General features: G+C 45.3%; 1 protein-coding gene and 3 non-coding genes across 4 annotated transcripts; all 4 read right to left on the bottom strand.

The window, feature by feature from the left end:
• Positions 1-31,459: 31,459 nt before the first annotated feature.
• Positions 31,460-41,761, bottom strand: RPL13 (ribosomal protein L13). Its single transcript, XM_069233680.1, has 6 exons — positions 41,656-41,761; positions 40,095-40,212; positions 39,758-39,899; positions 38,804-38,977; positions 34,567-34,623; positions 31,460-31,660 (listed from the first exon to the last, which is right to left on the bottom strand). The coding sequence occupies exons 2-6, from the start codon at positions 40,196-40,198 to the stop codon at positions 31,502-31,504; spliced, it is 636 nt and encodes a 211-aa protein (XP_069089781.1). The 5' UTR covers positions 40,199-40,212; positions 41,656-41,761; the 3' UTR covers positions 31,460-31,501.
• On the bottom strand, positions 34,773-34,852 carry LOC138297978 (small nucleolar RNA MBII-202). Its single transcript, XR_011204515.1, has one exon. It is a non-coding gene; the product is annotated as a small nucleolar RNA MBII-202 (small nucleolar RNA).
• On the bottom strand, positions 39,046-39,124 carry LOC138297980 (small nucleolar RNA MBII-202). The gene has a single exon (XR_011204517.1). It is a non-coding gene; the product is annotated as a small nucleolar RNA MBII-202 (small nucleolar RNA).
• On the bottom strand, positions 40,287-40,369 carry LOC138297979 (small nucleolar RNA MBII-202). Its single transcript, XR_011204516.1, has one exon. It is a non-coding gene; the product is annotated as a small nucleolar RNA MBII-202 (small nucleolar RNA).
• Positions 41,762-60,948: the final 19,187 nt, after the last annotated feature.

Below are 60,948 nucleotides of genomic sequence, written 5' to 3' on the forward strand. Positions count from 1 at the left end.
TTGCTTGTTTTGTCATCCTGTCCTTATGTGCATTCGCATCAACTGCCGGCAGAGCAGAGGCACCAGCGACAGAGGGAGCTGCATCCCATGGGACCCTGGAGGCAGAGTCCACCAACGCTGAGGGCACCAGTGGGACGAAGGGCGAGGGGAGCACCACAGCGGAGACTGGAGGGGACAACACAGACTCTGATAACTCCTCCGATTGGAGCTCCCTGGTGGTGGCGGACACCTCTGTGACCACCCCAGCTGCAGGTACATCCGCCACCCCTGTACTAGCACCATTCTCCCAGTAGCCCCTCAGTGAGTTGCCCGTTCCCGCTCACCCAGGAGGGTGGACATCTCCTTTGCCCCAGGCACCTTAGGCCCTGCCCCAGTGAGCCCTGCTGCCCTCGCTGAGGAGGCTATTGACCTCCTAAGATCCATCTCTGTAGGACAATCAACCATTGTGAATGCCATCCAGGGGCTGGCATCGCAGATGCAGCAATGCAATGCATTCCTGGAGAGCACTCATGGTGGAATGGTGGCCCAACAGAGATTGATTCAGGCTCTATCCTCCTGTCTGATGACAGCCATTGTCCCTGTTTCAGCTGCCCCCCCCTCCAACTTCCACTTCTCAGTCCCATTCTCCTCAACCTCAACCCATCCCAAGCACACAGCCAGACGAGCATGCACACAAGACAAGAGTGGCACAGGCAAATACAAGCACCACACTTCATCCCACAGGCACTCACATGAACACCATTCAATTGCAGACACAACATCCACTGTCTCCCCCTCCTCCTCTTCCACCTCCCACCCAGTTACATCTACACTAACACCTGCATGTACCACATCAGTATCCACTACCAGCATCATCACCACACCAAGCAGAACACACACCTCACTGGCAGACACCTCCACACATCCATGCACGCGTCCTCTTTGTCCTCTCCCACTGTCTGCCCCCCCCCCACCCCCAAAGGACACAAACGCAAGCACTCAGACACCCAACAACCATCCACCTCACAACAGCATACAGCCCATGCAGCTGCACCCAAATCCAGCAGACATACACCTCCAGCAACCACTCCCTCATCCTCCACTCTCATTACTCCTCCCTCTTCCCGCCTCATCGTCCCTAAAAAGCTTTTCCTTTCCATGATTGACCTCTTCCCTATCCCTCCCCTGCATCCTGCACGTATGGGCAGGGTAGCAAGGACTCAGCCCAGCACCTCAGCCACACAGTCCACGGGCCAGTGGTAGCACCACCTACTCGTATATTAGCATACATATGCTTTTGAGTAGATTGTATGATATATATTTTCTGTCTCTGATAAAGATGTTTATTTTGATATTTTCTATATCTGGACCAGTGTTTGCGGCTTTGGTAATTTACTTCCTTACCAGGAAACAATGACAAATGTTTGTTTCACTACAAAATTACAACTTTCTGGGAGTGTTCCTCATTCTTTCCTTGGTGCATCATGGGATAGTCGTGGTCATAGGAAATGTAGTATTTTAAAAAAGTTTACTTTGATTGGCTGCTGAATCTACAGCACTATATGCCACGAACAGAAGTCTACTGGTAAGTAACATTTTCTGTCCAATGGCATGTGTGACTGTAGATACACATGTTCTGCATAGACTGTAAAGCAGTCCCTCCATAAAGTGGTGGTTTGCGTGCAGGAGTTGCAATTGTTTGAAAAAGAGTTTTAAGTGTGGCTTGGCCAACATTAGCTTGTTGACATGCAAATAAGTCTATACAATAGTGCTTGGTAAAGGTATGTGGCGTAGACCATGTAACTGCTCTACAAATATCTGCTATAGGAATGTTTCCTCTGAATGCCATAGACACACCCTTCTTTCTAGTGGAGTGTGCTCAGTGGGTGACAGGTAACTGGCGGTTTGAATGCATTTAACTATCCACCTCAATGTACCTGTTTTTGATATAGGGTTTCCTTTGTGAGGTATTGAAAAAGCCACAAAAAGTTGTTTCGTTTTTTTTCAACTGTTTGGTTCTATTTATGTAATACATCAGGGTTCTTTTAACATCAAGGGTGTGAAGAGTCTTTTCCGTCACAGAAACTAGTTGGGTAAAGAAAACTGCTAATTCAATTGTTTGGTTAATGTGGAATTGCGAAACAACCTTTTGGAACAACTTTATATTTGTGAATCTGGAAGAATAATTCCACAAATGTTAAAGCCTGGAGCTCACTGACACGTCTAAGGTAAGTGATGGCCACAGGAAAAGCTACTTTCCATAATAGGAAATATAAGGGACATGCATGTAGTGGCTCAAAAGGGGGACCCATGAGCCTTGTGAGAACAATGTTAAGAATCCAGGAGTGTGCCGGATGGACCCTTGGTGGAATTACTTAAGTATTTCCATGAATGCTTTTATAACTGGATACCTACATAAAGAGATATGTGGTCGGTTTGAAGATATGCTGCTAAATGAAGTCCAATAGATGTGTATGCTACATTAACTTTTTGTAAATGCAATAGGTAACAGATAATTTCTTGAACCGCTGGCTTGAGAGGTTCAATGTTTATTTCTATTAGGCAAAACGTTTCCACTTTGCGGCGTAACATTGTCCTGTTGTAGGTCTACATGCCTCTTGAAGAACATTGATACACTCTAGGGGTAATTTTAAGTTTCCAAATTCTATGACCTCTGGAGCTATATTGCTAGGTTGAGCGACTAGGAGGTCTGGATGTCATATTTGCCCTTAATTTTGTTATCAGGTTCGGGGAGCTTCTGGTGTGGCACTAGTGAGATTTCCAGAAGTACTGTAAACCATGGCTATCACACCCATGTGGGTGCTGTAAGAATCATGGTGCGTGAAGACTACCATGAAACTAGATACAGAATGAGTGGGAGAGGCAGAAAAGCATGAGCGAATATTCCTGACCAGCTCATCCATAGAGCATTGCCTTTGGACTGAGGGTGTGGTTACCTGGAAGCGAAGTTTTGGCATTTTGAGCTGTGGCGAAGAGGTCTATTTTAGGGGTTCCCCGTTTTTTGAAGTACCGATGAAGGACTTGAGGGTGGAGTTCTCCTTCGAGGACTTGTTGCATCCTGCTGAGCAGGTCTGCAAACTGATAGTCCGTTCCTGGGAGATACTGCGCTACTATGTAAATGTGGTGAGGAATTGCCAGTTTCCATATCGTTTGTGCCAAGTTGGGATGAACATGTCCCCCGTTTTTGAAGATTGTACATGGCAGTCGTATTGTCTTGTCCATACTAGCACTACTTTGTGTTGCAAGTGTGAAAGGAACACTTTCATGTATAGGAAGACTGCTTGAAGCTCCAAGTAGTTGATGTGTATGGACTGGTGAGTAATATCACAAATACCTTGCACTGTGAGGTCGTGGAGATGAGCTCCCCAACCTGTGTGTGATGCATCTGTGGTAAGAATGACCTGAAGTACAGGTCTAAGAAGGGATGCCCTTTCATAAGGTTGGTGGTTGTGGGAAGCTGGCCTGGTGTGTGGTGAGCACCTGTGGTGTTATCACCCTCTACCAGGTCCAGGCATCCCCTATTAGCAAAGTGTATGCATTGTCTAGAAGCCAGGCTTTTTAGAGGTAGCTGTGGATGAGCAGCCAAGACTTATCTAAGAGACATGCAAAGCTCATTCAATACCACTTATAGTCAAGTCACACAGCACTTACACATGTGAAAGAACCACAGAGTGTTACAAAAATAAAGGTATTTTATTTTAGTGACACATACTAAAATACTGTATAGGCACTACTCTACTAGCAGGTGAGTAATTACACTACTATATACACCTTAGTAATCAGGAATGGGCATAGAAAGCAATAGCAAACAGTGAAATAATAGTAGACAATAGAGACCCTAGGGGGAGACCAAACCATATACTAACACAAAAAAATGTAATGCTAAAGTCAGACCCCCCCCCACCCAGGTAAGTGGAATCTGTAGAGGGGAGCTAGAGGAACTAGGACCCCCAAAAGGTAAGTACCAGAGTGCCCCCCCCGAGACCAGGAGAAAAGAGATAAATACCTGTTTTTTCCCAAACCCACAGATAAACTTTGTGAAAGGACTGTGCAAGAACCAAGCACGATTGCAAGGAACAGAAGATGGATCCAGACAAAAGAAGACCTGCAAATGAAGGGGACCAAGTCCAGTTCCAGTTGGAGGGTCCGGTTGGGGCAGGAGCCACTACCCCACCCTTCTGGAGATGCAGGACCAGGTCAACGGTGAAGATCAGGAGTTGGCAATGCAGCAGAGGACGAGTTCCAGAAGTGATGCAGTCGATGTCCCACGTTGAAAGAATTGTTGTCATCTGTCAGTGGTGTGAAAAAATCATCAAGAAGCCTTGGCCAAGGCAAGAGTTGCAGAAGAGAGTTTGCAGGGCTGCTGGGGACCAGGAAGGCCCGAGAGGACTCAACCCAAGGAGGAGAGTCCCAGGCGACCCCCAGCAGTCGGGAGAGCAAGAAATTGTGGATGCAGCCCACCACAGGCAGCAGGCACAGGAGTCACAATGAGGCCCACTCAGCACACCGGGAAAGGAGTCGCATATCGCTGGAGCAGCAGGTAGGAGACCACGCTTTGCAGGGAAGAGTGCTACAGGTCGGGCTACAAGGAACCTGAAGAGCCAGCAAGACTTGGTAGCTGCTAGAGTCACTGTGCACAGGGCTACTGTCCTGCAACGAGCGGCAAAGATTCACCACCTCCAAAGCTTAACAGCGGTAAGGGGGGGGGGGGGACCACTCGAGACCACCACCTGTGTTGCAGGACCCACGCAGTCAGTCATCACTGCAGTTGGTGCCTGCGGATGCATGGGAGTTACTCCTTCACTCCAGGAGATTCCTTCTTGCTTCTTGGTGCAGACAGAAGACTTTCCACCCTCCAAGGATGCATAGCCAGGGAAATTTTGCAGCTGCTGGAAGGAGCCGGAGAAACAATGTTGCAGAGCAAAGTAATTGCTGGAACTGCAGATTGTAGGCTCCTGTGAAGTCCAGTTGCGGTTACAGTGGCCAGAAGTCGAAGTAAACGTTGCAGAGGAGTCCTGCTGGAATCTTGCATGTTGAATCAGAGGACCCACCCACGAGGGAGAACCTATATAGCCCTTAAAGAGGGAGGTGATGGACAGGGGAGTGGTTACACCCCTTTCCATTGTCCAGTTTCATGCCAGAGCAAAGTCTGAACTGGTGCAGACTGGTTTAAGCAAGAAGGGCACCAAATGCACCCTTCAAAGAATACCAGTGGCTTGGGGAGGCCCCTAAGCCATGTAACACCAATTCCCAAAGGGTGAGTGTGTGGCCTCCCTCTCCCAAAATAAATCCTTTGTTCAGCCTCCCTAGGCTCTAGCTGCTCGAGCAGCAGGATGGCAGAAACCGGTCTGTGGATGGCAGCAGCGCGGGCTGCCTGGGAAAACCCTGCAAACTGGTAGGAGCAAAGCTGGGGGTCCTCTAAGGAGGCTCCAGAGTGCATGGAATCATACAACCACTACTGGGAACACTATTGGGGTATGATTCAGACAAGTTTGATACCAAACATGCCTAGTTTCAGAGTTACCACTATGTAGCTGGACATGGGTAGTGACATGTCCAGTACACGGGTAAAATGGCTTCCCCGCACTTACAAAGTCCAGGAAAATGGAGCTGGAGTTCATGGGGGCACCTCTGCTCATACAAGGGTGCCATCACACAGTTACTTGCACCCTGCCCTCTGTGCTTGGAGGGCCTGCCATAGGTGTGACTTACACTGACCTTGTACACTGACTGTAAGGAAATGCCTCCTTGGCATGGTTACCCACCTGACTTTTTGCCTTTTATTGATGCGAGTTATGACTGAAAGTGTGCTGGGACCCTGCTAACCAGGCCCCAGCACCAGTGTTCTTTCCCTAAACTGTACCTTTGTTTCCACAATTGGCACAACCCTGGCACTCAGATAAGTCCCTTCTAAATGGTACAAGGGCCCTGATGCCTGAGACGGTCTCTAAGGGCTGCAGCATGTCTTATGCCACCCTGGAGACCCATCACTCAGCTCATGCAGCTTGTGTGTGCTGGTGGGGAGAAAATTACTACGTCAACATGGCACTCCCCTCAGAGTGCCACGCCAACCTCACACTGCCTGCGGCATAGGTAAGTCACCCCTCTAGCAGGCCTTACAGCCCTAAGGCAGGGTGCACTATATCACCGGCGAGGGCATATGTGCATGAGCACTATGCCCCTACAGTGTCTAAGCAAAACCTTAGACATTGTAAGTGCAGGGTAGCCATAAAGAGTATATGGTCTGGAAGTTTGTCAAACACGAACTCCACAGTTCCAAAATGGCTACACTGAAATCTGGGAAGTTTGGTATCAAATTTCTCAGCACAATAAATGCACACTGATGCCAGTGTGAAATGTATTGTAAAATGCACCCAGAGGGCATCTTAGAGGTGCCCCCTGAATACCAGTCCGACTCCTAGTGCTAGGCTGATCAGTTTCTGCCAGCCTGCCACAACCAGATGAGTTGCTGGCCACATGGGGAGAGTGCCTTTGTCACTCTGTGGCCAGGAACAAAGCCTGTATTGGGTGTAGGTGCTTCTCACCTCCCCCTGCAGGAACTGTAATACCTGGTGGGGAGCCTCAAAGGCTCATGCCTTTTGTTACAGCACCCCAGGGCATCCCAGCTAGTGGAGATGCCTGCCCCTCCGGCCACTGCTCCCACTTTTGGCAGATAATGAGAAAACCAAGGAGTCACCCACCAGTCAGGACAGCCCCTAAGGTGTCCTGAGCTGAGGTGACTCCTGCCTTTAGAAATCCTCCATCTTGAGATTGGAGGATTACCCCAATAGGATTAGGGATGTGCCCCCCCCCCTCTCCTCGGGGAGGAGGCACAAAGAGGGTATAGCCACCCTCCAGGACAGTAGCCATTGGCTACTGCCCCCCGGACCTGAACACCCCTAAATTTAGTATTTAGGGGCACCCCAGAACCCAGGAAATCAGATTCCTGCAAACTGAAACAAGAAGGACTGCTGATCTCAAAGCCCTGCATAGACAACAGAGACAACTGCTTTGGCCCCAGCCCTACCGGCCTGTCTCCTGACTCAAAGAAAACTGTACGACGACACATATGACGGGGACCAGCGACCTCTGAAGCCTCAGTGGACTGCCCTGAAACCCGAAGGACCAAAAAACTCCTGAGAACAGCAGCACTGTTCACCCACAGCAACATCTTTACAACAAAGAAGCAAGAAGTGTGGGACTTCACCCTCTGCACCAGACGCCCCCGGCTTGAGCTCCAGAGAACCAACACTACAGGGAGGACTCCCAGACGACTGTGACCTCGTGAGTAGCCAGAGACAACCCCCACAGCGACGCATGCAGAGAGAATGCTGCCCCTGACCGCGACTGCCTGTAACAAGGAACCCGACGCCTGGACCAGGCACTGCACCCGCAACCCCGAGGACCAGAAGGAACCGAACTTCAGTGCAGGAGTGACCCTCTGCCTAGCTCAGTTGGTGGCTGGCCTGAGAAACCCCCGTGCCCTGTCTGCACTGCTAGAGTGACCGCCGGGTCCTCCATTGATTCCTATACAAAACCAGACGCCTGCTTTGCACATGGCACCCGGCCGCCCCTGTGCTGCTGAGGGTGTGTTTTGTGTGCCTACTTGTGTCCCCCCCCCCCCCCCCACCGCTCTACAAAACCACCCTCGTCTGCCCTCAGAGGACACAGGTACTTTACCTGCTGGCAGACTGGAACCGGAGCACCCCTGTTCTTCATAGGCACCTATGTGTTTTGGGCACCTCTTTGACCTCTGCACCTGACTGGCCCTGTGCTGCTGGTGTGGTAACTTTGGGGTTGCCTTGAACCCCCAACGGTAGGATGACTATGCCCAGGAACTTGAACATGTAAGTGCTTTACTTACCTGACAAACTAACCATTACTTACCTCCTCCAGGAACTGTTGATTTTTGCAGTGTCCACTTTTAAAATAGCTTATTGCTATTTTAACTAAAACCGTGCATGTTACTGCTCTAATTCGAAGTTCCTAACTTACCTATGTGGAGTACCTTGCATTTTATGTATTTACTTCAAATCTTGAACTTGTGGTTCAAAAAAAAAAAAAAAAAAAAGACAATTAAGAAAATATATTTTTCTATATAAAAACTATTGGCCTGGAGGTAAGTCTTTGAGTGTGTGTTCCTCATTTATTGCCTGTGTGTGTACAACAAATGCTTAACACTACCATCTGATAAGCCTACTACTCGGCCACACTACCACAAAATAGAGCATTAGAATTTTCTAATTTTGCCACGATCTTACCTCTAAGGGGAACCCTTGGACTCTGTGCGCTTTCTCTCTCACTTTGAGTTAGTATATACAGAGCCAACTTCCTACACTGACATACAGTTAAAAGGCTGCATGCACAGTTTCACACAGGCTGCAATGGCAGGCTTGCACATACATTTTGCATGGGCTCCCATGGGTGGCATGATATATGCTGCAGCCCATGGGGCACCCCTGGTGCCCCAATGCCCTGGGTACCATATACTAGGGACTTATATGGGTGCACCAGTATGTGTCAATTGTGGGGTGTAAAAAGTTAGGGACATCCATATGCAGAGGGAAAGAGCAGTTACTGGGGTCCTGGTTAGCAGGATCCCAGTAAACCGTCAACACACTAACATCAGGCAAAAAGGGGTGGGGGGGTGGGAAGGAGGAGGAGCTGGCAACCATGCCAAAAAGAGATCACTCTCTGCAGTGGCGGAACACCACTGTAGGAAACTACCAAGTCAGGTGGTACAACAACACTAGATCCTCCAATTGACCCTGTGCCTGAGACCACTGACTAGAGAGACATTGTTGAAGGGGAACGCATGTGGAGTCTGGCATGAGGTACAATGGCAATACAGGATGTGACCATGCCTAGGACACGCATAAATGTTCTCACTGTATATGAGTGGTCCTCTTAGTTGAGAGATTAATGAGTGAAAGGTTTGCACCCACACTGAGTTTGGAAACTTTAGGTCCAATTGTGTATTGAGAACCGCCCCTAGATAAGGCTGTATTTGGAGTGGTTGAACATGTGATTTGAGGTAACTGGTTGTGAATCCTGGAGTGTGTAGGAGATTGATTGGGAGCAGAGAGAGCTGGTGACACTGTTGAAGCGTGCAGTCGTCCAAGTAAAATAAGACATGAATGTGTGGTCTCCTGAGGTGTGCGGCAACCACTACAAGATATTTGGTAAATACTCTGGGAGCGGTTCTTACCCCCAAAAGGTAACATCTTCAAATTATATTTTTTTCCTGCAACTATAACTCTGAGGTATTCACAGTGTGCTGGATGAATAAAGATGTGAAAATATGCGTCCTTTAGATCTAATGCCGTCATAAAATCACCTTGTTGAAGAAGGGGAAATGACACCTTGAAGAGTGAGCATATGGAAATGCTCTGAGAGAATAGATGTGTTTAGTGGTTTGAGATCCAGAATTGGTCTGAGAGATCGGTCTTTTTCAGAGTAAGAAAGTACAGGGAGTATACTCCTGTGCCTTGATGCTTTAATGGCACTGGCTCTACGGCCACTTTGAGGAGAAGAGACTGCACTTCCTCTCTGAAGAGCATGAGATGTTCTTGTGAGGGTTTGTGACTGCAAGCGGGAGTGGAAATGAGCTTGACAGTAACCATTTTGGATAATGGAAAGAACCCATTGGTCAGTGGTAGTATCTGACCATTGTTGTTTAAAAGAAAGAAAGAAAAAAAAAAATAAGAAAAAAAAACAAGCATTTGCAATGCAACGGGTCTCGCATTTGCTCAAGTTAGACCTATTAGCGTTGTAAACTCCTAACCGGACTTTTTTTGCCACACAAATTACAAGGAAAAAACACACAGCGTGATCGTGCAATGTAAAATGCAGCTAGATTGAGCTGAAATTGAAAACAGAAACACTGAGCGCGATCTCGCTGCGTGGAAAATAAAAATAAAAGTAGTCTGGAAACCATGCTGAAAACATCAAGCCTCAAACGGTTTCAGTAGTTTACCAGTGCTCTGTAGGTGGGCTAAACACCAGATAAAGCATGATGTAAGCATGCCTTTCACAAATTAGAGCAAGCAGATTTCAAAAGGCAAGCCCACAAACCAATGAAAGTGACTGATGTGACATGGGCATGGTTAGAAGCCCAAAGAGAGATTACTGCATGGGACAGCGCGCTTTGCGCTCGCCCATAAAAAAGGAATTCTTCCGCCTATTGGAGTGGTGTGTGGAGAGTCATTGTTTAGCAGAAGAGGTGGAGCCTCTGGAGGTTTATGGCTTGCCTCTGCCTTTATTGTGGGGTAGGACTCTCCATAAAATCCTCATGTGTAAGATTGGGAGGATGTTTTGGCTTATGTCACAGACTGGTCCTAAAAGAATGACCTAAACCCTCTTCTGAAACCTGGGCATCGAAAAGTGCCACACTGGCTGTGGCTTGGAGGGCCCCCACTGCTTTAGCCGTTCCTTTATTATTATTTTTTTAGCTTTTCTAAAGTGGTCTACTTGTGGGCCAAAAAGGTGCTTCTAATGAAATAGTATGTTTAAGACTGCCTGCTGAATCTCTGGCTTAAATCCAGAGCATCTGAGCCAAGCATGGTGTCTAATAACGACACTGGTATTAACCCTGCATGTAGCTGAAACAGCAACATCTAAGGTGCACTCTTATGAGTTGTTTGTGATGGTTTGCCCTTCTGCTACAATTTCAGCCCACTTTCTTTTTTTTTTCTTTGATGCTCTTGGGAGAGGTACTGAAGGAGCTCTTCCATGGCATGCCAGTGCACCGTCAAAGTGTGCTAGTAGAGCATGCGTGTTTGCAATACACCAATAGCTGGCTACTTGAGCTGCCACCCTTTTACCTGCCTCATCTAATTTGTTTTACTTTCTTTATCAGGGCGGGGAGGGAGAAGAGAGTGTCTCCTGTAGATTGGCTATTGTGAGCTCCTGATGAGAACATAGAAGCTGGTGGAATGTGTGCCTTTATAAACAGGATTTGTGGGTGCAGCTATATATATATATTTTTAAATCAACTCCTGGGATTGATATGTGCTCGAATTGTCTACTTAAAGATCTCATCAGCATGCCTGGGAGCATTGACAGCAGTTGACTTTGTGCGTTGCTGCAAGGGTGTCAAAAGATTTTCCTCACTAGGATCTGTGCGGTTTGTCACATTATGAAATGCAGCTGCCCGATCTATGACTTGCTGATGTGAGGTGGAATCCTCAGGTGGCGATTTAGCTGGGTAGAGTTCCAGATCATATGTATCCCAAGGATCTGGGTCATCTAGTTTATCTCCTAAATCATGTCTCTTATGTGGGGGTGAACTTGGTGGTGTAAACCCTATGTTTGGTGGAGGTGATTGAGCTGGAGAGGATGGTGGAGAAGGCGGAGGAAAAATATGGTGTCTTTTTTTGGAGGCGGCGGTATCAAGGGCCTCCTGAGGAGTCAATTTTCTTTTATAGGGACAGGGGGGTGATGCTAGGAGGAGACCAAATCCCTCTTGAACTGGAAATCGGCATTGGTGAATGTCAGACTTCTAAAATGGGCTCCACCGGTGAAGGGCTGGAAGAAGAATGTCCAGAATCTGGTGGAGTAGAATGTCTTTAAAAAATTAGCTCTGAAGTTATTGGTCAGTGCAGAGGTGTCCGCACTGAAGCAGTTGAGCGCAGTTTTGAGGATGAGCACAGCAGCGAGCAAGCGCTGCTTTTCCGATGTGTTGGTATGTATCCGGGCTTTTAACCACACCAATCACTATCACTCGTTCATGGGCTTGCCTTTCAAAAATGCTTTGTTTTTGTTGGTAAATGCTTTACGTTTGTCCCTCCTTGGGGTGGTTTAGTTACCGCCTTGGACATTATCCCTGTTACATGGCTAATTGCACTTTTGTGGCATATTTGACTGCAAGCTAACTTCTTTTTCCTTTTGTGTGAGGCTTCATGCTGATGCCATGGCACTTTGAATTGGCTTGTTTATGTGAAACTGTATTCCTTTTCAATATATGTGGCAAGAAAATTCCGGTTAGGAGTTTACAACACTAATAGCTTTAACTCAAGCAAATGCGAGACCCAATGCATTGCAAATGCTTTTTTTGGTTGGTACCAAAGTAGGGTGCACAGTTGGTCAAAGTCCGTGCCGAAGTGGTTTTCTAGCCGAGGTCGATGCCAACGTTTTAACTTTGGCTTTTGTTGCCAAAAGGCAGGGCATCCAAAGCAATGTCTCAGCTTAGACCATGGCCAGAAGGCAGAGGCAGACTAGTGACCTATTTAGTTATACAGTCTTGGCCATGGGTGCAGGGGCCTTTGTTCATTGTGGTCAGGGGAGACAAAATATACACCTACTGTTGATCGGTGTGTGGGAACTTTGAATGAGACATCAAGGGCAAAATTGAAATGGAGTCCGTTCCATCAGGTCTGCAGCATGGCAAGGTGCGTTGTCAGATGTAGGCCCAGATAGGGGCACTAACGACCGGAATGGCAGTCAATTCAGAGAATGAAGATCAAATCAAGGTTACCATATGAGAAAAACACAATAGAAAAACATACCATCACTAAAAGGGAGACAGAGATACCAGTTTAGGACTGTATCAGGCAGAAAACTCTGGAGCAAGAGGAACACAAGTCCGAACCCAACGGCAGGGAGAAAACAATCCAACAAGGTACTCATAGGCAATGCCTATGTGCAACGCTTACCGAGTCACTCGATCCTGTGACATGAACTCCATAAAGAAAACAAGTTGTACTACTCTGAGCCCAACACTAGATGGCAGACTTATGCAGAGCCACACATGCCATCGATTTTCTTCTTTTTAACTGTTGCATACCATTTAAAAGATATCCCCCTCCTCCCCAAATTTGATCCCTGCCTTGGGTGATGGGCTTCATAGATGCGGATTACCACTGCATTAACTGCACTTTTCAAGTAAACTATCTCTTGTGTGATGAGGGTCAGTGTAAACATAAGCCTGCACAGCAGTGTGAAAATGTGTGCGCTCACCGGACCCTCTCCAAAAGCCAGGACATGTATTTATTACTGCAAAGCGTTTGGTACACTAGTGCAGTTCTTGAAGAAAAAAAAAAAAAAACAGGGGTAATCCAGGATTTCTGGTAACCCTATTGTAAGGAAATGCCTCCTTGGCATGATTACCCCCTGACCTTTTGCCTTTGTTGATGCCAAGTTATGATTTGAAAGTGTGCTGAGGCCTGCTAACCAGGCCCCAGCACCAGTGGTCTTTCCCTAACCTGTACCTTTGTCTCCACAACTGGCACACCCTGGCATCCAGGTAAGTCCATTGTAACTGGTACCCCTGGTATCAAGGGCCCTGATGCCAGGGAAGGTCTCTAAGGGCTGCAGCATGCCTTATGCCACCCTGAAGCCCCCTCACTCAGCACAGACACACTGCTTGCCAGCTTGTGTGTGCTGGTGGGGAGAAAATGACTAAGTCAACATGACACTCCCCTCAGTGTGCCATGCCAACCTCACACTGCCTATGGCATAGATAAGTCACCCCTCTAGCAGGCCTTACAGCCCTAAGGCATGGTGCACTATACCACAGGTGAGGGCATAGGTGCATGAGCACTATGCCCCTACAGTGTCTAAGCAAAACCTTAGACATTGTAAGTGTAGGGTAGCCATAAGAGTATATGGTCTGGGAGTCTGTCAAACACAAACTCCACAGCACCATAATGGCTACGCTGAAAACTGGGAAGTTTGGTATCAAACTTCTCAGCACAATAAATGCACACTGATGCCAGTGTACATTTTGTGAAATACACCCAGAGGGCATCTTAGAGATGCCCCCTGAAAACATACCCGACTTCCAGTGTGGGCTGACTAGTTTTGCCAGCCTACCAGACATGTTGCTGGCCACATGGGGAGAGTGCCTTTGTCACTCTGTGGCTAGTAAAGCCTGTACTGGGTGGAGGTGCTTCTCACCTCCCCCTTCAGGAACTGTAACACTTGGCAGTGAGCCTCAAAGGCTCACCCCCTTTGTTACAGCACCACAGGGCATCCCAGCTAGTGGAGACGCCCGCCCCCTCTGGCCACAGCCCCACTTTTGGCAGCAAGGCCGGAGGAGATAAGAAAAACAGGAGGAGTCACTGGCCAGTCAGGACAACCCCTAAAGCAGAGGTCTCCAAACTTTAATGCCGCGCCCCCCCAGTTGAAAAATAAAAATCATTGGGCCCCCCCTCAGAATTTTATACAATTATTTTATAAACATGGCAATGTTTAAATATGTCTAAACCTATTTAAACATTGCAGTTAGGTATTGTTACCTTTTTAAAACTGCAATAATATGCTTCTGCTTAAAACAAAGGCCTGTTATCTGTATAATATTTATTTTGGCCAGAGTCTGGGGCCCCCCCCTGGGATCACTTGAGGCCCCCCTAGGGGGGCCCGCCCCCCAGTTTGAAGACCTCTGCCCTAAAGTGTCCTGAGATGAGGTGACTGACTTATAGAAATCCTCCATCTGATTCCCCCAATAGGATTAGGGATGTGCCCTCCTCCTGTGTAGCCACCCTCGGGACTAGTAGCACATGGCTACTAACCCCCCCAGACCTAAACACCCCTAAATTGAGTATTTAGGGGCCCCCAGAACCAAGCAAGATAGATTCCTGCAACCTGAAGACGAAGGACTGCTGACCTGAAGCCCTGCAGAGAAGACGGAGACACCAACTGCTTTGGCCCCAGCCCTACCAGCCTGTCTCCCTACTTCAAGAAAAACTGCAACAGCGACGCGTCCCCCAGGGCCCAGCGACCTCAAGTCTCAGAGGACTACCCTGCATCTAAAAGGACCAAGAACTCCCGAGGACAGCAGCCCTGTTCCAAAGAAACTGCAACTTTGCAACAAAGAAGCAACTTTTAAAGACCACACGTTTCCCGCCGCAAGCGTGAGACTTTCCACTCTGCACCAGACGCCCCCGGCTCGACCTGCAGAAAACCAACACTACAGGGAGGTCTCCCCGGCGACTGCGACCCTGTGAGTAGCCAGAGTTGACCCCCCCCGTGCCCCCACAGCGATGCCTGCAGAGTGAATCCAGAGGCTCTCCCTGACCGCGACTGCCTGCTTCAAAGAACCCGATGCCTGGGAAACACCCTGCACCCGCAGCCCCCAGGACCTGAAGGATCCAACCTCCAGTGCAGGAGCGATCCCCCGGTGGCTCTCTCCCTAGCCCAGGTGGTGGCTACCCAGAGGAGCCACCCCCCTTGCCTGCATCGCTGAAGAGACCCATGGGTATCCCATTGAAACCTATTACAAACCTGACGCCTGTTAGCACTCTGCACCTGGCTGCCCCGGAGGGTGTACTTTTTGTGCCGACTTGTGTCCCCCCCCCCCCCCCCGGTGCCCTACAAAACCCCCCTGGTCTGCCCTCCAAAGTTACAGGTACTTACCTGCTGGCAGACTGGAACCGGGGCACCCCCTTCTCCATTGAAGCCTATGCGTTGTGGGCACCACTTTGACCTCTGCACCTGACCGGCCCTGAGCTGCTGGTGTGGTAACTTTGGGGTTGCCCTGAACCCCCAACGGTGTGATACTTTGGACCCGACTTTGAACCCTGTAAGTGCTTTACTTACCTGAAACGCAAACAAATACTTACCTCCCCCAGGAACTGTTGAATTTTGCACTAAGTGTCCAATTTTAAAATAGCTTATTGCCAAAACTGTACATGCTATTGTGATGATTCAAAGTTCCTAAGATACCAGAGTGAAATACCTTTCATTTAAAGTATTGTTTGTAAATCTTGAACCTGTGGTTCTTAAAATAAACTAAGAAAATATATTTTTCTATATAAAAACCTATTGGCCTGGAATCGCCTGAGTGTGTGTTCCTCATTTATTGCTTGAGTGTGTACAACAAATGCTTAACCCTCTGATAAGCCTACTGCTCGACCACACTACCACAAAATAGAGCATTAGAATTATCTTTTGGCCACTATCTTACCTCTAAGGGGAACACTTGGACTCTGTGCATGCTATTTCTTACTTTGCAATAGTATATACAGAGCCAACTTCCTACACCTATACATAGTAGCATATTGTCCTCAGTCAATTGGTCTCTTGCCCAGCAAGTAACATTTTCTGATCGCATGTGCACATCCACCTGAAAACAAGGGAATATCGGAGTTGATTGGTCAGTACTTTAGGTTTCCATGTTTTCCCTTTCAAGAGTTTCCTTTTCGTTTCTTTCTCCTTATTTTTAAGTGGTTACTGCATCTTCCAGGCAGTGCTGTTGGGCAGCCTGCTTGCCTCATTTCACCTGTAGTTCACCACATCCTGCAGGGGCACTTCTAAACCAGGTGACCCTTATGGAACGAGGCGCAGATTCTACACATGGCAGCCTTGGCTATCTACAACACCACAACAGACATAAAACTGCTACCATGTTTCGTATGCATATCTGTGAGCTAGATGGTTTGTTCACCATTACCAGCCAACAAGCACGTGCCAGGCAAAATGCAAGGGCAAACAGCTACAGAAGGAAGTATAGGAAATGCCCTAGGCAAAATGTGTGAAGTGGCTACACCCACATCAGTTACTACTGCTTAGCATCAGACGCCAAACACCAGTGGAAAGAAGCAGTTGGTGCGCATTGCGAGCTTTCCCGCACACTTAACATCAATGGCATAACTAGTTAGGTGGATTTACCTGTAACAACGATGCAGGAACAAGTTACGTTAATAAAGTTCTATCAAGGCTCATAGCAAGTTTCAAAATAGAGCATGCTTTAGGGATTTGTACTAGCCAGCAAGGTTTGGGTTAATGCTGCAAAGTCTGAAATACATTTTAATCAGAAAACCACCACACCCGGAAAAGGAAGCCTTTAGATGGGATAGCGATCTGCATATGCAAATACCAGATTCGTATTTTGAAATAGATGTATCCGGTGTAAAAACAAAATAATTCATTACTTTCCACCCGCCCCTACAAAAGCCTGACTACTCTAGCGGGCAAGCCTTCAATGAAGATGGGTACATACGCCGCACAGCTACGTTTGAGTAACTGTTCCTTTTTCGCCAGCACTTTGCAGAAGCACATGCAGCATGTCTATGGTGGGATCATTGAGAAGGATCCATCACGGGCCGACTGACATGGAATACGCTCTGTGCCAGTGACGCGCTTTCCTACATCTACAAACTGCAGCCGGTGATCCAACATGGTGGATTTTACCACTGGACAGCAAAGGCGGAGCATAGGTGCCGTAATGAAAATGTCACTTACCCAGTGTACATCTGTTCGTGGCATCAGTCGCTGAGATTCACATGGTCTGCATAGCTCGCCATCTGGTGTTGGGTCGGAGTGTTACAAGTTGTTTTTCTTCAAAGAAGTGTTTTCGAGTCACTGGACCGAGTGACTCCTCCTTCTGTGCTCATTGCGCATGGGCGTCGACTCGATCTTCGATTGTTTTCCCCGCAGAGGGTGAGGTAGGAGTTGTACTATAGTAATAGTGCCCGCGCAATGAAATGTGTAAGTATGTACCTATTAAAGGTTTAAATAATATATATACAAATGTACAAAATTGAAGGTAACTTCTGAACTGCTACAGGCTTCCGGGGAGGTGGGTGGGCCCATGTGAATCTCAGCGACTGATGCCACGAACAGATGTACACTGGGTAAGTGACATTTTCAGTTCGATGGCATCTGTCGCTGTAGATACACATGGTCTGCATAGACTAGTAAGCAGTTATTTCCCCATAAGCGGTGGTTTAGCCTGTAGGAGTAGAAGTTGTCTGAAATAGAGTTCTTAATACAGCTTGACCTACTGCAGCCTGTTGTGCGGATAGCACATCTATACAGTAGTGTTTGGTGAATGTGTGAGGCGTAGACCATGTGGCCGCCTTACATATTTCATGCATTGGGATGTTTCCTAAAAAGGCCATTGAAGCACCTTTTTTCCTTGTTGAATGTGCCCTGGGAGTAATGGGCAGTTGTCTTTTTGCTTTAAGGTAGCAGATTTGGATGCATTTAACAATCCATCTGGCTATACCTTGTTTTGATATTGGGTTACCTGCATGAGGTTTTTGGAATGCAATAAATAGCTGTTTAGTCTTTCTGATGTTTTTTGTTCTGTCAATGTAGTACATTAATGCTCTTTTGACATCTAATGTATGTAGTGCTCTTTCAGCCACAGAATCTGGCTGTGGGAAAAAAAACTGGTAGTTCTACCGTTTGATTTAGATGGAACGGTGAAATAACTTTTGGTAAAAATTTTGGATTAGGTCGTAGGACGACCTTATTTTTATGTATTTGTATAAAAGGTTCCTGTGTTGTGAACGCTTGAATTTCACTTACTCTTCTCAGAGATGTAATGGCGATGAGAAAGGCAACTTTCCAGGTTAGGAATTGTATTCCGCAAGAGTTCATGGGTTCAAAAGGTGGGCCCATGAGTCTTGTTAGGACCACGTTTAGGTTCCATGAAGGAACAGGTGGTGTTCTTGGTGGTATAATTCTTTTAAGACCTTCTATGAATGCTTTGATGACTGGTATCCTATACAAGGAAGTTGAATAGGTAGTTTGTAGGTATGCAGATATTGCTGCAAGGTGTATTTTAATAGAAGAGAAGGCTAGCTTTGCTTTTTGTAAATGGAGCAAGTAATTTACTATATGTTTTGGAGTTGCGTCTAGTGGTTGTATCTGATTATGATGGCAGTAACAAACAAATCTTTTCCACTTACTTGCGTAGCAGTGTCTAGTGGATGGCCTGCTTTATGACTTCCATACACTCTTGGCTAAGTTGTAAGTGTCCGAATTCTAGGATTTCAGGAGCCAGATTGCTAGATTCAGCGATGCTGGATCTGGGTGTCTGATCTGTTGGTTGTGTTGCGTTAACAGATCTGGTTTGTTGGGCAGTTTGATGTGGGGTACTACAGAAAGATCTAGCAGTGTTGTGTACCAGGGTTGTCTTGCCCACGTTGGTGCTATTAAAATGAGTTTGAGTTTGTTTTGACTCAATTTGTTTACTAGATAAGGGAGGAGAGGGAGCGGAGGAAAAGCGTAAGCAAATATTCCTGACCAGTTCATCCATAGGGCATTGCCTTGGGATTGCTTGTGTGGGTATCTGGACGCGAAGTTTTGGCATTTTGCGTTCTCTTTTGTTGCAAATAAGTCTATTTGAGGTGTTCCCCAGAGTGTGAAGTAGGTGTTCAGAATTTGTGGGTGGATTTCCCATTCGTGGACTTGCTGGTGATCTCGAGAGAGATTGTCTGCCAGTTGATTCTGGATCCCTGGAATAAACTGTGCTATTAGGCGAATTTGATGGTGGATTGCCCACTTCCATATGTTTTGAGCTAATAAGCTTAACTGCGTTGAATGTGTTCCTCCTAGTTTGTTTAGATAATACATCGTTGTCATGTTGTCTGTTTTGACAAGGATGTATTTGTGGGTTATGATTGGTTGAAAAGCTTTTAGTGCTTGAAAAACTGCTAATAATTCTAGATGATTTATATGCAGTTTTGTTTGATGTAAGTTCCATTGTCCTCTTATGTTGTGTTGATTGAGATGTGCTCCCCACCCTGTCATGGAAGCATCTGTTGTTATTACGTACTGTGGCACTGGGTCTTGGAAAGGCCGCCCTTTGTTTAAATTTATACTGTTCCACCATAGAAGCGAGAGGTAAGTTTGGCGGTCTATTAACACCAGATCTAGAAGGTGACCCTGTGCTTGAGACCACTGTGAGGCTAGGCACTGTTGTAAGGGCCTCATGTGCAGTCTTGCGTTTGGGACAATGGCTATGCATGAGGACATCATGCCTAGGAGCTGTAGTATTGTTCTTGCTTGTATTGTTTGATTTGGAGACGTGTTGAATGACTGTTGAAATTGTGAATTCTTTGTGGAGTTGGCGTTGCTACTCCTCTTGTCGTGTCTATTATGGCTCCTAGATATTGCTGTACTTTGCTTGGCTGAATGTTGGATTTTGCAAAGTTGACGGTGAACCCTAGTTTGTAGAGGGTTTGTATGACTTGATTTGTGTGGTTTGAGCATTGTGTGAGCGAACTGGTTTTGATTAGCCAGTCGTCTAGATACGGGAATACATGTATTTGCTGCCTTCTGATGTGTGCAGCGACTACTGCTAGGCATTTTGTGAATACCCTTGGAGCGGTTGTTAAACCGAAAGGCAATACTTTGAATTGGTAATGTATTCCTTTGAATACAAACCTTAGATATTTTCTGTGTGATTGATGTATTGGTATATGGAAATATGCGTCTTTGAGGTCTAGGGTTGTCATGTAGTTGTGTTTTTTGAGCAATGGTAACACTTCTTGTAGTGTGACCATGTGAAAGTGGTCTGATTTGATGAATGTGTTTACTACTCTGAGGTCTAGAATTGGTTTCAGTGTTTTGTCCTTTTTTGGTATCAAGAAGTACAGTGAATAAACTCCTGTGTTTGTGTGCTTGGTACTAATTCTATTGCATTTATTTGCAGTAGTGCTTGAACTTCTATCTCTAGAAGCTGTGAATGGTGTTTTGATAAATTTTGTGATTTTGGTGGTATGTCTGGAGGGAATTGCAGGAATTCTATGCAATAACCATGTTGGATAATTGCTAGGACCCATGTGTCTGTAGTTATTTCCTCCCATGCTTCGTAATATTGACCTATCCTTCCCCCCACTGGTGTTGTGTGGGGGGGGGGGTGAGTGACGTGTGAGTCACTGCTTGTTGGTAGTGGTTTTGGGGCTTTGAAATCTTCCTCTATTCCTAGGGAATTGCCCTCCTCTATACTGGCCCCGAAAGCCTCCCCTGTACTGTCCCTGGTAGGTGGACGGTGCGGACTGTGAGGTACTGGCTTGTGTGGCCTGACCCCGAAACCCTCCTCTAAAAGGTGTTGTGCGGAAGGTGGTATAAGATCCTCTGCTCTGCGGGGAGTAGAGTGCGCCCATGGCCTTGGCAGTGTCAGTGTCCTTTTTGAGCTTTTCTATGGCTGTGTCGACCTCCGGACCGAACAGAAGTTTTTCGTTTACTGGCATGTTAAGTACTGCCTGCTGAATTTCTGGCTTGAATCCAGACGTTCTGAGCCATGCGTGCCTACGGATGGTAACCGACGTATTAATGGTCCTTGCGGCTGTGTCTGCTGCATCCATAGAGGAGCGTATTTGATTGTTGGAAATGTTTTGACCCTCCTCAACAACCTGTTTTGCTCTTTTTTGTAGATCTTTTGGGAGATGTTCAATGAGATGCTGCATCTCATCCCAGTGGGCTCTGTCGTATCGCGCTAGCAGCGCTTGTGAGTTTGCGATGCGCCACTGGTTTGCTGCCTGGACAGCGACCCTCTTCCCGGCTGCATCGAACTTTCTGCTTTCTTTATCATCCCCAGAAGTGTGTAAATTTGCCCGTTTTCTGGCAGCCCCTACCACCACAGAATCTGGTGGTAGCGGAGAGGTGATGAATACAGGGTCCGTAGGTGGCGCCTTATACTTTTTGTCCACTCTAGGCGTTACTGCCCTACTTTTAACTGGCTCCTTGAAGATCTCCTTTGCATGGCGTAGCATGCCTGGGAGCATAGGCAGGCTTTGGTAGGAGCTGTGGGTGGAGGAGAGGGTGTTAAATAAAAAGTCATCCTCTACTTGTTCAGAGTGTAGTTCCACATTATGGAACTGAGATGCTCTAGCCACCACTTGTGAATAGGCTGTGCTGTCCTCAGGTGGTGATGGCCTAGTTGGGTATGTGTCTGGGCTGTTATCAGACACTGGTGCATCGTACAAGTCCCACGCGTCTTGATCTTGGTCGTCGTGGCTCATGGCGGTGTGAGCTGGCGAATGTGACGGGGTGTAAGTTGGCGAAGCCGGAGTTACAGGTGGAGGCGAGGGAGGAGGTGTTACCGTCTTTGCTGTTTGTTGCTGAGGAGCCTCTCGTGCTACAAACTGAAGTGTTCTCTTCCTTTTGACAGGTGGAAGGGTACTGATCTTCCCTGTCCCCTGCTGAATGAAGATACGCTTTTGCGTGTGATCCACTTCAGTGGATTGCAGTTCCTGTTCGAATCTGTGTCTTTTCATTTGTGAAGACAGAATGTTCTTCAGTATAGGAGCCTGAAACTGGGTCTGTTGGTGCTTTTTTCGGCTCCGAAAACCCTGTTTGTTTTTTCGGCTCAGAGGTAACCTTCCTCTTCTTTTGTGCCGAAAAATCTTGGCCTCTATGGTCTTCGGCGCCACTGTCTCGGCGTCGATCCGTGTCGACACCGAACTCTCGGTGTCGATGCTTCTCTTTAGCACTCTCCCGGTCCCGAGGAGGCTGCGTGCCGGTGTCTCGACCGGAGTCGGACGATCTCGACACTGAATGGGCCTTTGTAGGGTTGTTGGTCACCGTGAATTTGGGTTGAGCCATGGCCGGTTGGCAGTGGCGTCCCCTGGGCCTTTTTGCCTTTTTGAATGTCTGATCTCAACGTCTTACTCACAGTTTTTGTATTGTCGAGTTCGTCGGAGTCTGAATCCTGGATGGAAAAGGATTCCTCCTGTTCCTCTTCTGTCTCGAACTGTCGATGCTCCTTTGGCGTGGACGCCATCTGAAGTCTTCTCGCTCGACGGTCGCGCAGAGTTTTTCGGGACCGGAACGCCCGACAGGCCTCACAGGATTCTTCGCTGTGCTCGGGTGACAGGCACAGGTTACAGACCGAGTGTTGGTCCGTATAAGGATATTTGTTGTGGCATTCAGGGCAGAATCGAAACGGGGTCCGTTACATCGGCGGTGTTCTCCACGCGGTCGGGCCGACTAGGCCCCGACGGTGTGCCGAAATCTACCCCGAAGGGCACCGAAGCGCTTCGATGTTCAATGCGTCGTCGTATGTGTTTATCTCGAACCGGATCGCAACGATACCGTCGAAAATCTTCCGTTTTCAGCTATGTTTCCGTTCCGAAACTCAGAGCGACAGGAACACGTCCGAACCCGATGGCGGAAAGAAAACAATCGAAGATGGAGTCGACGCCCATGCGCAATGAGCACAGAAGGAGGAGTCACTCGGTCCAGTGACTCGAAAACACTTCTTCGAAGAAAAACAACTTGTAACACTCCGACCCAACACCAGATGGCGAGCTATGCAGACCATGTGTATCTACAGCGACAGATGCCATCGAACATATTATTACAAAGGTGTGTGGAACAGTTAGGCGGATGCTTTAAAGTTTACAGGCAACAAGATACTTCGGGTTAAAGAAAATCCTGAGCTCTACAGTCATTCATACGAACAAACTGCTACCCGTTTCACATATCGGCCACTGCTGGAGACTAGTGGGTTGTCTCCTGTCCATACAAATATGCGGCTTAAAAAAGCACTACTTCGCCTTCAAGATCTCCCTCCGATCAACCCATTTTTGTTCCTCATGAAGTGAATAATTAATTAATGTACGAACATGTTTAAGAAATATACCACTGAAGGGTGAAGGGACCAGGCTTAAAGTACATCAAGTTCAGCAGATAACAGTCACCTGGTTAGGTCTGAAACATAGCTTTACTGCCCACTCTGAGAGATCAAGTGAGCCTCGCTTAAAATATTTACGTGCAATGAAAAATAATCAGAAATCCAATAAAAAATAAATAAAAAAACACCAAGTCAAATACAGACAAGAGGATAAAGGCATTTTCCAAGCGTTGACGCGTTATACTTGAACTAGGAAGCTGGAGTAGGCAAATGTTCCTTAATTCATACAGTAAGCAAAAATGAAAATGTCACTTACCCAGTGTACATCTGTTCGTGGCATTAGTCGCTGCAGATTCACATGTTTGGCACAGTCCGCTGCCTGGTGTTGGGCTCGGAGTATTACAAGTTGTTTTTCTTCGAAGAAGTCTTTTTGGTCACGGGACCGAAGGACTCCTCCCTCCTCGGCTCCATTGCGCATGGGCGTCGACTCCATCTTAGATTGTTTTCCCCGCAGAGGGTGAGGATGGAGTTGTTTGGTATAAATAGTGCCCATGCAATGGAGTGAATATGTATGTACGTTAAGAGTTTCTAATAATTATTTACAAATGTTCAGATGTTTAAGATTTATGATCTACTTCTAAACGGCTACAGGCTTCCCGGGGAGGTGGGAGGGTACATGTGAATCTGCAGCGACTAATGCCACGAACAGATGTACACTGGGTAAGTGACATTTTCAGTTCGATGGCATATGTTGCTGCAGATACACATGTTTGGCATAGACTATAAAGCAGTTACCTCCCCTAAAAGCGGTGGTTTAGCCTGTAGGAGTTGAAGTAGTTTGGAATAATGTTCTTAGTACAGCTTGGCCCACTGTAGCTTGTTGTGCATTTAGTACGTCTACACAGTAGTGTTTAGTAAACGTATGAGGCGTAGACCAGGTTGCAGCCTTACATATTTCGCTCATAGGAATGTTTCCTAGAAAGGCCATTGTAGCACCTTTCTTTCTGGTTGAGTGTGCCTTTGGTGTAATAGGCAATTCTCTTTTGGCTTTAAGATAGCATGTTTGAATGCATCTGACTATCCATCTAGCAATGCCTTGTTTAGAGATTGGATTTCCTATGTGTGGTTTTTGAAAAGCTATGAACAGTTGTTTTGTTTTCCTGATTAGCTTTGTTCTGTCAATGTAATACATTAGTGCTCTTTTGATGTCTAATGTATGTAGTGCCCTTTCAGCCACAGAATTTGGTTGTGGGAAGAACACTGGCAATTCTACTGTTTGATTTAAATGGAATGGTGAGATTACTTTTGGCAGAAATTTTGGATTTGTTCTTAGAACTATTTTATTGTTGTGTATTTGAATAAATGGTTCTTGTATGGTAAATGCCTGTATTTCACTTACTCTTCTGAGGGATGTGATTGCAATGAGAAATGCGACCTTCCAGGTTAGATATTGCATTTCACAGGAATGCATGGGTTCGAAAGGTGGACCCATGAGTCTTGTTAAGACGATGTTAAGATTCCATGAAGGAACTGGTGGTGTTCTTGGTGGTATAATTCTTTTTAGCCCTTCCATGAATGCTTTAATAACTGGTATTCTAAATAGAGACGATGAATGAGTAGTTTGTAGGTAAGCAGATATTGCTGCGGTGTATTTTTATAGATGAAAAAGCGAGATTAGCTTTTTGCAAATGTAGTAAGTATCCTACTATGTCTTTAGTAGAGGCATGTAATGGTTGTATTTGATTGGCATGGCAGTAGTAAACAAATCTTTTCCACTTAGATGCATAGCAGTGTCTAGTGGAAGGTTTTCTAGCTTGTTTTATGACCTCCATGCATTCTTGTGTGAGGTCTAAGTGTCCGAATTCTAGGATTTCAGGAGCCAAATTGCCAGATTCAATGATGCTGGGTTTGGATGCCTGATCTGTTGTTTGTGTTGTGTGAACAGATCTGGCCTGTTGGGTAGTTTGACATGCGGTACTAGTGAAAGGTCTAGTAGAGTTGTATACCAAGGTTGTCTTGCCCATGTGGGTGCTATCAGTATGAGTTTGAGTTGGTTTTGACTCAACTTGTTTACTAGATATGGAAGGAGAGGGAGAGAGGGAAAAGCGTACGCAAATATCCCTGACCAACTCATCCATAGAGCATTGCCTTGTGATTCGCGGTGTGGGTACCTGGATGCGAAGTTTTGGCATTTTGAGTTTTCTTTTGTTGCGAACAAATCTATATGGGGTGTTCCCCAAATTTGAAAGTACTTGTTCAGAACTTGGGGGTGAATTTCCCATTCGTGGACTTGTTGGTGGTCTCGCGAAAGGTTGTCTGCTAGTTGGTTTTGTATTCCTGGAATAAATTGTGCTATTAGGCGAATGTTGTTGTGAATCGCCCACTGCCAAATTTTTTGTGTTAGGAGGCACAATTGTGTTGAGTGTGTTCCTCGTTTGTTTAAATAATACATTGTTGTCATGTTGTCTGTTTTGACAAGAATGTATTTGTGTGTTATTATGGGTTGGAAGGCTTTTAACGCTAGAAATACTGCTAACAGTTCTAGGTAATTGATATGAAATTTTGTTTCGTGTATATCCCATTGTCCTTGAATGCTGTGGTGATTGAGGTGTGCTCCCCACCCTGTCATGGAAGCATCTGTTGTTATAACGTATTGAGGCACTGGGTCCTGAAATGTCCGCCCTTTGTTTAAATTTTTGCTGTTCCACCATAGAAGCGAGAGGTATGTTTGGCGGTCTACCAACACCAGATTTTGAAGTTGACCCTGTGCCTGTGACCATTGTGATGCTAGACACTGTTGTAAGGGTCGCATGTGTAGTCTTGCGTTTGGGACAATGGCTATGCATGATGACATCATGCCTAGAAGTTTTAGCACAAATTTTACTTGTATCTTTTGGTTTGGAAACATAGCACTTATTACCTTGTGGAATGCCTGCACTCTTTGTGGACTTGGAGTGGCAATTCCTTTTGATGTGTTGATGGTTGCTCCTAGATATTGTTGTGTTTGACACGGTTCTAGGTGTGATTTTGTATAGTTGATGGAAAACCCCAGTTTGTGAAGGGTTTGTATGACAAATGTGGTGTCGTTTGCGCATTTTTTTACTGTGTTGGTCTTGATTAGCCAATCGTCTAGGTAAGGGAACACATGTATCTGTTGTCTCCTGATGTGTGCTGCTACTACTGCTAGACATTTTGTGAACACTCTTGGTGCAGTTGTTATTCCGAATGGCAACACCTTGAATTGGTAATGTATTCCTTTGAATACGAACCGTAGGTACTCTGTGAGAAGGGTGTATTGGTATATGAAAGTACGCATCCTTTAGATCTAATGTGGTCATGTAATCTTGCAGTTTGAGCAGTGGAATGATGTCTTGTAGTGTGACCATGTGAAAATGGTCCGATATGATGTAGGTATTTAGTGTCCTGAGATCTAATATTGGTCTTAATGTTTTGTCTTTTTTTGGAATTAGAAAGTACAGGGAGTAAACTCCTGTATTTTTTTGTTGTACTGGTACTAACTCTATTGCATCCTTTTGCAGTAGTGCTTGAACTTCTAGTCCTAAAAGTTCTAAATGTTGTGGTGACATTTTGCGTGTTTTGGGGGGGATGTTTGGTGGGAAGTTGTGGAATTCTATGCTATAGCCATGTTGGATTATTGCTAATACCCAATTGTCTGTTGTAATCTGTTGCCAAGATTGGTAGAATTGGCTTAGTCTCCCCCCCCCCCTGGTGTTGAGTGAAGGGGTTGCGTGACTTGAAAGTCACTGTTTAGGTGGAGGTGTTTTTGGAGTCTGGAATCTTCCCCTACTCCTTGGGAATTGACCCCCCCGATATCCCCTGAAACCTCCCCTTTGGAAGGAACCCTGATATGGTGTCGTTCTTGTTTGTTGGCTGGTGGTGTCTGTGGGTTGGCCACGAAACACCCCTCTAAATGGAGTTTTTCTGAAAGAGCCTCTGCTCTGCGGGGAGTAGAGTGCGCCCATGGCCTTGGCCGTGTCTGTGTCTGTGTCCTTTTTAAGTTTTTCAATGGCTGTATCCACTTCAGAGCCAAAAAGTTGTTTCTCGTTGAAGGGCATATTAAGGACAGCCTGCTGGATTTCAGGTTTGAAGCCTGAAGTGCGTAGCCAAGCGTGTCTCCTTATGGTGACAGCAGTGTTGACTGTTCTTGCTGCAGTATCGGCTGCGTCTAGTGAAGAGCGGATTTGATTGTTTGAGATCGTTTGTCCCTCTTCAACTATTTGCTGCGCCCTTTTTTGGTATTCCTGGGGAAGATGGTCTACGAGAAGTTGCATCTCGTCCCAGTGTGCGCAGTCATATCTGGCCAGCAGCGCTTGTGAATTTGCGATGCGCCACTGGTTGGCTGCCTGTGATGCTACTCTTTCCTGCCGCATCAAATTTTCGGCTTTCTTTGTCCGGAGGTGGGGCGTCGCCAGATGTATGTGAATTTCCTCTCTTGCGAGCTGCCCCTACTACCACGGAGTCAGGTGGTAACTGCTAAGTAATAAACACTGGGTCTGTGGGTGGTGGTTTGTATTTTTTATCCACCCTTGGGGTGATGGCTCTTGATTTTACGGGCTCTTCAAAAATTTGTTTTGCGTGTCGTAACATCCCTGGTAGCATTGGGAGACATTGATATTGGCTGTGTGTAGCCGAGAGGGTGTTAAATAAAAAATCATCCTCTATAGGATCGGAATGCAGTTGGACATTGTGGAATTCTGCTGCCCTAGTCACCAGCTGCGAGTATGAGGTACTGTCCTCTGGCGGTGACGGCTTTGTGGGGTATGACTCGGGATCATTGTCCGGCACTGGGGTGTCATACAGGTCCCAAGCGTCTTGATCCTGATCGTCATGACTTATGGTAGTTCGCGCTGGTGAGTGCATTTGTGGCGGTGTTTGTGCCGGCGATGCCTGTGGTGGAGAGGGCGGAGGCGTGACTTTAACCACTTTGGCTTGTGGTTGTGCGTCATCCTTTGGAAGTCCGATCCTTCTTTTCCTCATGATTGGGGGAAGGGTTGATATCTTCCCTGTGTCTTGCTGGATGTACAGTCTCTTTTGTGTGTAGTCCGATTCTACACTTTGGAGCTCTTGTCCAAATCTGTGCATTTGGCCACTTATTCCTTGTTCCTCTGAGTAGGATGAAGGTGTGGTATTTTTCGGCGCCGAGAGAGAATCTTTTTTCGGTTTCGGCACCGACAGAATTTTTGTTCCTTTCGGCATGGATTCTCGGTGCCGATGTTTTTCGGTGCCGGTATCTTGTTTTTGTCTCTCGGAGCCGCTTTCTCGGCTCCGAGGTTGCTCCATGGCGGTCCCTCGACCGGAGTCGGGTGTCTTCGCTATGGGCGTGCCCTTTTTCGGCGCCTTCGTCGGGTCGCCTGTTTTATGGGTCGAGCCATGGCCTGTTGGCAGTGGCGTCCCCTGGGCTTTCGGTTTGTCGATGGATTTACTTTGACGTCTTACTCACAGTTTGTTGCTGTTGTTCGACGTCGGAGTCTCCGGATTCTGATCCCGGAACCGAGAATGTTTCCTCTTCCTCGTCGAAACGTTGTTTTGTCGACGTGGACGCCATTTGTTGACGCCTGGCTCTTCGGTCCCGGAGTGTTTTTCTGGACCGGAAGGCTCGACAGGCTTCACAGGTATCCTCCTTGTGCTCGGGGGACAAGCACAAGTTACAGACCAAGTGCTGATCTGTATAAGGATACTTACTGTGACATTTTGGGCAGAAACGAAACGGGGTCCGTTCCATCGGCTTCGATGTCGCACGCGGTCGGGCCGACCAGGCCCCGATGGGGGATCGAAACTACCCCAAAGTCTTCCGATGATCGGTGTCGATGTACCTAACTATCCCGATACCGAACGGAACAATACCGACGCTTTCTTCCGAGATTCTGACTAACTTTCCGAACCGAAACACAGAGCGAAAAGGAATACGTCCGAACCCGACAGCGGAAAAAAACAATCTAAGATGGAGTCGACGCCCATGCGCAATGGAGCCGAGGAGGGAGGAGTCCTTCGGTCCCGTGACCAAAAAGACTTCTTCGAAGAAAAACAACTTGTAATACTCCGAGCCCAACACCAGGCAGCGGACTGTGCCAAACATGTGTATCTGCAGCAACATATGCCATCGAACCTATAGCTAAGAATCTCAACGGTTGTTAAAATATGCATAAAACGTACGTAGCAATAGAAAGAAGTCTTATAAGAGGAACAGTGAGGGAATTGGTGAATTAACATGTTCAGTGCTCGACTCACAATGGCAAGGCACAAGATGTGTACTAAAGTGGTCATAGGACCAAAGAAAGCGCCTCGTCTTGTACCGCGAAGTATGTAATGTTCACCTGATCTAAAGCACGCTCCTATGGGGCGAGCTTTGGACCCACCGGCGTCGGGCTAGCAACACCCTGTCAGCATAGAGATAGCAAGGGTGGGTGTGCTTCAGCACCTGCCACCCAAGACTGAACTTCAAACTCCCACTGTGTAGGTGCAGCTCACGGAGGGACACAGTTTTGTATGGCGCTGGCAGACCAACCGGGAAAACGGTCTGAGCGCACAAGTACTGCCCTGCGAGCTGGGGTGAAAGGGAAGGATGCAGCCACTTGGCATTGCTCGGACAGGCCCCTCCTCCCCGGGCACCCCCCCTCTTCACACTCCCTCATACCCCAGACTTTGTACTGGCCTCAGCACAGCTCCTGTGCTCGGACGCTCGACCACCCGGACAGTTACACCCCACACAGAGCAGCGCCCACCTGGGCCTGTCACCGGCTCCTGGGCGCTAATCTGTTCCTACAAGATCACTTTTTTCAAAGTCTAGTATATTTTCTGGCTCGATCACCTGGGGCCAGATGTAGGAAACAATTTGCGAGTCGCAAACAGCAAAAAAATGCCGTTTGTGAGTCGCAAATGTGAGTTTCCAATGAAGAAATGCATTTTGCGAGTCGGGACCGACTCGCAAATAGGAAGGGGTGTTCCCTTCCTATTTGCGACTGCATAATGGTGTCGCAGTTAGCATCCACTTGAAGTGGATGGTAACCCACTCGCAAATTGGAAGGGGTCCCCATGGGACCCCTTCCCCTTTGTGAATGGACCACAAATTATTTTTTCAGGGCAGGTAGTGGTCCAAGGTACCACTACCTGCCCCGAAAAAATACCGAAACTAAAAGGTTTCGGATTTTTTTTTCAAGTGTAACTCGTTTTCCTTTAGGAAAAACAGGCTACACGTAAAAAAAAAAAAAAAAAAACTGCTTTATTTATAAGCAGTCACGAACATGGATGTCTGCTGACTACAGCAGGCCTCCATGTTTGCGAGTGCCCATAGTTGCTATGGGGCCGCAATTTGCGACCCACCTCATTAATATTAATGAGGTGGGTCTTTGCGACCCCATACCAACTCGCAGACGGTGTCTGAGACATCGTTCTGCATTGCAAATTGAGAGTTGAAATTTGCGAGTCGCTCGGACTCGCCGATTGCAACTCGCAATTTGCAATATTGCTGCATCTGGCCCCTGGTTAGTTAACACTAGTTCTGGGCATCCGCCTCGCTGCCATCGTTTTGTCAGCTAGTCCAGCCCTTGCTGGCGCCCTCTTATCGACCATCTCACCGGAATACTTTGCAGATCGCAGCCTTGGACAGCTTTTGATGCACATCCTCTGGTACCCGGGCTTCGGTCTGCCCTAGGAACCTCTGGCTATGCTACCCATTAGAGGTCTTCAATTCTCAAACCCCGACACTACTCCTATACGGTGGAAACATGGACTACACCCAGACGCACCTACTTTTGGATTCCCGACCCCCTGGTAACTATCACCTTCTTCGCACTGCATCCACGTAGTGATTTTTGTTAAAATCCTATTGTTAACGTTTACTTACACTCTAACATTAGTTCGTCGAGCATCAAGCACATTTCATCAAATACCTTGCAGCCCCAACTCCTTTTGTGCGTTTGTAAAACAACTTAGGATGTTCATACAGCCCAAAGGTTCCATGCATACCACTGTGCTGAGAATCACTATGGCATCTGTCCTAGATAAAACTGCTCAGTTTGTGTATTACTAAAGGGTCCACTGCTGCCACAATGGTTCACACGCAAGGCAAGTGCACTCTTCAGCTGCCAAAATAAAAAGTGATGTTTAATAAAGAAAAATCTCAGGACCAGGTTCCTTTGACTTTTTTTTACTGAAAGTTCTGCTTTGAACAGTTTATTTCTTTTTCTCCACATCCTGATCTGCAGCTTCCTTGGCTCTCTTGGCTCGGATCCCGAAGAGACGGGCGTTTGCCCGGGCCATACGCAGACTAGCGAAGGCCTTGAAGTTCTTCTCGTCCTCCGAGATCACCCGCGCCTTCTCCTTCTTGTAGATCTGTGGGGAGAGCAGCAGGTGAACCTCCTTTACAAATACCTCGAATATAACACAGCGCACACTATACAACCGGCTAACTGGCAGCAGTTCAAGCATTTTCTAAAACCATTTAGGCGCAAATTCAGTAGCTTCTCAAGAGACTACATGGTGCATAAAATATATATTCTGCCCCTAAATATATTGACTGTATGTCAATAGCCACTTGCGAGTAGAGGTCTTTTCTGTTGGATCACCCCCACATTTTCCTGGATTTAGCTATACACTGGGTCACCGCCTTCCGGTGTCAAGTTTATGCATTTAAGACACAAAAACTTGTACAACTGGATAATTCCTGATTGGCACATATACCTCCACGTCCATAGCACGTGGTAATCATTGTACCTGGGGTCTGCAAGTTAAATGCCGCGAGTAGGCCCTACAGGGTACTTGCAATTTAAAAATGAAGAGACGTGTAGCCAAGTTTAAACGGGTTCAGGCATTCAAAAAAATTTCCAAAGCCGTGTTTCACCTTGGCTGGCTCTCCCACAGGGTAAGCCTTGGTTACATTGCAACAGATTATAATGTGTAACTTTAGTTTGGGAAATAGCTAAAAGAAGGATTCAGGGACTCAACAGGAATTTTAAAACCAATCTGAATGTGAAGATGGATTTTAAAATACTATTTTTTTTTTTAAATGCCACTTTTAGAAAGTTGGCATTTTTGCTGCATAAAGTCTATAGTTGCCGAGATGATCCCCAGAACCAAAGGACGGACTAAGAAGGACTGAGCCTGCTGTTTTACCTGTGGAAAGAAGCACCAAGCGTTGGACCTGCTCTCACTTAAACCTAGGACAGAAGAGTGGAATGCAAGGGCTACTTGGCTAACCTCCTGTTAGGCTCCAGGAACACTAAAACTGCAAGAAGCCTGCAACAAAGAACTCAGCTGACCTGTTCCATCTGGAAATACCCTGGGCCCTGCTGGTGACTTCTGTGAGATTGTGCTTTAACTCATCAAGTGTTACCCAAAATATCCTCGACCCTTGGCAAGTGCAAGATTATTCTCTCCTCAAAATTGCAAAAGTAGACACATCGCCTCTGGTCCTTTTAAGAAAAAAGTTCTTATCATGGGACCACTGACATTGCACCACCGGTCAGACTAACTTGCTGGTTTGCCCCACTGAAAGCAGTTCCACTTCTAGAAAGGTTTCTAAGCCACCAACATGGAGAATTTCACCAGGACCAATGCTTAGCAGCATCCAGTCGTCAAGCCCACCGTCTGATCCTGCTGGCAGCCGACCCATCCGATGCAAAAATTACTCCAAAAGAGATACTAAATCAGAAGGACAATTTTCACTGGGACAAAGCTTACTTAGCTTTCGAATGACTCAGTCTGGTGCAACGAGATACCCACGGTTGGCACTAGTACATTCCCTCCGACCAGACTTGCCATTATGGTGTTCAGGTACTGTAATTTTTTTTTATGTTAGATGTATTAACTGTTTTGGTACAGATAAATACTTTACACATGTTCCTTTGAGTTGAATGACTGTTCTGTGCCACAACTACTTAGAACTAAGCCAGGGTTTAAATTCAAGTATTCTAACTGTAAAGGGTACAGAATAGTGACATTATTACTTGGTGTGGTCTGACAACCACCCCACACTCCACTTTCTCACACCTGTACTACCTTTGTTGTGCTAAATGGTATAAACATCCAACAAATAAAGAGCAACAGAAAGAGGTTACAGTGCAAAAGCAGGGACGCATAGCCCGATCTGGCATAGGCACGAAACAGCAATCAACTACAAAGCAGCAAGCATTTCTCATGGACGACATGAAGAGTAACTATTTGGAGTAAATGTTTACACATACGTCAGAGAAGGAATGGTTTGATTTCAGTGGGACCTTTCATGTGATAGTGACTAGCCATCACGTTATTGTGACGCATCACTCAAGAGTTTGTTATACCACTAACTTTGCTAAAGGCCCATTTGTTGAGATGTGGAGTTTCAAGTTTGGAGTATCTGACTCAAGCAACTTCTCACTGGACGGTTAGGTTGTGGGCAAGCGGATATCTACTGCTAAGAGGGCAGAAGTTTGGCTTGGTGGCAGTTTAAGAATTGACTGGGAACAATCTCGCCTTTTACCTTAAATAATAAAAGTTACACATAAAGCACGGCTTAAAATAATTCACAGTGTAGTTGAACAGCCATTTCCATTCATAACTGCACAATGCCATCTTGGATTCCAATGTCTGCTATTTTAGGATTATGACACTTGTGTCTGTGGCAATTCAAGCTACTTTAATTGTGTGTGTATATATAGTCGCATTTCATGAAACCAAGTGAAGGGTAATCCCAGTCTTCCCTGCAGTTCTACCCCTGAGAATGGTACCTAAACAAAACGTTCCAGGCGCCGTTTCTTCATTTCAGTATTCTACTACGCCAGGGTATTAGTCTAGGGGACGCCCAGCTGAAATCAACACCACCATCTTAATTTCACAATCACAGAGATTCAAGAACGGAGTAGCTACTTTTGTTGACACAAACAGAAGGAGAAGGCGATCCTGTATTGTTGAGCCGCCTCAGAAGACTGGATTCAACACGTGTATTTACTTTTAAAGTCTGATTTCAATTTCACTTGGATGGGCTAAAACATACCCGTCAGTGTTATAATGGCGATAGTAATCGCTCTGAACGTTTTTTATTATACGCTCTGGAAGAAGCGGACGAGACACCCAACTACTTAAACATTACTAGTCACTGGCACCCAGTCCTAGTCCCTGTATTTAACATCTTGGCTAGACTGTTTTTAAGTCCCATTCCTTCTCGTGTTGAATGCGATAGCCACAGCAAGATACAAGGGAACAGCTAGGATCCAGAGACTCACATCAGCAACCACAATAACAAAACTACACAAGTTACTTACATTTCTAATGGGCATGACTGGTCCCGCCAACTGAGTGGCCAATTTGAGTTCTTCAGCCTAAAAGAAATAATGCAATCAGCAATATTTAACAGCAATGAAGTGTGTAAAGTTCATTCGATAATAAAAACAGATTGCTTGGCTTTCATCTTCGGCAGCTAATGGGCAATGATTAGCCCAGGAAGCAAGCCACTTCGATATAACGCTTTGCACAGGTCTACAGTCATCAGCTGGAAAAGGGTTCAGAAAGTCATCAATGTAGTACAGAGATTCCGGAGAAATATCATCATTTGACTGTAGACCCGACAAGCAACTATTTCAAGGTTAAACATGTCTTTCAAGAGCACATCTTTCACTCACAGAAGCATTTTTTAAAAGCATGCAAAGCCAGTTGCTACTGTGGGGGAGCCTCGCCTCAAGATTAACGCTTCTAAAAGACAGCAACAAACTACATGAAGGGCAGAAACCACGGGTATGGGTGACCCGCCCCCCGCCCCCACTTCAATATGATAAACTGATATTTAAAAAATGGCAACTATGCGTTATCACGTCCCTCCCCAATGTTAAGCCCATCATAGAAACCCCTAGCAGCCTAGGTATTGATGCAGCTAGTGTACATAGGAGAAATACATACAAAAGAGACTAGAAAACAGTACAACACCCCATTAATATTTAAAATGTTACAAAGTACTTATAACACTATAAAAAAAAAAAAATCAGCTACATTCCCCCTTTCCCATACAAATAAACTGCATGGTCAATCTCTAGGTAATCAGTTCTGCAACAGAACTAAAATGTCCATTTCATTAAAGACTTTATACATGGGAAAATAAAGGAGCAAGCCATTTCAAGTGCACACTTGCCACATGAGGACAATATAGCAAAGCTGGAAATATTCCCAATTTCATCAAAAGCATAATCACATACTCGACCCCCCTGGGTCTAAATTTGGCTGCAAAAGCCTTCAAACGGAAGATCCCCAGGTGGAATTATATAAACGGAAGATCCCCAGGTGGAATTATATATAAGAGAATGATGTGTCTCATGGCAGAGGTCACCCAAGTAGGGTTCAAAGCCAACATTAGATAACCCTATACCAGGACCCTCTGAATTAACTTCAATATAATTTGATTTTTATATTGACAGTTGGCACCCTAACAGAGGTGTTGAATGTAATAAAATATCTACTTGTCCATGAGACAAGTTGAGGTGACAAATTATGGCAGCAATCCCATTATGTAGGAGAGCTGATAATGGCCTCTCTGATTATACCACAGCTTATATTATAGCCTGGCTTGAAAACTAGAAATTTCAAGCCCTACTATATAAATTTCCATATTCTGCCACCTATCCACAGATCTACCTACTGGGGCTGGAGGAAGCAGTAAGCAATAGTTTCAGGACTGGAATGCCTTAAGAAGTGGAAGTTCTTAGAGAGTTGGAGGTAAAGTGAACTTGTAAAGGTTCACTAGACTTTTGCATGAGTACAGCTACACATGCATATTTGCTTCTGCTAAAATACAGTTCACAGATATGTTCTAGGAGTACAATTCCCTAGCATACTTCTGTAGATTCTTGTTAAGGCCACTAATGCAAAAACGTAACATGGGTGCACTTTTGTGACTTTAAGAACTGGGCCCCCAATTAGGTCTGGTGTTAACCAAGACTTTTTTTTTTTTTAATTAAAATTCTCTTTATCCCTGTACCATTTAGCTTTACAATGCGCAATAGCATTCTGCTCTTCCACAAGGAGCATGTTGGCAAAAAGTAGTTTTGTTCAGTGCCAGAACTACTGTGGCAATGTGTGCTTTCAGGGACCACATTTTTTTTTGCCAATGTTTGTTACAATGGGCAGGGCCTGGCAGCTCCCACAACAATGAACGTTTCACAAAAGCCATGTCAAAACAAGACACGACACGCATTGACAAAACCAAAAGACTGACCACCAATGTCAGATTGGATGGCTTTGCTAGGCCTTGTTTATTTTCATGTTTCCTATAATCTTGTTGAAAATAGTTACTGATTTTCCATTATTAAAATTTTTTGGGAAATACTAGCATGCCAGCAGTCTACTAAATGATGCTTCAAAGAAATAGTACCTAAAATTTCACAGTAATTTTGCAATTTTTGAAAAAATCTACTTGCTTTTTTTTTTTTAAAGAAGATTTTATTTTGAAGGCAAAAACCGCCAATCTTGCCTACAAACGTCTGCAAGCATTTGCATCTAATCGGAGAGCATTATACATGTACCTTTTTTAGCTGGAGCCATGGTCAGTAGGGCTGTGTGACCTTACAATGTTTACTTAAATTGCTCACCCTAATAAAGGCTTAGCATTAATGAACCTTAAATACAAGTTACAACAGCATTAACATAGACACCATTATTACCTCAACTACAGACTGTTCTCTTCCTTGTAAACTGGCAGCCAAAGTGTGCTACAGGGGGTCGGGCCTACTTGTCCCAAGGACAAAATAAACATGTAAACTTGTTGTCCTTCACCCCAAACAATATTTCTTGGTCATCTGGCTATAGGAATTCCTTGCTCCCCGATTCTTAACCTTGTTTGTTGTTTCCCCCATTAATCACTGTGGGATCCTCAAGAATGATATCAAGATTCAGCTGCTTTTGAAGTACAGCAAGCATGCTTCCACCTAGGCATTCTAGGGTAATGGGCTACCTCCCTTAGAGCAGCCAAATAAATACCAGAGTTATTTTTCTGTAGATGTATCCAGTAAATCAGTGGGGCTAGGACAATGATTATCTGAAATGGGTTTAATGCCCAGTTCCAAAGAATGATGCTAAAGGTGTACCCAGCCACAGCAATGCACTCAGAAACCAGTTAAAAAAAAATTGAAGGCCAGAGGAGCCTATGTAGCCCCAAACTATGCAGCTGTAACAGCTTTTGCTCTACACACACACAGTCAGGTATAAATCTGTGGGTACAAATTCAGGACCTGAGGCTTTATTAGCTTTAGCTATAATACAGCTTTTCTCTGACCTCTGATTCAGTGCATCGATCAGAACATTAGTACTGATGAGTGGCATCAATGCAATTTAGAAAAGCTCCAGCCTTTCCTTTAAAATGTACTTTGAAAGTTCGTGAATATTTCAGCATGTTTTTTTTTTAATTTATTATTAAGGCTAGTTCCGGTATTTTTAAATATATGCTTTGGAGGTTCAAATTATCAAAAATGTTTAGGCTGGGGTCTGAGGCTTCCAGTGAAAAACTCGTTGGAGGTCCCTGGATTCCTACAATGATTCAAGTAGGTCCCCCGGGTTCCAGTAATGATTTAAGTCGGGTGGGCGTAATTCAAAGGGTTAAGAACCACTGTTCTACACAGTGAATTCTCTGCATCGTACCAGTTGTAGCAGACCTACCCAACTGATGTTCTACAACAAAATGCTGCAATCTAGTGATCCATATACCCTATTCTGCCGACAACTCATTCAAAGGGCATCTAACTTCTGACGTAAGGAGCAGCTGGCATGACTAACTCCTCACCACAACTAACTGGGCATTATGCTCTACATCCACTTTTCTTCAAGTATGCGCAAGATGCTGTGCACAACCAGTGAATAGAAAAGGCGAGACAACAGTACATACACCACAGTATGGAATTCTGGCACATGTATGGCTTTTCAAAGAATACCTAGCTACTTGCATTACTAAAATATATTAACATAATGCTGCCACAGAACTCTTTCACAAGTCTGGCCTGGAAAGCTTAAAGGTTTTGGTAGCCCTCTTTATACACAGTAGTTTAGCACAGCTGTTCCCAAACCTTATTTGATCACCCAAATGGAGACTAAACCGAAGCACTAGAATGGGTAAAAGCAGTACGCTCCAGCTTAAGTTTGTTACTAAAGTTTACACCTTGCCGGAAAGATATGTTCAATACAATTGGTTATGGTGACGAGAGTGATCCCAAAAGTCTGTTATTATAAATGGTATGTCAAAGGCAGTAGACCGGACGTTTATTAGAAGCGGATAATTACTCTACACTATTTGAAGTACGCCGGTACGGGAGTAAGTTGCTAGGTATTGTATCCAATTATGAAATTGCTCATCTCCAAGTTACCGCGGGCTGACCAGTCCTACACGTTACAGGAGAGCAGCGCGGGGTGGAGAGTGGAAAGGACAAGGAGCCGGAGACTTATTTGCCGATGTACCCTGGATTTCTCGCAATCCCAAATCAGTGTTTTCAAGCAGCCGCGCCAAAGAAGTAATGCACTACTCACCGAGCTGTCTCCCTTCTTGGGGGCAGAGGCCTTCCTTGGGAAGATGATCAGTTTGGAGCGGTACTCCTTCAGTCTCTGAACGTTGCACTGGAGGGATTCGGCGCTTCTGTTACGTCGACGGGGATCCACGGCAATACCAATGGTTCGTGCAACCTTTTTATTGATGCCAGCCAGCTTAGGAGAGAAGAGAAAGTTTAGCTGGACGTCCCCCGCGTGGGTTCTAGACAGACGCTCTACTGCCAGCCCAGCCAGTCAGTCATCAGATAAAAAGGGTTCAAGGCTATCATCACTGAAATACAGCGATTCCGGAGTGGTTCATCACGTGACTGACGTTCATAGGCTTTGCAAGGTGAGCTTTGTTTACACACTTTTAGGCCGGTGGTGTTTTATTAAAGAATTTACACTCAATCAAGAAGGCTCCACAGAAGATCACTGAACACGTTTATCAGCACAGGGAGGGAGTAATGGTGTAGATAAAGTAAAGTGGTAGTGAGACCAGACAGTGTATGAAGGTGTAAAACTCGGTCGAACTAAGGACCATATGTACGAATGCTTTTTCCCATAGACACAGAATGGGTAAAATCCTTTCGTACATCTGTCCCCAAGTACCCAGTCGGAAAGCGACAGAGGAAGCGTGGACTATTAACAGAAAGCTTAATCTGGACATGTACTCGTGCACAGATCAAAGCTGCTGTGAGATGGAATAAGTAATCGGACACTTAGACAGGGTGTCAAAGCAAGGCAAATTATGACAAGTCCAACTGTGATTTCGAAAATTATAAATAATCCAAAACAAACAAATTAAGGACCATCGAAGTCACAAAGCACCACCCTGCACCTGAAGCAAGACTATACAGACATACTTCATATGACCACACAGAAACCGAAATATTTCACCGTTAAAGTTTTCCAAATTAAACTGCTTCACTAAAGCCACGGTCATTCGGTTCTTACCTTGAGCTCTTCCAGGCTGAAACCCCTGCCAGCTCGGACTTTCGTGTGGTACCTTATGGTAGGACATCTCACGATTGGTCTAATGGGCCCAGTAATGGGGCGGGGCGCAATCACCCGAGCCTTTGCCTGCCGAGCCTTCCGTCTGTTCAAAAGAATCCAATATCAATATTTCATTCTGTGCACGCTGGACATCCACAATTAAAGCGTACTATGTAAAACCCCACACACAGTAAAAAGCCGAGGTATGCGGTTGGCTGCACCAGTCTGATAAAAACACATTGAAGAACCAAAAGGGACAGTCCCACAACGAAAGGGCCCATTTGTACGCATTTTGTACCTTCGTAGTTTCCTGGCAGGTTGGTTGAACCAGGTTGCGACTCGTCGCTGCCAATCCTTGTGGAAATGAGGTTTCAATATCATTCCATTTCGGCTGGGCGCCATGGCTGCTTATTTTCCTGAAATAAAAGTAATTTAAGAGAAGTTAGAATCACTAGTGCATTGAAATTGTTACGAGATACCCTCCCACTCATCACAAGGTCTACAGTCATCAGCTGGAAAAGGGTTCAAAATAGAATCATCAATAGGGTACAGCGATTCCGGAGTCATCATCACTTGACTGTAGACCATGTAAAGCACTCAACACGGGTACCACAGAACACGGGGCGAGTTAATATTTTACGAAAGAAAAGGCAAATTAATCTGAGAATTAACAAGACCGATGTACAACTAAGTAGCCCTACAACGCAGATTTCTTTTGCCCAGGGACCGCCGAAAGTTGACTCGAAATAATACACTATGGCGACATCAATTGTCCAACAGAACAAACTTAAACTGGAATGTCACGAAAACGCTCCTTAAACTACGTAGAATTTATTCACGATTCGTTTTTCATAGGCACCGTTGAATTCTAACTATCTAATTTGTTGAGATACAGTTGTTTCTAGAAGCACACACACTAAAATACCCGGAAATAACGCGGTACCCCAGAAACATGCTCAAGAAACCAGGTGCAACGCAAAAAATACCGATTTTAGCGTTGCGATTCACTATTTCCAATTGAGCTGATCAAAGAATTTACATGGGGAAACTGTCGCGAACTAAGCACACTACGGTAACTGGATGCATTTCAACACCACTGCGTATCCCCATTATGTACAAGAAAATTAATTTGGGAGGTATAAGCAAACTATAGGCTGTTTTTTCCTCCCCAAGTCTTGTCAGGTCCAAATACTGGACCACTCAATATGGAGGCATAATCGTACATAATATGTGCCGCTGGGGGATTAATTCATCTTGCGTAAAGAGAAATAAACAGGCCTGGGGCATAGATTCCCCCCAATACAGGTGTCGGGGGTAGTTAACGGCTAAATTACGCCAAGATGCTTGAAACGGAGGAGCATTTTGAAACGCAGCGCGTAAAGGGAAAAACAAGCTGAAGAAAGCATGTTCATGCTTAAAACGTGCGTTTATGAATGAAAGCAAAACTCTACCAGCCACGTGGAAAAGAGGAGAGACTACCTACGCCTCAGAGCCTTTTCGAGCGGAGCCGTACACCAAATGACAGGTCAATACGGCACTTTCACCCTTTTTCTCTGCCGCCTCGTACTCACAACCAGCGTTGTGAATCCAAGCGTCTGCCCGTCAAGCAGCCGGTGCCCGCGGGAGTCGTGGCTCAGTGACACCACCTCTCCATAGCGCTGGCTTTGCTGTACTTCTGTCCCACCATTTCTCTCGCCTGAACCCAGGAGCCAAGGGACAATTAGCGTCCGACGAGGCTGCGGGAGCATGCCTACGTCCCCCATGGCACTCTCTCTTGGGTTTCCGCGTCCCCTCGGCTGACATACGAGGAAGATGCCGGTGGATTGTACAAATTTGAACACGGATCAAAATCAACCAACCTGGTTACAGGAAAATGGCAGAAAGGAAGAAGCAAAACACGGAATTGTGGGATATGAAAGGAAACGGCCAATGGTAAGCAGCGATACTGGTAGCCAATCGCAGACCGTGAATAGTGACGTTACCGTCATGGACAGGAAAGAAACGTCACGGAGCTAAAAACAGAATACGAAAAAGCATGGAGCGCTCACCACGTTTTTGGTGCTGGGCCTGCATATGGGTGCAGCGGGCTTACTTACCGTTTTGCAGCACCTGCCACGCCCCACACGGATTATGCAAACACAGATTCAACTAATGATATTTGTCAAGCTTTCTACGTCATACAATTTGACAGGGTATATATATATATATATTTTAAATGTAAGGAAGTTGTGTGTACAACATTTTATTTTGAACATGGCTCTTTAGTACGTAAAAATATATCAACAAGGTGAACGTATGCCCCGATGGGCTGAGGATTCGCCCTGTGAGAAGATGGCGGGTGCTCTGTAAAACCGACCAAGTCATGGCGGCTGATGCGTGCTCACCACAGACGGGGGCCGGTTGTAAGGAGCCGGTCTGTAGCTCACTGCGACTGCTCCCGAGGTGGGCGGTTGAGTAAGAAGATAACTTGACGTGAGGCACGTCACCTGAGATGTCACGGTGAAAAAGCGTCACTTTGCAGACTGTTTACCACTGGATACTAGCTACACACATTTTATTTTTCTGGATACTTCTTTAAGTTTTATACTTTTTAGGTCCAGCGTTACACAAAACATTTTGGTTTTACTAAAATTATATTTACTATACTTGCCTACAGGAGCTTTTTTTTGGTCAGCCCTCTTCGTCTATTGGTCTGCTATTGTGTCAATCACATTTTCACCCGCCCCTTACAGAGTACAGGTATGTGGCACTTGTCCAGCCCTCTTCAGCTATTGGCTCTGTTCCTTGTCGATGAGGACATTTAGCCCATAGACATCCCACGAGTAGGTAGTGACAGGTTGTTGAACATGGTGTGAGAAGAAGACCAGCAGATAGGGAAGTTTTCTTAAATTTTGTTTTATTATTCCGATACCAGCACCGACGTCCTCAGCAGCCCTCCCGAGACCGATCAAGCCGCCAACTGTCTCCTCTGGAATGCCGCTGAGCACGCCAGCATTCACCGCAGGGAACCTTCCATAAAGGTGCCCTGCTACAGATAACCACACACAATATCATGAACATACCACATCTTCCCCCTTAACAAATACAACAACGGACATTGATCTACAAACACCCCAATTTAAAACAAAATACATCTGCATTAATACAATACATATTGATTTAAATGTTTAGGTCTAACAACATTCCTTTTGGACCTATTGACGTTTGCCTCCAGATTTTCACCCAGAACACTTCACTTCTTATGCTCGAATTTCCACTGTTGTATCCATGTTGCGCATTGCTTCCCTGCACGTTTTCACCTGAGCCTTCCTCCTGATTACTCGCACATCCCATACTGGAGTTTCCACCTTCATGTTCCACCCTGTTTCTCTGTTCCACCCTGTTTCTTTGCATAGTTTCACCAGAGCCCACTTCCTGAGCATTACCGACAATGCCCCACCACTAAATTCACATCCGACAAGAACACTTGGAGATTGAACCTCATGAACCACCTCTTGCTCATCACAAACCTTCACCACATTCCTCTTATTCCACCACTTGCCATTTTCCACCAGGCCAGAATGCTTTGATACTCGGATGACCTTAGTAACAGGATAAAAACTCGACTCCCCACTTCTTTTACCATGAGGTCTCTTCACTCTGACTTTGTCACCCACACCAAATTGAATATCCCACACACTTTTCAGATTATCATATCTCAATTTACTTCTACCTTGCAGTTTCTCCACTCTCTCTTTCACCTGTTTAATATCAGGAGCGACCCTTCCCTTCATGGTTTCCTCCACCACCCACTCAGGAGACAGTTCATTGCAAGAGTATCTACCTTTTAACAAAACAAAAGGAGCTACCCCTGTAGACGAATGAGGAGTATTGTGATAGCACCAAATTCTTTCTGCAACCAAATCCTGCACACTCTTCCCCACACGAATAGCTAATTGAATAGTTTCCTTGAATATTCTATTTACCCTCTCCACAAGACCGTTACTTTGCAGACTATATACAGCAGTGGTAAGATGCATAATACTAAGACCCTTAAAAAATTCCATCATTTGATGCGAAACAAATTGTACATCATTGTTCGTGACCAAATATTTAGGAATTCCCTCCCGACTAAAAATATCTTTAAAAAATCCAATTACACTGATAGTATTAGGTTCCCTCAAAAATTTGTACGAAATCCATTTGGAATGATAATCTACTGCAACCAACACATACCTTTTGCCTCCATTCATACCCCCTATTGGACCAATAAAATCTAATCCTAGCTTTTGCCAAGGTTTATCAGGAAAAGGTACTGGACATAATGGCACCTCCCTCGTATGCAAACTTTTGTCTGCCCCTTTACAATCACAACAATTCTTGATTGCCATCTCCACTTCCGAGTCCATACCCAGCCACCAATAATATAATCGCAACCGTTTTTCTTGTGCCAGTTATTCCCACATGTCCTTCGTGAGCCAATTTAATTAATTTGTACCTTAAACTACTAGGAGGTATCAAATGCTCCCCCCTCATAACATGGTTGTCCTCCACATTCAACTCCTCTTTGACTTTACCAAATTATCTCATTACTTCAGGAACACTATTTCCTCCAGGCCAACCTTCACAAATATACTTTTTGAGAAGCAAAAGAGAGTTGTCCTTGTCCACTGCCTCCTTCCAATCCTGTCTGGAAATGATCCCTCCCGAAACAACCACACCATCAATCATACCCACTACAACCTCTTCATCTTCAATTTGTTTCGTATCAATAGGAAGGCAAACTGGACACCTAGAAAGAAAATCAGCCCTGCCATTACTTCCACCGGAAATATGCTTCATTTTCATGTTGAATTTATATAACTTAGCTAACAACCTGGTCAACCTTGGACTGGTCTTATTAAAAACTTTATCATTCCACAAATAAACCAATGGTTTATGATCCGTGACTACAGTGAATTCTCTACCCCACACATATGTTGAAAAATGGTTAGAACCCCACACGCAAGCCAATGCCTCCCTCTCTATTGTGCTGTAATTCACCTCAGCCTCAGAAAGTCGCCTAGACGCAAATGCAATGGTGTGTTCCCTACCATTCACCATTTGACTCAAAACAGCACCTAGGCCAACTCCACTCGCATCCACAGTAATGATGGACGGTGCATCCTCACTGAAAGGTTGAAGGGCAGGAACCTTCACTATGAGCTCTTTGAGCGTAGAAAATGCTTGCACCTGCTCTTCTTGCCACTGACATTTTTCCTCTTTCCTCAATATTTTCCTCAATGGTTCAGTCAGATAAGCAAAATTCTGCACCAACCGTGAGTAATACTCACATAGACCCAAGAATGACTTTAATTGGTCTTTATCCCTAGGAGAAAGTGAATTTTCGATTGCACCTAACAAATCCTTCTTGGGTAAAATCCCTTGAACAGAAATTCTATGTCCTAAATAGTCTACCGAATCAACCATGAATTTGCATTTCTCTTTTCTAACTGTAATTCCATGAGCCTCCAGGATTCCAATAACCTTGTCAAGTTTGTGTAGATGTTCTTGGACTGACTCCGAACCAATCAAAATGTCATCTTGATAAGCTAATATGCCGTACTCATTACCGAGCAGTTGATACATAAGCTTCAGGAATACGGAAGCCGCAGAGGCCAACCCAAATGGCATACGCAGAAAACGATAAGCACCAAACGGTGTGACAAATGTAGTAAGACTACGAGATTCTCTACTCAATTCAACTTGATGATAAACCGACTTAAGATCGATCGAGGAAAACACTTTAATTCCCCCCAATTGTGCTAACAGGTCCTGAATCTTAGGCAACGGGAAACAGTCTACCAAAATGTTCTTGTTTAAAGACCTCAAGTCCACGCATAATCTTAAATCACCTGTTTTCTTAACTGCTACTACAATCAGAGACACCCATTGAGATGAGTCAGCTGGTTCCATAACCCCTTCAGCACATAGTTCACACAAATGCTCCTTCAACTTCCCTCTAATACTCAATGGTATGTTCCGTACTTTGTGTACTACAGGCACTGCCTCAGGTTTAAGTATAATTTTATGCTCATACCCCTTTACCAAGCCAAGTTTGTTTCTGAAGATAGCAGTATGCTTATCAAGTACCTCTTGAAGAGAATCTAACTTTATGTCGATCTTCTCAACCAAAGTAATTGGTTGATCCGTACCTGGTCTGAGAACCATGCCGAACTGCCCTTGATACAATGGTTATGGGTGAACTAGAATCCACCGTAACATCTAACAATGTATCACCTAGCTTGATTTCACATACATGATCTTTCAAAGGCTTACAACTTGCATTACGTCGGACATAGCACCCACCATCAAGACGCACCTTTTCACAAGGTCAAGTTCACTATTCTCTGTCTGCCATGAGGAATGTTGTTGCTCAACCATCATGACCTTTTGCGATTGTCTACATACTTGTGCAAAATGGCCAGTTTTCTTGCATTTCATGCACACCTTTCCAATAGCAGGACAATTAGTTGCATTAGCTAAATGTGACTTAGAGCCACACCTAAAACAAAGTACACCTTTGGCATTATTTTTCTTTAACTCAGATGTCACTGACATAAGTGTTTTAGATTTAGGTAAAACCATGTTCACATTTTCTACTAGGTTCATTTTCGTTTTGCTTAGTTCTTTAGAAGCTATTAAAGAACGCTCAATACCTCTGGCAATTTCTAACGTTTCATTCAGTGTCTGGTTCCTACAACATAAAATTTTCTCTTGGATTCTCGTATCAAAACAATTCACTACTAATTGATCTCTAAGATATTGATCTAGGGGACCAATAAATTCACAAGTAGCAGCCAATACCCCGAGTTCAGCTATAAAACTGTCAATCGACTCATGTTGAAATTGCTTCCTGGTGAAAAATTTGTGTCTCTCAACAATAATGCTAAGATCATCTTTGAAATGATTTTCTAGTCTATTGACCGCCTCTGTGAAAACATCCCATCGATCAGTGGACAAAGGTATTGCTTGAGGTTGGTGGTCAAAAATCCTTTGTCCTTCTGTTCCCAGGCAATTGTATAAAATCGCTTTCTTCCGAATGGGAGAAAAACTTAGCCCATCAATAGCCACCAAATAGCTTTCAAAAGATTTATGCCAGTGGTGCCATCTTAATGTAGGATTGCCAGGTTCAGGTAGAAATGCCACTGGTAAACTTGCTGTTTGCATAGTGAATATAGCCAACAGTTTACGAAATACAAGTGGTGCAAAACTGGTTAACTTAGAGTGTGCGAACAAGTGAGCACTTGAATAAACGCTTCAATTCGCTTCCTTTGAGGTGTGTGAGTCACCGTGAAATTAACTCACAAAACAAGTGTATAAACAGAAATGTGCAAATCACAGAAAACACGCAAAGAGAGTCCAACTCCTCCTGTTCACTTTCTTCCAACTGCGTGCATCTCTATGAAATGGCTCATCAACAACAGCTAATAAAGTGTGCGAATCACTGAAGACACGCAGGAATACTCCAGCTGTACTAAAATTCGAAGATTTGCCAAACGCTTTAAGTGTGAGACTCACAGTATATTCCACTCGCAGCTGCGTTTATTAGAAATTAGCAAAAGGTAGAAACAAAGCCTCCAATTGTGATAATTGCTCAGCTTCCAACTGTGATAATTGCTCAGCTTCCAACTGTGATAATTGCTGAGCAAATGCTCTCAAGAATCTCCGTCTCTCCCCAGCAAATTCGCTCACAGTAGAAACAGCAGACTTGAAATGGTCAAATGCAGGTACGTCTCCCGGATTAAATAACTTGCCCTTTGCTTCAAAACGAAACACTTTTCCTTTTAAAACAAGTAGAAAAAAAGACTGCGAGGACAGCTGAATGTAGCTATGGTAAGTACGCGTAGGTTCCGTTGGTGTTGATACATTCCCCACTCGTCACCAAATTATGTTGAATCCGGTGTGAGAAGAAGACCAGCAGATAGGGAAGTATTCTTAAATTTTGTTTTATTATTCCGGTACCAACACCAACGTCCTCAGCAGCCCTCCAGAGACCGATCAAGCCGTCAACCGTCTCCTCTGGAATGCCGCTGAGCACGCCAGAATTCACCGCAGGGAACCTTCCATAAAGGTGCCCTGCTACAGATAACCACACACAATATCATGAACATAACACAGGCACACTGGAATTATGCAGCAGTGGAGATCCAAAATATAGGGCAGGGTTGAGTAAATTATGCGTCCAGAAAAGGCAAATTATATGCAGCACAGTGCAGCACATTTTGTGATAGTATTACTTCATCGTTTTGTCATTTTTAGGTCGAGGGTTAGCGTTCGGCCTGCTGTATACTAAAGTACACAATAGAGTGAGTTTCAGTGTTTTGATTCGTTAGTTGCAGTGTCCTTCAAAATTCCTTGCTTGCTAGTGGTCAGTTCTTTCCTTTGTCCTGCCTTTTTTGATTTTTGGAGCAGCACAAAGTACTGTGTAAGTACGCTATGTTCTGTTTATCTCTACTGTAAGGGACTTTTTTTTACCATTTGCCTGTTTGACTTCAAGACTGTGGATGCTTGTTCAGTCCCTCCTCCTTACCAGCTCCCTTTGCAAACATAATAAAACAGAGGGGTGCTTTTCCAGGGCCAGCTTGCATGTTGTGTAAACATGATTCCCTTCCTCATGCATAGTTTAAAAAGGTCACAGTAAAACACAACCTATGCGTTTTTGTAAATTGCTCTATACAAGTTTTGTTTGCAAAAACTCAGATTACAATAGTGTCTACCTTTCAGCGTGCTCGAGCAGCAGGGCTCCAAATGAGCAGGACAGGAAAACCTCGGGCGATTTACAGCTCCACTTTCCGGTATTTAATTTATTTAGAAAGTTTATAATGAACTCTTCTCTGAATCTGTCTTTCTGTGCGTCTCTGCTTACGTGCATCGGTCATCGAGTGCCATACTTTCTCTGCAAGTTCCGAACGTCTCCATCTGTGCATCTGTTTGTCGTTTCACTTTCTGTGTGCCTCTATTTGTGGTCATTTGTGTCTGTTTAGTAAGCATTGTGTATATCTTTTGTGCATCTGTCTCTCAGTGTCACGCTCTCTTTGTTTTCATTCTGTCCGTTTCTTTTTTCGTAGCACTCTGCCTTTCCCTCTCTTACTGTGCGTCTGCCATTTGTGCCTCTGTTTACGTGCCGTTTCTTTTTCCGTAGCAATCAGCCACCATCTCTCTTTCTGTGCATCTGCCATTTGTGCCTCTCTTTACGTGCATTAGTTATCGAGTGCAGCTTCCCCTCCAATTCACGGCCCTTCCAGTATTTAATCTATTTATAAAGTGCTTCAAAAAACTGTTCTCTGCATCCGTCTTACTGTGCGTCTGCCATGTCTGGGTCGGTTTTCATCCATCAGTGATCAAGTGCCACACTTTCTATCTGTATTTTTATTTGTGTCTCTATCGTTTAATACACGCTCCCTGTCTCTTTCTTTATGTGCAAGTTTCCTTATTGCAAGTTCCGAATGTTTCTTGCTGTACATCTGTGACGTGTCATTCTTTTGTGCATCTGTTTCTCGTGTCAGTGTTTCTGTGTGTTTTTATTTTTGTGCATTTGTCTCTGTTTAGTAAGCGTTATGTATCTGTTTTGTCCATCTGTCTCTCAGTGTCACGATCTCCCTATTTTCATTCTGTTCGTTTCTTTTTTTGTAGCACTCTGCCTTTGTCTCTCTGTGCGTCTGCCATTTGTGCCTCTCTTTACGTGCATCAGTTATCGAGTGCTGCTTCACCTCCAATTCACAGTCCTTCCGGTATTTCATCTATTTATAAACTGCTTCATTAAACTCCTCTCTGTATCAATCTTACTGTGCATCTGCCATGTCTGGTTCTGTTTGCGTCCATCAGTTATCAAGTGCCACACTCTCTATCTGTCTCTCTGTTTGTGCTTCTATTGTTTATTACACGCTCCCTGTCTCTTTCTTTAGGTGCAAGTTTTTTTAATTGCAAGTTCCAAACGTCTCTTTCTGCACATCTGTATATTGTATCACTCTTCCTGTGTGTCTCTATTTGTGTCCATCTGTCTCTTTTTAGTAAGCGTTGTGTATCTCTTTTGTGCATCTGTCTCTCAGTGTCAAGCTCTCTCTGTTTTTCTTTCTGTCTGTTTCTCTTTTAGTACCACTCTCCCTATGTCTCTCTTTCTGCGCGTCTGCCATTTGTGCCTCTCTTTCCATGCATCAGTCATCAAGTGCCACACCCTCTGACTTTCTTTTTGTGCCTCTATTGTTTATTACACGCTCCCTGTCTCTATCTTTAAGTGCAACTTTCCGTTATTGCAAGTTTCAAGCATCTCTTTCTGTGTGTCTGCTATGTCTAATTTTGTTTGCGTACATCACTTATCCAGTGCCACACTCCCCGTGTGTCTCTTTTTGTGCCTCTATCGTTCATTACACGCACCCTGTCTCTTTCTTTAAGTGCAACTTTCCTTTATTGCCAGTTTCAAGCTTCTTTTTCTGTGCATCTGTTTGTCGTGTCACTCTTCCTGTGTGTTCTATTTCTGTGCATCTGTCTCTCTGTACTAAGTGCCATGTATCTGTTTTGTGCATCTGTTTCTCAGTGTTACGCTCTCTATGTTTTTTTTCATTCTGTCCGTTTCTCTTTCAGTAGCACTCTCCCTATGTCTCTCTTTCTCTGTCTGCCGTTTGTGCCTCTCTTTACGTGCATTAGTTATCGAGTGCAGATTCACCTCCAAGTCACGGCCCTTCCGGTATTTAATCTATTTATAAAGTGCTTCAAAAAACGGTTCTCTGCATCCGTCTTACTGTGTGTTTGCCATGTCAGGTTCTCTTTGCGTCCATCAGTCATCAACTACAGTTAAAAATAATAATATAATACTTTACAAGCATTACTTACACAACTACAAATAGTATCAGGTACTTAGTTACAATAATATTACAGTATTCATATAAACATTTTTTTATACCATTTAAACAAAATACATAGATAAATTACATTATTTTCTAACAACTTAAACATTAATTACACGAAAAAAACAACATTATTACACTGTTACAACTAACAAATATAATAATACAGTACTTAAAGTGGAAATCAATTTTCAGTTACATACTATTTTACATTACAACCAAAAAAAACCACCATATTCATATTTTACTGCACATAACAAAATGCTTACATTATTTACAAATTCAAAACACTTATATCACACAAAACAAATTTGTTTACAAATAACCAAAAAGTATCCCACAAACAAACACATTAAGCAATTACATTACCAAAAGCTCAAACATTTTCAAATGCGAGACCGATTGCATTGTAAATGCTTGTTACACTTCTAACACTGTCTGGGTATTGGGTGCACCTAATTAGTATCTGTTGAACACCCAAATATAGCAATAACCAACAGAAAGGTGGCCAATCAACCATGTCAACCTCTGCCACGGGCCTTCCAGCTCGTGCAACGTGTCACTGTGCTTTTAGTAACTTTTGTACCGTCTGAACTAGAAACATTTTTTTTGTTAAAATCCATAACTATGTGAAAAAGCCACATCCGCACAATCACAATTCCAGTGGCCCTATGCATAGAGCATCATCTTGCCTCCCAAGCATGGCGCTTCATCTTTACTTCTTCAGTAGTGCACTTCATCTTCAATTCTTCAAACTGCTGTTGGTGCTAGAACTGTGTCCAGCCCTTTCATGTCTCTCCTGTAGTTGGCTTGAAGTACGCTTTATCTTTCAGGTGAACTTTTAGTGGGACTATGCCCTGACCATTTATGGCGCACCTGCATTTGATGGCAGTGCACATTTAAGCTTACTCCCAAACACTAACTCACCAACAGCCACTTGCTTTCTTTCTGCTGAATCTCACCTCTCCCTGCTCCTCTCACTTATCAGAGGTGCCTAAGCTTTAGTCATGCTTTTTATGTGTTGCAGGCTTAAATATATATATATATTTAGTTGCCCATCTCTTTTTTATGTTCTGTGTGCTAACACACAAATCATTTTACAATGTTGATATTGATTTTCTGTGCCCCTAAAAATGGGACTGAACGTTGCCCATTACTTCCCTTCACTTACCATTGGTTGATTCCCATATCACTTTCGTTTCCTTGCTTTCGATTGGTCAGCTGCTCCTCCTGGCTTTAGCTTCCTCCTGGGCTTATGTGTTTTCGTTCATGCTATGGATCTTGGACCAAGTACTGCTTCCTGTAGCCACTGTCCTTCCACTGGCTACAGGCTCCAGCAGGTACTTTTGCAAGTGCTTGTGTCAGGAGTCCCTCTTCTTCAACCCCACCCTTTGTTGTGTTTTTCTTGAAAATGTTTCTAAGCCTCAAAGTCATTGAATTTGTCAACGCTTGTTCATGGTTAAGTAAAAAGTTCATATTTACCGTACCTTGTAATTGCTGTACCTCCGACACCCCCTTGTGGATCTTTTTCATTGTGGTATCTAGTACGTAAAAATACAGTCTATTTTCATAAATTGGTGCCAGATTTCATGAGCGCCTTGTGTATTTCTTCTTCAGTTCTTTTGGTACTGTTTAAATGCTTTACCCTGGTTCCTTTATATAAGCTTGACTGCTCAGAGCCACAGCTACAAGGGTTGAGCTAATGGTTTGACAAACAAAACCTACTGGCCCTAAAGGGTTTGGTAAGTGTGTTACAAGGTGAAGTCGCACAACCACACCATACAATACCCCCCACCATTTCCTCACAGTGGGAGGCTGAGTGTGTGGTCGGATGAATGTGTACCTGCATGGATGAAAGCTTGGAGGCACTTTCAGATAAATGCCAGACTGATTGACTTTGCCAGTGCTTGTTTAATATTTCTAGCATCAGTGTATTTGAATATCATGAAATCGAAATGCATAGTCAACTGAAACATGTTGCAATACAATAAGAATCGTGTAGTGTTTGCTGTTCTTACTGAATAATCAGGGCTCGAAAAATCTACTCGACCACTTTCATTTGATCAGGTCGAGCTATTTTTAGGATTTAGGATTTACTCGCCCCTCCTGGCGAGTTGACAAATAACAGGTGTTCTGTTCAGTTGAAAAGTGGAGGGGCAATAAAAGATGCCTTTAAGTCTTGTTCTTATGTCACATTTTTTCTGTGTTCACAGACAGAGGTCAAAAGCCAGTTTGTCTTAGAATTAAGTTTCCTTCTGATTGCGAAGTTCTAGGACTTTGTAAGGTGAACTGTGTGCCCTGCTGTTTAGAGTGTAAAATAAAAGGAAATAGGGTGTCAAGTTTTTCCTAACAAACATTATTTATTCCACTAGGTCAACTGCGCAAATATTTCAAAATATATTTCAGTAGTTGTGAAAGCCCATTTTTAATATTTTTGTGATGAAAAAAATATTTTAATAGGATGAAAACAAATCAGAATACTTTACGTGTTGATGTGTAAAGGATATGTTTCTGAAATCCAATTTTCACAGATGGTTAATACACTATGGCCCTCATTCTGACCCTGGCGGATTGAATCCGCCAGGGCCGAGGGCAGCGAATGCACCGCCAACAGGCTGGCGGTGCATTCATGGGCGTTACCGCCGCGGTCAGAAACGGGAAACCAGCGGTCTCCCGCCGGTTTCCCGCTGCCCATGGGAATCCTCCATGGCGGCGCAGCAAGCTGCGCCGCCATGGGGATTCCGACCCCCTTCCCGCCAGCCTGGTTCTGGCGGTTTACACCGCCAGAACCTGGCTGGCGGGAACGGGTGTCGTGGGGCCCCTGGGGGCCCCTGCAGTGCCCATGCCAATGGCATGGGCACTGCAGGGGCCCCCTAACAGGGCCCCACATTGCTTTTCAGTGTCTGCTTAGCAGACACTGAAAAGCGCGACGGGTGCCACAGCACCCGTCGCACACCTTCCACTCCGCCGGCTCCATTCGGAGCCGGCATCCTCGTGGAAGGCGCTTTCCCGCTGGGCCGGCGGGCGATCTTTTGCAGATCGCCCGCCGGCCCAGCGGGAAAGTTGAAATGCCCCCCGCGGTCTTCTAACCGCGGGGCGGTGTTTGGGCGGTTTCCGCCCGGCGGGCGGCGTCCGCCGCCCGTCCGGGTCGAAATGAGGCCCTATATAGTTTTATCAGTAAAGTTGCAAGTTAGTGGAAAAGGTTTTGGACATTTCTTGGAAATTTACTGTGTGTAGATCACAATATGCTACCACATCATAGTTTAGTAATATAGCTATTAAAAGTGAGTGTTTAAACAAACTGAGAAACTTTCCTGCTCTGATGGCAATGCTGTTAGTAAACTAAAAGAAGTCATGGGTCATGTGTCCCTTATATGTGGGCTAGAATCTTGTATTACATACACCAAACTTTAGTCTATTTAATCAAACAAAATAAGTTTTTTTGTACTGCAGTAATGCTGAGGTCACATATTTGAAGGTGCAGTCATATGTGAGAATGAAGAAAAAGGCGACTCTGTAAACTATTTGCCCAGGATCATACAATTTGAGACCCGTTTACAGGTCAAGTACATTACAGTTAGGTCAAGTAGATTATTTAAGTTACTCGACCTGCAGGTCTAGTAACATTTTTATGATTTTTCAAGGCCTGATAATATATGTCACTCGGCTAATATTGCAAACACCCCCATAGGCTGGGAATAGCAGCCAGGTTTTCAGTTTGCTTACGTGTGACATTTCTATGTTTTCAGAGTGACTATGTTTGACAGTCTCCTAAGTGTGACACTTTGTATGCCTTCTGTTGAGAGCCATCACATCCATGAAATAAGGTACATTCCATATATTACCATGTCTACTGTAATACAATGGTCTCGAAATAGCAATAAACATAATGTCAGCACCTGGTGTACTTATAGAAGGTCACTCGCATCCATTTTCTAAAATGCTCGTCCCTCTTGCATTTTGGGACTTTTAAGCCCACTCTTTGTCATATAATGGAAATAGTTAGGCATGCACTGGGTTAGTACAAACAAGTCTACAAGTGCCTGTGAATGAACACACACAATTGTTTGCATCGGACACTGGCAAGCAAGGCTGCTGGTGATAACCTACTATAATGCCTATTGTAACTTTAAAAATATGTTTATGTTTATTGATGCGTTAAGTGCAACCAGTTGAGGTTTAAGGATCAGTCCATTCTTGGGAAACATATAAGTTCAAAAATGAAGATTGGTTTTGGGCTAAAAAGCTATGACAAGCCAAAGGTCTCAGTCACATGAGACACAGCTACTTGGCAACTATTTCATTGGGTTACTACATCACACCATCATACACAGTACAACACAAACATGGAGTCACACTGAATAATGTCTCCAATTGTCAGATTTCAAATATGCATCTTTTTCTCTTTCCTTAAGCTTTTTAATAAACAACTGGCAATAAGATATCTGATGAAGATAGCTTACCCGCAGATTCCTTACTTTAGAATCTTCCCCAGACGCGAGTCTGGATCTGGAAACTGTTTCCATAGTACACCTGCGAGTTGGTAGAGGGCATTGCGCGACTCCATATCGACAATGTCCACCAGATGTGGCGTCAGCGGAGTCCATATAACTCCCCTAACGACGCCAGGTCCTTCTTTTGTGCGCTTGCAACGCGGATCTGGTGATGATTGTTCATGCTGTTTTTCAGCCTACATCGACTTTTTTGTTGTACTGGAACAGTGTGCTTTCTATGTCTTTGGGGTGTTAACCCTGTGGGTCCTGTGGGTGGCAAATGTTGGCTACAGACCCCCTTTCGGTAGGCATGTGGTGCCTGGGTGAGCACCATGACGCCGAAGAGTGCTACTCCTGTCAACAACTTCGACTTAAGGCTGTACGAGAGTGTCAAATGAAGCTCCTGGCGGCGTGAATGTCGGAGTCATCCCAGTTTTCCCATCAAATGAGGTCTACTTCTCAGTCTGATGTCTGTTCATGGGGCTGTTCGAGGAGTCACTCTTGTGGACATCATTCTACACCAATGTCCAAAGTTAGGTCTCACAAGCAATGAAGTCACAGAAGTTGCCGACTTCACTGCATATGACCTCCTGTCATTCCTCGGCAGAGGAGACAAGGTCGGAGTCAGTCCTCCAGCGTCTCCCTCCATTTCCAGGTGATGGGACAACTCTAGGCCAGATGCTTGAATATTATGCTTTCCTTCACACAATCTTTGGTTACTCACCTCCTTCTGGAGCACCTGTGGGACCCAGGGAGGTGCGAAGTGCCTTGACGGTATCCACGCTGGTGGCTTCACCATTGGCTTCATTTAGGCCTTTGGTGTCAGTTGACAAAGCCATTACGGTGCCGGTGCACAGCCCTTCAGGGTTCCCACCTTCGGTGCTGGTATCCAATCAGTCGACACCTGTGACTCCGCATGGCGAATCCCTCGCTACATCTGAAGTTGAAATCGACATCAAGGAATCACCTCCTCAACGCTGGTCGACGTCAGTGTTAGAAATGGGGTCTCTACTTGGCAGTCGGTTTGCACCCTGTCCAAGTAGGGACCCTCACTCTAGTCAGGATAAGGGAGATACCCGCTCAGATAACCCCTGCTCACCCCCTTGGTAGCTTGGCACGAGCAGTCAGGCTTATCTCAGAAGCAATGTGTAAAGCATTTGCACATAACACACAGTAATAAGTGAAAACACTACAAAAGGACACCACACCAGTTTTAGAAAAATAGCCAATATTTATCTATATAAAACAAGACCAAACATGATAAAAAAATCCAACATACAGTAATAAAAATAAGAATACTGCAAGGTGTACTTAGCAAAACAGTTCCTTGAAGTCGATAACTCCACCTGGGGCTATCATGGCGTCGTGAACAACAAAACCAAAAGTTCAGGCTGGCCTCGGTGTCGCAGGCCAGCTGCGGTGTCGGGTAGACCCACAAACAGTACCTTTGATACGCAGGGCGTCGTGATCCTCGCAGTGAGCTCCGGAGAGTGGCGTCGCTGGCGTCGGTTCCGGAGTCAGTTCCTGAGTCGTCGGGCCCTTGAAGTCACGCACCTCGGGGATCGAACTCTGGGCTGATGAGATCAGGTGCGCTGGCGGGGATGGCGTCAGGGCTGCGGTATAAAGCAGGACGATGCGACGTGCAGTGCCCACAGGTCACGGTGCAGGCAACGGCTCGGTGACTGCATCCAGCGGCGTTGGTGAGACCAGGGCTGCGGTGTGAAGCGGGCGGTGCAATGTGCGGTGTCCACAGGTCACGTGCAGGCAGCGTCGTCTTCATAGCAGAAGCGCTGCCGTCTGTAGGCCCAAGCCAGCGGTGCGGGACGGGGCGGTGCATCGTGACCCTAACGAGCGGTGTCCACAGGCCACGGAGCAGGCAATGATGCCTGGTGACAACACTGGAGCCGATGGTGCCGGTGTCGGTGGACCGGGGCTGCGGCGCGGGACGGTGCTTCGTGCTCCTCACGAGTGGTGTCCACAGGCCACGGTGCAGGCAGCGGCCCCGGTGTCAGCAGGAGCGACGTCATCTGGGATGCCCAGGCTGCGGTGTGAGCAGGTGATGCCGGAGTGTGGGGCCCACAGGTCGCGGTGCGAGAAGCGGCTTGGTGAAGTCATCCGATGACGGCGTCAGTGAGACCAGGGTAGCGGTGTGAAGTGGGGCAATGCGACTCCGTGCGGCATTGGCAGGTCACGGTGCAGGCCAGCAGCGTCGTCGGCGGCGTCGCAGTGGTTTCTCCTCTTAGACAGCACAAAGCACACAGTTTCCAGTGCTGCAGGTCGAGGAAACTGAAGTCTTTGGTGTCCCTGAGACTTCCAACAGGAGGCAAGCTATACTCCAAGCTCTTGGAGAATTTTCTCAAGCAGGACACACAGCAAAGTTCACCCTTTGCACTCTTTTCAGGCAGAAGCAGCAACTGCTGGCAAGTCCAGCAAAGCAACACAGCAAAGGGACAGTACTCCTCCTTCAGCTCTTCTCCTGGGCAGAGGCTCCTCTTGATTCCCGAAAGATTCTAAAAGTCTGGGGTTTTGGGTCTTCTTCTTATACCCAGTTCTGCCTTTGAAGTTGGCAAACTTCAAAGCAAAGTCTCAAGTGTTTGCAAGATCCTTCCTTGTCCAGGCCAGGCCCCAGACACTCACCAGGGGGTCGGAGACGGCATTGTGTGAGGGCAGGCACAGTTTCAGGTGTGACTGACCACTCCTCCCATCCCCTCCAGCACAGATGGCTAATCAAGATATGCAGGCTACACCCCAGCCCCCTTTTATGTCACTGTCTAGAGGAGAGGTGTGAACAGCCCAACTGTCAAACTGACCCAGACAGGGAATCCACAAACAGGCAGAGTTGCAGAATGGATTAAGCAAGAAAATGCCTACTTTCTAAAAGTGGTATTTTCAAACAGACAATTTAAAAAAACTTCACTAAAAGATGCATTTTTAAATTGTGAGTTCAGAGACCCTGAACTCCACATTTTGATCTATTCTCAAAGGAAATCTGCACTTTAAGGATATTTAAAGGCAGCCCCCATGTTAACCTATGAGAGAGATAGGCCTTTCACAGTGAAAACCGAATTTGGCAGTATTTCACTGTTAGGACATATAAAACACACTAGTATATGTCCTACCTTAGACATACACCGCACCCTGCCCCTGGGACTAGCTAGGGCCCAACATAGGGGTGCCTTACATGTAGTAAAAGGGAAGGTTGAGGCCTGGTAGGTGGGTACACTTGCCAAGTCGAATTGGCAGTTTAAAACTGCACACACGGACACTACAATGGCAGGTCTGAGTCATGTTTACAGGGCTACTAATGTGGGTGGCACAACCAGTGCTGCAGGCCCACTAGTAGCATTTGATTCACAGGCCCTGGGCACCTCTAGGGCACGTTACTGGGGACTTATTAGTACATCAAATCTGCCAATTATGGATAAACCAATCCACAGTACAATTTATATGGGGAGCACTTGCACTTTAGCACTGATTAGCAGTGCTAAAGTGCGCAGAGACAATAAACCAGCAAAAACAGAGTCCAAAAAATAGGAGGAAGAAGGCAAAAGGTTTGGGGATAACCCTGCAAAAAGGGCCATTTCCAACAGTCAGGAACAGCGCCAGGCATACCCGTTATCCCTGAACTTCCTCCACAAGAATCACCTCAGGTTGGTCCTATTGAGAGAGATGGTGGAGAGGCCGTAAAGGAGTCAAAACCTCCTAGAGAGGACATCTGGTTAACTGACCTAGCTACAGCTAGTGGCTTTGAGTCTTCTCCAGCCTCAGGCTTAGTTTCACCTCCTGGATTTGCTACAGAGGCGAGCTCCTCCTTTGCAGACATGCTAAAGAGGGTTGCAGAAGTGTTGGATCAGACTCTTCCTTCAGTGGAATTAGCTTCAGATGCCCTAATTGATGTCCTCTATAAAAGCCAAACGGGGTTGAACCTGTGCTTCCTTACAGCGGAGCACTACATGATGTCTTGTTGGGAGCTTGGGCTAAGCCTAATACAGGTTCTCTTGTTGACCTGGCTATTTCCCACAGGCACCAAACTGCCCCTGGTGATCCACCATGTCTGATAAGACTTCCTACTCATCGAAGTTTAGTGGCACAGGCCGCTTTAGCTTTCCACAATATAGAGTCTCTCCCACATGCTCCACCTGATAGAGTCCAGGAGTCTAGATGTCTGTGGCAGGCATATTTTGTGCCTCCACATGTTCTTCTCTGTGCTCTGTGAACACATCTTTTGTTCTTGGACATTTTTCTCATTTTTTATGGGACTCATTAGTGAACATTTTACCTTCGCTTCTAGAAGAAATCAGGAGCACTCTTACTCCTATGATTGAGGCCGGACAGCACGCAGCTAAATTAATAATTTGCTGTGGCATAGGTACCATTGACTCTGTGGGTCGAGCTATGGCTTCCTCAGTTGCGCTCCATCACAGTGCCTGGTTACGTACCTCAGGGTTTTCAGAGCCAGTCCAATCTACATTGATTGACATGCCATTTGATGGTGCCAATTTATTTGGTTCACAGGCTGACTCAACTTTGAGACGTTTGAGACAGTAGGGGTGGAGCAACGAGTTAGCTTCATTCCTCTGTACTCTTTGGCTAGTTCATAACTTCTGTACTGTTAGTATGGTGTTAATTGAGAGTCTTGCTTTGGAAGGGCTGTGAGGCTTTTTCATTTATACTGTTATAACCTAATTGGGACGCCCGGTGGGTGTTCATGCTTGGCAGCTGCTAATTTTCCTTAACTTGTCATTAGAGTAATATGTGGCCAGATGTATCAAACTTTTTTGCATCTGCAAACGGTGCGAATCGCAAAATTCGGCCGTTTGCGAATGCAAAAATGCCTTTCATGATGTATGAACGGCATTCACAGTGCAAATATAAGGAATCGCAAAAAAAGCGATTCCTTGCAACTGCGACCTGAATTAGCGGGTCGCATTCTGCGTCTCGCAAATAGTGACATGATTTAGCGAATAGCAATTTGCGTATCGCAAATTGCGACCTGGATTTGCGAATCGTAGATTGTGATCTTCAAAATCATGTAGCAAATTGCGATACGCAGATTGCGATTCGCAAATTCCGGCTTGCAATGCAATGCATCAACAATTCGCAAATAGCGATTATTGGCAGAATGGTCTTTTGCATGTGCAATTTATCACGAAGTAAATTCAGGTGGTAACCAAGTGCAACCTATATAAAGAGGTCCAGAATGACTCAGCCTCTTTTCCACAATGGCTGCACTCTAAATGATGGCGAGGAGGATGAGGATCCTGGCAGGTTTGAGGAGACGGAGGAGGAGACAGGAGTGCATTTTTAGAGTGCGCATAACCCTTTTTGACCAGACAGTGGTCAAGATACATGAGAAGTACAGGTTAAGCTCAGCCATGATACTTGACCTGATAGCTAATCTACAACCCATACTGCAGCGCACCACACACAGGACCAATAGTATACCCACCCATGTGCAGGTATTGTGCTCTCTGCACCTATTAGCCTCAGGGAGCTATCAAGGGGTTATAGCAGCAGCTGGAGGGGTCTCACAGAGTGCTCTCTCACAATTTTTCAATGCATTGCTCAATGCCATGCTGAGCAAAATTCAACAGCACATAAGATTCCCCAACACACCACAGGAATTACTACAGACAAACTTTGTTTGCTACCAGATTGCCCGATTCCTACATGTAATATGCGTCATCGATGGGACACATGTAGCAATCTGTCCACCATCGGCTACAGAGTATGTTTATCGGAACTGAAAAAATTCACATTCCATGAATATAAAAAATTATTAGCAAGGCCTCCA

Source organism: Pleurodeles waltl, chromosome 5 (assembly GCF_031143425.1).
Source record: "Pleurodeles waltl isolate 20211129_DDA chromosome 5, aPleWal1.hap1.20221129, whole genome shotgun sequence".
Lineage (NCBI taxonomy): Eukaryota > Metazoa > Chordata > Amphibia > Caudata > Salamandridae > Pleurodeles > Pleurodeles waltl.

What these genes read in the sequence shown, in the direction of transcription:
- RPL13 (XM_069233680.1), bottom strand. Translation starts at nt 40,198, where the DNA reads ATGGCGCCCAGCCGAAATGGAATGATATTGAAACCTCATTTCCACAAG. An exon ending in TCAGCCTGGAAGAGCTCAAG is followed by an intron (nt 38,978 to 39,757) that starts GTAAGAACCGAA and finishes TTCTCTCCTAAG; the next exon opens with CTGGCTGGCATCAATAAAAA. An exon ending in CAGTCATGCCCATTAGAAAT is followed by an intron (nt 31,661 to 34,566) that starts GTAAGTAACTTG and finishes CTCTCCCCACAG; the next exon opens with ATCTACAAGAAGGAGAAGGC.